This window comes from Vicia villosa, unplaced genomic scaffold (genome assembly GCF_029867415.1).
Source record: "Vicia villosa cultivar HV-30 ecotype Madison, WI unplaced genomic scaffold, Vvil1.0 ctg.000077F_1_1, whole genome shotgun sequence".
In the NCBI taxonomy this organism is placed as follows: Eukaryota; Viridiplantae; Streptophyta; class Magnoliopsida; order Fabales; family Fabaceae; genus Vicia; species Vicia villosa.
The window spans coordinates 1,255,933-1,328,021 of NW_026705001.1; the positions used below are offsets into that span (position 1 = coordinate 1,255,933).

Here is a 72,089-nt window from a genome sequence, read left to right on the forward strand (position 1 = left end):
AATTCAACGAAAAAATATGTATAGATGTGGCTCAATATAAGAATTATTTCCACCAAATGAAATATGAACGTGGATTTTGAGAGAAGCACACTCTTCAGACCCAAATCTTCACCAATAACTAATTTTTAGGATGAATGTACCTTAAAGTTTGCACATGTGAATATATATACACATACAGACATATATTACCCACATGCAATTTGATCCTCTCTTGTAACCTCGTTTCTCTTGCGAATACGGACAACCTTCAATCTAATCATCAATTTGTAAGTTTATGGCACATATCTTTAGGTCACTACGTCTCTAAAATTTTCTTCGTTATTTTTTCTCTTTCGACTTCTTCTCCTTTTTCTTCAAGTATTTTTTGTCCCTTTACCCATATATTGTACCTTTCCTTTCACAGTAATGGCCAACACGGGGAATGTTCTTGCAAATGCATTGAATGACTCTGACAATGGAGATTTTTCATCGTCCTATGAGATTGAATACCCAGACCTTTTAGAAAATTTTTATGGGAATCCTTTATAGGTTGATTCTCCTATTATGACCCCAAGTGTACTTTGTAATAACCCTATGTTTATTTTGGATTCTTCGTAGGATGGTAGTGATACTAAGGCAAGGGGAGTCACTGCTTGCATTACCTCCCCCGTCCGAGCTTATTCAAATTTAGGCATTACTTTAGCTACCCAATAAAAATGTCAGATCAGTTGTTCTATTTGATCCCCTAGGGATGATTGAAGGGGTTTATACCAATACATAAGCTAGGGTTTATGATGAATTTTACAATCCTTCTACCCATCTTGGTAGCAGTTTGTTTTTCCTAGACATTCAAGCAATCATGGTGCACCGAGAGGATTGGTGGAGGCGTCGGATGTTGATGTTGAGCTTGGCGGACTCCCAGCTTTTATTTAACCCAACCATGGTTTTGTTTTATCAAAAATCAAAATCAAATCAAACAAATGTAACGGTATTTTTTATTTTTCTTTGTTACTTGTTATAAATATAAAAATGCTTTTTTAAATATATAATATACCTTATATATTTTATTTAAAAATTTCAAAAACTAGTTTTTATGCTTATGATAAAAATATAAATGGAGTATTATTAATGATTTTTTTGACTTGTATGGTCCAAGTTAATGATTGTAAAAGAAGAAAAATTAAGGCAAATAAATTAGTAATATTTATTGTGTTCTTACAACACAAGTTATTGATTCTAAAAGAAGATAAATTTACTTGAAAATATGTTTACAATTTTAAAGAATTAAATGCTAACATTTTAAATGGATACTCTAGAATACATGTTAATATTAGTATTAGTTAAAAAAAATAAGATTTTAATTATTATGTGTATAAATAACTACCACAACAATTTATAATGAATGATTCTCTGTCGCACACAGGTCAAAACGAATAATTATGGTATGGTAAACGGAAGACGTAAAATTTAAATTAACCAAAATAAAGAACGAATTATGGGATTTTGGTTTTTTGACATTTAAAAATAAAGAAAACAATTATAATTATGACTAATGGATTAATTTATTGGTTCAGTAATTTCAGACCGATCATCGATTATTATTCTAACAATTCTCTAAGCGGATTCAATTTCTATTTGATTATAGTATTGATTAACAAGTGTGATCAACACTATGTGAATTATATTCCTATTTGCTTCATTAAACATGATGGCTGAAGAACGAGCGAAGCTAACGAATAAGCTAAATTAACACGTGAAGTTAAGGAACATACATCAATCAAATTTAATCAACATGATTATATGCAACTTGAATTAAGCAAACAAGAATATACAAAATGGCGTTAAAAGGAATTGAATAAAAACTGAAAATATAATAACCTTAAAGTCTTGATGAAATTCTAAAATAGGAAATTAATCTTGGAGTTTAACCGGCCATATAATTCTAATGCTCTCTCTAATATGTATAAACTGAATAAATGTCCTAAGGCTGCGAATTTTTTTAAAATAAAACAAAGGAAATTGGGCCCTAAGAGAAACTGACTCATAAAATAAAATATGAAAATCGGGCCAAAACTATTTATTTTCTTAAGTCTCAAACAATACCTTGATTGTAGATACGTGTCTCCAAGTGAAGCATGTTGGAGAATCTTTTCATATTCTATTCATGGGAGAAAACCAGCTGTTGAAAGGTTGTTTTTTCACTTGGAAGGTGAAAATTCAGTGTACTACAAAGACTTTGAACAAATAGGAGATGTCCTTCTTAAAGCAAGTGTAACTGAGTCAATGTTTACTTCATGGTTTGATGCAAATAAAGAATATGAAAAAGCAAAATCATTGACATATGGCCAATTTGTCTCTAAATTTGTTTATGTTAAAAAAACAAGGATTTGGAAACCAAGGAAACGAGGTTACACCATTGGTAGATTAGTTTGGGTCCCACCGACAACAGGAGAATTGTATTATATGAGAATGTTGTTGACTGTTAAAAAAGGACCAACAAGTTATGATGATCTCAAAACATTTGAAGGTGTTAAACATAAAAGTTTTCGGGAAGCATGCTTTGCAATGGGGTTTCTACAAGATGATAAGGAATTCATTGAGGCAATTAAAGAGGCTTATAATTGGGGTTCTGGTGTGTTTTTGCGAAAATTCTTTGTTACAATGTTGTTATCTGCTTCCATGAATCAACCTGATCATGTTTGGCGAAACACTTGGATATACTTATCTGATGGGATACTCTATGAACAAAGAACTTTGTCAATGAATCCAGGTACTATATTCTTTACATAAGATTTACTAATTTGTAAATGGACATTGGGATAGTTGTATCTTACCTTCATTTTTTTACTATAACTTTTATGTAGATTTGTCACTATCAGACAAAGAATTACAACAATTAACTTTGATGGAAATTGAGAAGCAATTACAAAAAAACCGAAGGAGCTTAAAAGAATTCAAGCCAATGCCATATCCAGATGATTATGTTTTGGATTTTCTTGGAAATCGCTTGGTATATGATGAACGACAATACGATGTCGCGGCTGAGAAAACAAAATTCCAAGATCTGTTTAACTCCTTGACATGTAATAACTTTATGTGTCTTTTCATGCTGTTACACAAATATAGCAATTTGATCACATGTTGCTTATTCATGATGTTGTTGTTACAATAAAGAAGATATAGTTCTTAATATACCTTTAAGCAATTATGATTCCGTTGCTGTTACAATTAAGCTATTTGATCGCATGTTCCATATATACATGTTGTTAATAACATGATATAGTTCTTTATATACATGCTGTTACATTCTTTATATACATGCTGTTAATAACATGCTATACATGCTGATATATTCTTAAGGAACCAGTCACGCATACCATATAAGAAAGTAAATATATGTCCCATATAACACTAAACAATGATACATTCAAAATCTAAACTATAACATGCATAATATTTCTGCACATGAAACTATATAGATGAACAATTCTACCAAAAACAATTGTACCAGTAGAGATCTAAATAAACAATAATGACAATGAAAATATATCAATTCTGCCCCGACACATTTAAACTATAACATAGTATAATTGCACCATTCAAAATATAAACACACTCTAAACAGGTTCAATCTACCAACAGATTTTCCTACGGATTACAATGTCATATGGATTAGAACATCACTGCAATTTAAGTGCATATCATAATCAATACAAAACAGAAACAAACAACATCCTGCATAATGTCAGGTACCTAAACTTATAACACAACCATGATAATACAAAAGCATACATATTAGACAACTCCTTCTAATTGTATCAGCATCTTCAAACACCCCTTTTCATAGAGACAGTCATCCTATCGTATGGATTAACCAAAGTGAAGCGGAGGACAGCTCCTCTCTTCAACTGACGTATCCTTGCAAACTCGTACCAACCCTTGCCAATGTATCTTTCAAATTCATCCCGTTTTGCAATCTTTATTTCACATCCATAAGGTCTACCAGTGTCCAAGTCTAACATTTCGATACGTCTCTGACTCCACAACAAGCATTCTTCTGATGCACGTGTCGGAAAATGCTGCGTACAAATACAAAAACTTTTAACTACAACCTTTTTATCAATCAATCATGCCATTAAGAATAATATATTTAACACTTACCAACACATTTCTCTTCGCCTTTAAACCGGACTTAACCTTAACAACCCAGCAAAAGTCACCATTTTCGTTGTAAACTTCGTCATCAGAATCAGTGATATAAGTGTCTTCTGATGAGAAACTGTCATCGGATAAAAAACTTTCAACACTTGAATCACTGCTGTAGCTATCCTCGCTATCACTAAAACAAAACAAAATAATGGTTCACTTTAGAAATGGTTCACTGTAGCTACGTCTGGTTCAGTAGAGAATGCTGACAAAGTATGAACAACTTAACAAAGAAATGGTTCACTTTAGAATAACAAAACAACTATCCTTGATGCTCATTTTTTTCAACGAAAAATCCCTCACCAGTTACACTATTTTACTAATTTTCAACTAAATAACAAATATATAGATATAGACATGCAAAACTATTATACCATTCTTTAGTGAACAGTGACGATAATGGGTTGTATTCCTCATAAAAGTCTAGATTCTAAACTTTAAATGAACATGAAACAAACATGCAAATATAACAACAATGTATCAGATATAAATGAACAACCAAGAATGTATCAAACAAAAGTTTTGCTTATCATAAAATGCAGCATCTAAACTTTCAATGAACATGAGAAAACCATGAAATAGAAACATGAAAAGTCATGAGTGGTTATGGTTACCTGCTTCCCGATGACAAGAAAATGGGTTGAGATGGACCTCCACTCTGTTCCAACATTGATAGGGAAGAAGACATTGTTTCAAAAAAACTGACCTTTCTCTATCCTTGCACGGTTAAGATTTTTGTGAAATGTAAGAATAGTGTTGTTGTTCTTTTCAACTCCACTTTATAACATGTCGTGGGCCATTAGTTTTCAATATATGGTGGGCCCTTTAGTTACACACTCACGTTTCTTGTAGTGGACAATAAGTCTTTATGTTGTTCAAACAAACTGAGGTACCTGCAAGAATATTTATGGTTCTTCCCCATGACAGTAGGCATTTAAATACATTTTATTCTATCACCACAATAAGTCTTTATGATATTAGTAGTCTTTATACATTATACATTTTATACGTTATACATTTTATTCTTTATATATGTTAGTAGTTTTATAATATTAAAATTCATTAGTTTCAAGTAATAAATGTTAGAATTCATTAGTTTAAATATTTATACGTTATACATGGTTATAACTCATATTCTCATTATAATATTTTTATTTATAATAGTTATAATTTATCCATGATAATAGTCATTTATAATATTGATTAATACTACAATTGAATATACATTGCTATAACAGATTATATGGTACTCTTTTAAGTTTCGACATTACTAACACTTTATTTTATTATTACAAAGATGAACAGATGCTTATTTTTAACGAAATCATGCAATCCGTTCAAGAAAATAATGGTGGTGTATTTCTCTTGTATGGTTATGGTGGTACTGGAAAAACATTTATGTGGAATACCCTTTCAGCAACTTTACGGTCTAATCGCGATATTGTATTGAATGTTGCGTCAAGTGGTATAGCAAGCCTACTTCTACCAGGTGGTAGAACTGCACATTCAAGATTCAAAATTCCTGTCCCATGCATTGAAACATCTACTTGCAACATTGAGAAGAAAGATGACCTTGCCGGTTTGTTGAAATTAACTAAGTTGATTATTTGGGATGAGGCCCCAATGGCTAACAAGTGTTGTTTTGAGGCCCTTGACAAGTCCTTGAAAGATATTATGGGTATTGCAGAAAAGCCTTGTGAACAAATATTTGGAGGCAAAATTGTTGTATTTGGTGGTGATTTTAGACAAATTCTACCTGTTGTGCCTAGAGGTACCCGTTCTGATATTGTTCATTCTACAATAAATGCCTCATATATTTGGGCACACTGCAAGGTTTTAACACTCACAAAAAACATGCGGTTGGTGTCGGGATCACATTCAAACAATGCTGCAGAGATTGAGAGTTTTTCTAAATGGATTTTAGATGTGGGAGATGGAAAATTTTCAGAACCAAATGATGGTTATGCTGAAATAACTATTCCACCAGAATTTCTATTACAGGATTTTGTGGATCCAATTGAAAAAATTGTAACAAGTACTTATCCAAACCTACTTGAAAACTTCACAAATCCAGAGTTCCTCCAAAGTCGAGCAATCCTAGCTTCAACTATAGAGATCGTCGATGAAATTAACGATTACATTACAAATCTTCTTCCAGGTTACTATACTTTATACATTACATAGTCTAATTTTTTTATTTACTACTAATATTTATTAAAGATAAAATCTTTTCATAGGTGATGAGAAGGAGTTTCTAAGTAGTGATACTATTGACAGATCATAAGCAAATGAGAATGAGGCTTTTGAGCATTTGACTCCAGAATTTTTAAGCTGTTTGAAAACGTCTGGTTTGCCTAATCATTGCTTAAAATTGAAGATTGGCACAACCATTATGTTGATTAGGAATTTGGATCAATCAGAAGGACTTTGCAATGGTACAAGATTGACGGTAACAAGGCTAGCAAATCATGTGATTGAGGCTAAGATTATTTCAGGTACACATGTAGGAAACACAATTTACATACCTAGAATGTCTTTGTCTCCTTCGCAATCCCCTTGGCCATTCAAACTTATTAGAAGACAATTCCCCATCATTGTCTCATTTGCAATGACAATAAATAAATCTCAAGGTCAATCATTAGACTATGTGGGTTTATATTTGCCAAAAGACGTCTTCAGCCATGGACAACTATATGTTGCAATGTCAAGAGTCAAAAGCAAAGGAGGCTTGAAAATTTTAATTCATGATAAAGACAAATTGCCATTGCAAGCAACAACAAATGTGGTTTTCAAAGAAGTTTTCCACAACGTTGTATAGGTATTATCATTCCCCATTATATCGTTTTTACATTTTTTTCTTTCATATATACTACTCATTTTTAATATGGACTTGCATGATTTTTATTATACAAGGAAAGAAAGGTCCTACATTTACAGGTGACTACCAAAGATGATGTTTCACATCTATATTGGTAACTATATACCTTAGGTATATTTCTAATTTTCATATGAGACTTTCTTTAAATATTATTTACACTATATGCACCTTTGTCGATATAAAATATATACTTATTATTGTTTTTCTATACTTTTCAGGATACAAGGTGAATTACGGACTATACTTTTTGTGAACTAATTTTGAAGACAATTATTTGTCATTTCAGTTCTATTTTCTTTTTGGTTGTTTCATATAACCATGTAAATCAAATTAATCGTATATTGGTCTCAACTCTATTTCTATTTTATACAATATGCTACATTAAGAATTTTTAAGACTTTTGTTTACATTTGTACAATATGATACACATTAAGATATAAATTTACCCATGCGGACGCACGGGTCTTCTACTAGTTAAGCAAACAAGAATATACAAAATGGAATTAAAAGGAATTGAATAAAAACTGAAAATATAATAACCTTAAAGTCTTGATGAAATTCTAAAATAGGAAATTAATCTTGGAGTTTAACCGGCCATATAATTCTAATGCTCTCTCTAATATGTATAAACTGAATAAATGTCCTAAGGCTGCGAATTTTTTTAAAATAAAACAAAGGAAATTGGGCCCTAAGAGAAACTGACTCATAAAATAAAATATGAAAATTGGGCCAAAACTATTTATTTTCTTAAGTCTCAAATAAAAACGAATTACTCGACTCTTCTGCACTTTGAATTGGCTTATGACTTCAACATGAAACTTGTAGCTTATCCTCCCAGCTTTCCAACTCGTATTAGAACGCGTCAAATGGCATCCCATAGCTCAAGTTATGATATGTACAACGAGAATGTATAAATAATTGGTTATTCAAAAAAATAAGTAACATAGTTAAAACGAAAGTAGAAATAAACTAAACTTAAAAAACACATTAAAATAGTAAAAATAACATAGGAAATTATAGAATTACCGTGGCACAATAATAGAAGAGTGTGCATCAAAATACACTGATCAATGAACATGAAGATATTTACAATAAAAGTTAAATATTTTAAATTTTCATAAGTTATGAATCGATGGTGTATATGAATTAAAATTTTAGAATGATGATATCATAACTCTCTTTAATACATATTTTACAATAGAATATGTTTTACTTATTACAATTCATATATTTTCTCCCAAACATACTTGTTTCGAATCGGAATCAATATTAGGTATGGATTTTAGTGTTAGACTCTTAATATATACAAGTCATTAGTGCAGCGGAATATGGCGGTGGATCGCAAGATTAATACTCCAACACATAAATTTAAATTCAAAAAAAAATGTATATCGATATGGCTCAATATAGGAATTATTTGCACCTAACGGAATATGAACTGATATTTTGAGAAAAGCACACACATGTGGAATGTTCTTGCAAATACATTGAATGAATCTGACGGTGGAGACTTTTCGTTGTCCTCTGAGATTTACTATCCAGACCTTTTAGAAAAAATTTATGGGAATCCTTTAGAGGTTGATTCTCCTGTTATGACCCAAGTATACTTTGTAATAGCCCTTGGTCTATTTTTAATTCTTCATACGATGGTAGTGATACTAAGGCAAGGGGAATCATTGCTCATATTACCTCCATCATCCAAGCTTATTCAAATTTCGAAACTACTTTGGTTACCCTATAAGAGTGTCATATTAGTTATTCTATTTGATCCCTTAGGGATGATTGGTGGGGTTTCTACCAATACAGAGGCTAGGCTTTATAATGAATTTTAAAATCCTTCTACCCATCCTAATATTAGTTTTTTTCCTTTACATTCAAGAAATCATGGTGCACCGAGAGGACCGGTGGAGGCGTCAGATGTCGCTCAATACCGATAGGTATATTCGAAACCCTAAGGGATAGCTTCGAGCTTCAACAATGATGCTCGCATGAAAGGCGCCTTTGTGGATGTAGATATGTCATCAGACTATGTTTCTTCCATTAATAATGACAAAAGAAATTGTAATTTGTTGGTGGGTCTATATTCATATATGAATGTTTGATCCAAAGATTGAAATTTAGACTCCCTTTCATTAAGTTTAAGAAAGTAGTGCTCGAGCATTTACAGATTTCTCATTCTCAAGTGCACCATGTTGTTTTGACTTTCTTCATGATGATTCAGCATTGGTATAGGTATAAGGAACAAAAGGGTTCTGCTTTAGTGAACCTATTTATCCATATTTTTATGGTTTCATGCGCGTTGAGGAAAGGGGGTCGCGGCCGAGGGCTATTTCCTTGTGCTAGTACAATATTATCATCAATGTATACATTGGCAGCTATAAATACTTCAAGAATTGTTACTATCTGGGGAATCTTCTTATTTCGGCCACTCATTGCAATTTTTACTGGGTTTTGGGCCACAATTTTGCATACTCAGCCGTTGCTGGCTTGGCGCGGGCTTTATGCACAGACTTAGTCTAGAGGTGTTGATCCCCAGATCATTTTGGTCATGATTCCAACACTTATCACATCCCTACGACTCTATCACATCCTCTGAAAGGTGAGTGGTGAAATTGCATGTCTCTAATACATTATGGGGGAGAACCTCATTATGGTTTTGTTACTTTTCTCTTTAGCTTTTGTTTTGTTGTTTTGTTAATAATTTTTATCAACTCTCATATTCAATTGTACACCTTTGGATTAAGTTTTGAATATTTTTACTTTAGCACTTATAATTCAAAGTGTTTGCATTTGAGTATGATTTTTATGTTTTTAGTTAATTGGTAAAGTTAATGGAACAAAAATTGTATATTGGCTCAAGTTATGTAGCAAGTGGAATCTCAAACTATTTCAAAAAACTTGAAAAATTGAGATTTCGTATGTGTGACTCAAATCACACACAAACCATGACTCGAATCAAATCCAATAGTGGAAAACAGGAGAATTCTTGTGTAAACAAAATTCTTAGTATTGAAATTCACAAGGAGAAGAATGCTAGAAAAATTATGTCTCTCTCAATAAAGCAATGTTGAAGAGGTTCTAGACAAGCTTGACATGAGTAATTCGAAGGTTGTGAATATTCCAGTTGAGAATCACTTTAAGCTCTCATTAGATAAGTGTCCAAAAACAAATGCACAAGCTAAGCATATGTCAAAAGTACCTTTGACAGAAGTTGTAAGTCAAGTTTATATGTTTATGTCCAAACCAAGCGTGCATTATTAGCATGCAATCAAGTGATTTTTAGGTACTTAAAAGGTACAACGGGTAAAGGTATCATATTTAGCAGTAAATATGGTGGTCTTTTGATTGTAGGATATGTTGGTTCATAAAATGCTAGTGATTTGGATGATAGGGGGTCTACAACGAGGTATGCCTTTACTTTACCAGGAGGATCTATTTGTTGGAAATGATTGGATAAATCCATAATGGCTATGTTGACAACTGAAGTAGAGTACATGAAAGCAGGTGAAACATGCAAAGAAGCCTTATAGCTTACAAGATTTTTGAGAGAATTGGGTGTTGTATTAAGAAAGTGTGATTTGGCCTAACTCAACCTTACAAGACCAGTTTGTATGTGAGGATTTCCACCACTTATAAGCACATGCTCAAGCCATATATTGTCTGATGGGGGACTCTTGACATACCCTCTCACACCCAGAGCTGAATATCTAGAGCATAGAAATAAGTGGTGGGTGTCCCGATAGCAAAAACTTGGTAGCAAGTGGCCCAACGGATCTTAAACTAAGCTCTAATACCATGTTGACAAAATGTGTTTGGTCCTCAACTCTACAAAATCAGCTTGAATGTGAGGATTTCCCCACATATAAGCACATGTTCATGCAATATATTGTCTGATGCAAGACTATTAATACGTTGAGAAAATTATAGTTTGGCTGCAATCTGATAATCAAAGTTTCATTGATTTGTCAAACATTCAGGTGTATCATGCTAAGACCAACCATATTGGTGTAAGGTTTAACAATATCATAGAGTTACTTGCATTTTGACGTATATTACTTGAAAATATTCATACTTCTTATAATGCAGTTGATATGTTGAACAAGTCAATTATCAACGACAATCTCAGGTATTATTGGACTTGTTACATGTTTCTCAGTGTTAAACAAGAGGTGTGCCTTCCCATTTTCTAGAATGGGATCGTCCTATAGGAAACCTTCGTAGAGATTTGATATTCTTCAAGGTGGATATAGATGAGTATGGCTTATATTGTAGAGATTATTATGGATATTATTAAGTATAGCTCATAGTGTGGAGATTATTATGGGTATTATTGAGTATGACTTATATTATAAAGATTATTACGGATAGGTAACTAGGAGATGAAGGGCTTCGGAATTATTATTGTAAATTTAATCATAGTATTATATATGAGAAAATCTATCTTTACATCATTTCGTAACACTACACCGTTATTTGATACACAAAACATACTATTTTTATTTTTTAATAATTATTTTTAACTTTGATTTTATATGTCTAACCATTTTGCTTTATTGCAGCATACGGTGTCACCTACGGTGTATGTATAAACCGGTGTCAAACTAGCACCGCTCTATTATATATTGATTGTACTATTGTAACCCTGATTTAGTAGACATATATAAAGAAAATTATAGAAGTTCTATAGTGGCATATCATTGGCGGAATTTGTGTTCATTATTATCATTAATCTTCTATATTAATTTATGTTCTAAAATGTATAATTGTCCATTATTTTACAAATATTCCATGGATACAATTTTAACAGGTGACGTGAACAGAGATTACAATTCTCAATTATTATTTTTTCTTAATTTCATTAACAAATAAATTGATTTATTATATATTTGATATTTTTGTTGTATATTGTATTTGTTTTCAAAATTTCAAATTCCTCTTATTATTTTTAATTTGAAAATTTAAATACTTTTTTCTCTAAATAAAGTTTAAAATGAATATTACATATAATATTGTTTACGACGTTTTTGCGAGTCTGGCGCATTTACTCAAGTTTTAAAAACAAAAAATCAAACAAGTTTTTATTCTTTACACAATTATTTGAATATAAATAGTCTTTTTCAATAAGTAGATAGAGCATTGACTACAATTGGAGTAAACATAGGTCTTGAATGAAACATATTGTTTCATTGACTACAAGAGCTTGGAATTTAGTCAAATACTTGTTAAGTTTCATTTAAATCAAGCAATTCGGGAAATACTAAGTTCGATTTCTGGTGAGAAACAATATTTGACCTGTGTACGAGCCGGATTAATAGGGTTCAGTTTGATTATTAGGGTCTCATTCCCCCTATGAGCCAAAGTTCGATTTCTGGTGAGAAACAATATTTGACCAGTGTACGAGCCGGATTAATAGGGTCCAGCTGGATTAATAGGGTCTCATTCCCCCTATGAACCAGTGTGCTAAAGAAAAAAAAATGTTTCATTTAGTAATAAAAAAACATTAATTTTAAGTTTAATATGAAAAAAAATAATGAATGTTGGACAAATTTGAAAATCGTTAAATAAAATTTTAACCTTATGTGTATCATTGATAGGGGTGCTCAAAACCAAACCAACTCAATAGAAAACCGCAAACCAAACCAAACCAAACCGAAACCGCAAAAAACCGCATTTAGTTCGGATTAGTTTGGGTCATCTTTTAATAAAACCGCACAGTTCGGTTCGGTTTTCGGTTTGTATTTTGTAAACCGAACCAAACCGAATCAAACCGCATTATGTTACAACCTAACTTTTACTTAACTCACATCCAACCCAAACTTAAATGTATTATACCTTAGCCTTATGATTAAGAATAATTTTCTCGTCCTTACACATATGATTTTAGTCCCGATCTTTTCAAATCTCTAATAGTATTATCGCGCCTTCTTTGCCACATACATCTTCCCTCTTTTTTCTATAATCTCTACTCTCTTATATTCTTTCTTTTTTACCTTCTTATTTTTATGCAAATGTTCCCTATTTCAGTTTCATTTTTATCGCACATCTTCTTCTCTAATCTCTCAACTCTTTTGTTTTTTCTTTTTCACCTTCACTAATCTCTCCTCTCTTCTATTTTTTGTTTCATTTCTAATAATTTTTATATTGTTTTATACTATTATTTTATGTTTATTATTTAACTTTTGTCTAATTTAATTTTTGCATATTAAATAGAAAGTTGTTGTCAAAAGATGACGAGTTTTGTTGTTATTTGATAGTGTATGAATGTCTAAATACAAAGTTATGTTGTCATCTATATGTATGTATTGTTCAATAAAATATTTGTAAAAAACCGAACCAACTGAACCGAACCAAACCGCATTAGTTTGGTTTGGTTCGGATTTTTTTTAAAAGTCAACCGAATCAAACCAAACCGCACGACTTTTTCTCTTGCGGTTTGGATGATTTTTTTCGTCAAAACCGCCCAAACCGCACCGCGATCACCCCTAATCATTGATATTGTTATGTTGTCCAAATAAATTAAAGATGCATTTTTAAAGTCTATGTGAATAAACGGTTGAGTTAATCTGTTTTTATATCATTTGAAAGATATTAATGTAGTTATAGTGATTGACTAATGTAAAATTATAGTATATTATATCCCAACACATTGAATAATTATGAATTTATTAAAACAAATTTAAGAATAGAATAAAAGAATTAAATTACGAGTTTCAACTTTTTTTATTAAGTTGTGGTTTAGTTTTTCTTTCAATTTTATTTCTAGTTAAAAATATTTATTTTATTAAAACAACCATAAAAACTGAGTTTTTTTTTCTGGACAAAAACTGAGATTGATACCAAAAAGTTAACTGATATATAGAGAAGGATCATGCTAATATTGTTAAGAATACTATAATTAAAAAATATTGAATGTAATTAAATGCAATCAAGTTATATTTAAAGTTTCAATATATTGAATGCACCCGTTCTAAGAGAATATTTCTTATTTCATTATCTTTATCTTGTGCCCTTGCCCCTTGGGGCACATGTTAGCTTTTCCCTATAGAGAATTACCAACAGTATGATGTTTAACCACGGGTATCTTTCATTCGTAAGCTTGTAAATACAATTAGCATTTTTGTTGGATACATATAACCTTAGTGAAAATTATTTTGCCAGGAATTAAAAGCAAAAATATTTAGTAGACCGAATAACAAGAAACAATTATTCTGAATTCATTCAGTAACACACGCAACTTGAAACCTTAATTTGTAAAATAAAAGGAACAATAAGAGCATCTTAATTACTTAACTCATTAAAGGTGCTGAATTTGAGAGGAGTGTATGTAACAACCAAAGAAACAAGCTGAGTGTTAAACATATGATTAAACCTATTACTAATATAAAACATGGTAATTGAAATAGATCTAATTCTAAATGCCATAAAACATTCTGTTTTTCCAGTCACAAATAAGACAAAAAAACATCTTGGGAAAAAGATAGACATTTTTAACATGATATGAAACAGATTTACCTTTAACCATGTCTTGAAGAACATTGCTTTGCACTGTCAATAACCAGATAGATGATTGACACTACTATTATCCTTGCATTGGCATTAAAAATGGGCTTTTAAGAAAAGGTCTAGTTTTTTTCTTTTTGGAGTGCAATTACACAGAAAATAGATCAAAGCAAATATAAAGATTAACCACTATTTCAAACCGAACAAGCGCAAAAAATTTGACCAACAAAGAAAAATTGCTCCACAGTCCAAAATCTAAAACACTGCCAATTCTGAGCATTAATTAGTAAGCTCCATAATGGCAGCAACAATGTCTCCATTGGCAGCTTTGAGAGCTTTAACAGCTCTTGATCTTGGCACACCAGCTTGAGTGACGACCAACTCGATATCCTTGGGATCAACACCAGTCTCGTCTACATCTTCCTCTTCCGTAGCAATGCCAGAGGATTCTGGCTTGGCTCCAACATTGCTCAAGTTAGGAGCCTTGAACTGCTCTGCTGCCTGAGTTTGGAGCTGCGAACTCAAGTCCTCAATCTTAGCTTCTCCAAAAATAATGTAGGTGTCAGAAGTCGGGCTCTTGAAAACATCTGGCTTTGAGATGACGAACAAGATCTGATGAACAAAGACAAAACCAACATTCAGTTTAGACAAATACTAAATAGCGATAACTGGGCAAAAAAAATCACTCAAATTAAATAAATGTGTCAAGTGCTAACATTCTTGCTCTTCTTGACTGTGACACGGCTGACACCAGTAACAGGTTTCATTCCAAGTTTAAGCATTGCCTTGCGGCTCTTCTTTTCACTTCTGGTCTGTTTGGACCTACCAGATGCATCACCTTCAAGTCCTGCAATAGAACAGAAATTTTTAGAGTTTGTATTCATCATTATAACTTCAATCCAAGTCCAAAAGCAATAGCAGAATTCAGTCATAAAGAACTGAGGAATCTACATATCATGACACAATGAAATATCACATCTCTCAACTCTGATCTAAAGACACGACAGCTGAAACAAATTGTATATTGACTTCAATTTCAACTGTCTAACAATGTGAAACATCACATGATTGACTACAATTTCTACTATCTAATAATGTGAAACATCACATGATTGACTTCAATCTCTACTATCTAACCATGTGAAACATCGCAGTTAAACTGATAGTGATCTCTGAATCAAAACAACAAAAAAGAATCAAGTGAACAATTAAAGAAGAATATTTAACCGTGAACATTGTTATAACTTTGTAAAGGAAGAATCCAAATGAAAAAATGAAATTAAAAAAGAATACAGACCATTATTTCCAAGCACACATTTTAAGCAAAACTAATCTAATTAATTGCACATTTATCATTTTTTGAACTAATTCCTACCAAATTAACGAAGGAATGCCAGTAAGGCTTAGCCAAATGCAAAATGGGGGCAAATCACAAGAGCAACAGCAAGTAATCTTATTTAAAGGCATACCTTCAACGTCATCATCTTCCTCATCATCATCTTCATCCTCATCTTCCTCATCATCGTCATCCTCAACTACAGGCTCATCGTGCTACAAAAACATATCACTCAAATGTTCAAAAAATTGCAGTAATCCAGCAAACAAAGTATCCAGTTTCTAGCTTTTAAAAATTATACGACTCTTTATTCATACAAAATTGCAGCAACATTTCAGCACCATTAAAACCTCAAAGTTCATTGCACATGAAATGAACAATCATGAAACAGTGAATCAAATCCAAAAACCCTAATACCAAACCCAACATGTAAACCTACATCAAAATTATTCAAAAATACAGTAACATCTAAAACCCTAATTCATTTCATACACAGTCCTCTAGAACACAGAAGACACAGAACTATAAAAGGGTAAGTACTTCAAATCAAACTATTATGAACCAAAGACTAAACTAAAAATCAACAAAAAATACAACATTAAAAGTGAAAAAATGGTTTAGAGTATGAAGAAGAGAAAGTGAATTACGTGGATCTTCTGCTGTTCGAGATGCTGAGCAAGGAGCTCTTCTTGAGTTTGAGCAGTCATGGTGGCTTAGAGAGAAGTAGATTTTGGGGCGGTAATAGATCCAACACAACACAAGCAGCAACCTAAAAACCCTAAAACATAACTAGGGTGATTTTATACCCTTTATTCGGGTTAGCCCGGTTATAACCCGGTTCTTTCTTGTCTCTCAGTCTTGTTTTTTCAATGCGATTCTTACTGAAAATCCTTCCTAGTTCCTTCGGTAAAAAAAAATATTTTACTCATTTTTTGAAAATTTTGAATTTTGAATTTGCTCTTTGAGTTTTTTTTTTTTCAAAATATTCATTTTGATCTTTTAAGTAGGGTGTTGGCGGTGCGGTTTTGGCATAAAAAATCATCTGAACCGCAAGTGAAAAAACGTGTGGTTCGGTTGACTTTTAGAAATAAAACCAAACTAAACCAATACGGTTTGAATTGGTTCGGTTTTTTTTACAAAAATTTATTTAGTCATACATGCACATATTGATGAAAACATAATTTTGTATTTAGTCATTTATGCGTTATCAAATAACAACAAAATTCATCCTATTTGGATAACAACTTTCCATTTAATATACAAAAATAATTCATAATCGTAATGCTAAGGCATAATTGGTTTGAGTGTAGGTTGGATATAAGTTAATTGAAGTTTGAGGGTTGTAACATAATGCAGTTTGGTTCGGTTTGAAAAATACAAACCGCAAACCGAACCAAACCGCGCAGTTTGTTAAAATATGGCCCAAACACATCCGAACCAAATGCGGTTTTTTGCGGTTTCGGTTTGGTTTGGTTTTGCGGTTTTCGATTGGGCCGGTTTGGTTTTGAACACCCCTACTTTTAACTATATATTTGAGTTCAAATTGGTCCCTTAACTTTTTTTTTGTCACATTGCTCCATTAACTTTTCAAACGTTTCATTTTAGTCCTTTTTGTTTAATTAGCGTCATTTTTCAAAGTTTTCCTATCGCTAATTAGATAAAAAAGACTAAAATTAAACATTTTAAAAATCAAGGGACCAAAGTGACAAAAAATTAAAAGACCAATATGAACCCAAGAGTATAATTAAGGGATCAAAATGAATATTTTTGTCTTTTTTATATAATTTTCATCATTTATGTTAGATTACATTTACACAATTATTCTTTTAATAAATTTTTTTAAACAAATAATGTATGATAAAATTCTATGGTATTTTAATATTAAAATAAATCCACAAATATGAGTTTAAACTCTAAACCTTATAATATTGTATGCGACTAATAGAAAGTTATCTTTAGACCTGGATGTTAGAACTCATTAGGGTCATCAACCCTCCAAGTTGGTTAGATGGTTTTGTGTAAAAAATACTAATAAATTATTCTTTACACCTCATATGATTACTCATTCACTTTTGTGAAAATTCAAAAATACCTCTTTCGCAATGTTTGAATTTTGAAATTCTGACATTCTGACACAAATCAACACTACAAACTCAGTATTAAGATCACGCCAAAGGCAAGTAAAGAATATGTTTGGATCAAAAAAGCAAGATGCACTATACGGATATTAAAATCTAGATTATATCATTTAAGTGGTGCGGACAGTTTTCCCTTTTTGTTTCCTTACATTTCAAATTAAAAAAAAAAAATTCTCTCGAGAACAATAGAGCTTTCAAAAATTTGGGTCCAACATTTTCTCTCAACATCTATTCTTGCTCATTCAAACCAAACATCTTCATCAAACTCTACTCCTCTTCATTCAAGACAAGCAGGTTTATCTCTCACATTTGGTAAAATTTTCATTCATTATTGCTTTTTCAATTTTTTATACATGGACTACAATTCTTTAAATGATTTTCATTAAAATTCATTAGGTCACATCCAATAGAAACTACTTAAGCTGTATTAAGTTACATCTTTTGTTTGATTCATTATGTGTTTGGTTTGTAAGATGACAAGAAAACTTGGGTTTCAAAATTTGTATTTGTTAAAAGTAATTCATATTCATAAATTGTTGTTAGAGTTAAAAGCTTCTGATATTGTTAGTCAGAAGCTCTGCATTAGTCAAAAGGTGTAGAGATTGTTTAGTCATAAGCTACATGCTTCAGAACCTTTCTTAGCTTAGCAGAGAAGTTCCATGTTCAAAACTTTGTTCTGAATTTTATTAGCATAGTTAGTTTTGCTTACGTGGCATTTTGATTTTTGTGTATTTAAACAAATTTGTTACAGTGAAATCAAAACTGAATTTTCACCATTGAGAGTTTGTTTTATTTTTTCTCTTCTCTTTCTCTCTCTCTCTCTCTCTCTCTCTCTCTCTCTCTCTCTCTCTCTCTCTCTCTCCCTCTCTCTCTCTCTCTCTCTCCATCTTCGTCTTCATCATCAACCACGTGCACCAACAATTGGTATCTACAGTTATAGTTTGATTCACATGGAAATACGAGTATTCGTCAGGCGTGTGTGATTCATTTTGTTTCTTGAACTCACGATCAGAATCGTAATGGAATTGCATTTCTTAATTTTTGCAAGATTGGGAAACACGAGTGTTTTGTGAGATCTTAGTGAGTTTCAGTGCACAAGAATGAAGATGACCGACGAAAATAGCTTGAATACAAACCTTCCAGTGTTTGATGGAAAGAATTGGAATCAGGGATGATTTAGATGCGTGTGTTGTTCGATGCTCAAGATGTTATTGATCTCGTCATCGACGGATACGTTTTGATTGCAACAGATGCAACAGAGGAATAGAGAAACGCGCAAAGAGATACAAGGAAGAAAGATTATAAGTTATTATTGTACATTTCTCAGTGTGTGGATGTGAGTGTGTTTAAAAAATTTAATGATTCAATGAGATGAAGGTTGCGTGGGATATACTGGCACAGTGCTACGATAGTGATGCATCAATGAAGAAGATGAAACTTCAGTCTATACGTAAGTAGTATGAGAATCTCAACATTAAGAACAATGAGAAGGTGCCTATTTACATCTCTAGAGTGATTTTGTTCACAAATGAGATGAAATCTTGTGGAGAAACTCTTTCTGAACAAATAATCATTGAAAAGGTATTGATATTTCTTACTCCTCAATTTGATTACATTTTTTGTAGTAATTGAACATTCTAGGAACCTCAGCACCATGAGAATTGAAGAGCTCCAGAGTAGTAGTATAGGCACAAGATTTGTGTCTGACTAAGAGAACCTTTGAAAGAGAGGTAGAGCAGACTCTGAATGCGTCTTCTAGTAAGAAGAGTCAAAATCAGTCTTGGTCAGAAGCCACAAAGAGACATGATAGTGGTTCACAGAAGTCAGAAGCCTCTAAATCTAATGAGAAGAAACATCGTAAGGGAAAGGAGAAGCTTGACAAGAGAAAGGTTTAGCGTTACAACTATAATAGGTTTGGTCACTTTGCCAAGGAGTGTTGGTCAACAAGGAAAGGAAATCAGAAGAATCAAACATAGCCAGAGGAGATTCTGGTGATGAACCTATTCTATTTATGGATTTTAAATGTAATGGTGGATATTTGGTAGAATGGTGGTATGTGGACACTGGCTGCTCAAAATCACTTAATTGGAAACAAACAATAGCTGATTAATTTTGACTTTAGAAATAGGACAAATATCATATGTGCTAATGATAAATACCTTAATGTTAAAGGTATATGAAATGTCAAGTCAAAGTGGAGAATGGTAAAACTGTTTTGATCAAGGATGTTTGGTATATTCCTGGTATGAAGAGAAATCTGATGAGTGTATGTCAGCTCATTGAAAAAGGTTTTTTCATTAACTATGGAGAACAATATCTTAAAGTTGTATGATTTTGATCAAAAGTTGATTATGCAATCTGAGCAAGGAAGCAGCGAAACATTCAAGGTGAATGTGGAGACAGCTGAAACTAAATGCCTAAGATTATGAAGCAACTGAACATTCAGTGCGAAAGGTGCTGAAGGTGACAGTGAGTTATGGCATAAGATATCGGGGCATCTGAACTTCATAAGCTTAGGGCGTCTGAGTTATAAGAAGATGGTACATGGCATTCTTAAGATTGTGAAGTCTGAGAAGTCATGTGAGATATGCATGAAAAAAAAAAAGCAACCTAGATTTCCATTTGCATCAGAAGTGGCCCCAAGAAAAAAAACATACTTTAGGAGTAGTGCATTCTGATGCATGTGGACCGTTTGAAGTAAATTTACTTGGAGGAAATAAGTACTTTGTGTCTTTTGTGGATGCGTTCACAAAGATAACATGGGTGGCACTCATCAAGTTTAAGCCTGAAGTGTTTACTGCATCTTAGAAGTTCAAGTTAAAGGCTGAAAAACAAAGTGGTCAGAAGTAGAAAGTTCTCAAAACTGATGGTGGAGGTGAGTATAACTCTATATAGTACAAGAAGTTATGTGAGAAGAATGGAATTTAGCGTGAGGAAACTGCCCCATACAGTCCTCAACACAATGATCTTGCTAAAAGAGGAAATAGAACTTTGCTTGGTATAACAAGGAGCATTATGAAAGAGAAGAATCTGCCTCACACTTTTTTGGGAGAAGCTGTTGCCACTTCAACATATGTGCTCAACATGTGTCCAAAGAAGAAGCTAAAGGAAATTGTTCCTTTCAAGAAGTGGGTTGGAGATAAACAGAGTGTGAGTCATTTCAGGGTATTTGGTTCAGTTTGTTACAAACATGTTCTAGGTGCTACTAGAAAGAAAATGGATGATAGAAGCATAGTAATGTTACTGATTGGGTACCACAGCACATGTGCTTATAAGTTATATTGCCCAGACACTAATAAAGTTGAAGTCAATAGAGACGTCGTTGTGAAAGGATCAGAAGCATGGGATTGAAGCAAGTCTCAATCTAACTTTGGTGTAGTGTCAATAGCTGAGCTAACTTCTGAAGATACTTCTGAATCTGAAGGGGATTCTGCCTCTGAAAATAAGTGAGATTCAGAAGGTAATTTTGAAGATGAGTCAGAAGATGACTCTGAAGCTGAATTTGTGTCAGAATAAAAAGATAATTCTGAATCTGAAGGTGAATGTGATTCTGATCTAGATTATGATGATGAACCAGACTCTAGTGATAATCCAACCTCTGAGGGTGGTCATGCTTCTGAAGGTGGAACTTCTGAAACAAAGCGTAGTATAGACTAAAACAAGCTCCTAGTGCTTGAAATATGAAACTTGATTCATTTTGCAAGCTTCAGGGATTCAGAAAGTGTGAGATGGAGTATGGAGTTTAAGTTCCACATACCTATGAAAGCAACATGATTCTGGTGTGTCTCTATTTTGATCACATGTTGCTAATTGGGAGTTGTTCATATGAGATAGTCAAGTTCAAGAAGGTGTTGATGAATGAGTTTGAGATGACTGATATGGGAAATATGGTATATTTTCTAGGGATGGAGATTATGTACTTTGAGAAGGGTATAATTTACCATTTTTTACATCTATTTAATACAAATTGTATTATACAGTGTTGATGTTATTTTGCAGTATTGTGACACACTAAAGTGTATAAATCGTGCCTAGAATATATCAGAGTTGCCCAACTTGATGAACCTTGGTTTCATTATGTATTAGGGCTATATGTTGTAAAGGACTTTTGTAGGACTGAATATGGTTATATTGACAATGGTCTTTTGTATGCATTTGTTGAAAAATGTCATGCATAAATGACGTTATTTCATCTTTCCATTTGTGAGATGAGCATCACCCTTAATGATGTATAATGTCCCGTCCATCTTCTGATTAGAGTGAGTTTGTATGATCACTCTACAATTCATAGATCTAGGGCGTTTCGACCTAACAGTAACAAAATTATGAATTGATGCGAGTGAGGCCCAAAATGAGATCGAAGACACTAGAAAGTGTCATGCCAAATTTTCATTCTTAACACAAAAAAATATATTGGTCATTTGAACGCAATTGTAAATGTTTCAGGTGATGATGCACAAGTTGTCTACCATAGAGAATGTGCATTGAAGATATACTTTCTAATTTTGGTTGGCACTTAAATTTTTGTGGACAAAAGTGTAACCTATGTTGATGTTGAAGCAATTTATGAACTTGAAGGGGGTTCACAAGTAAAATTGATGGGAAACTTGTTTGATATAATTATAATCCAAGTTAGCTTAAGGTAGTAAACGAAAGACGAGACAAATGGTTGGATGCAACAGTCTATTTCAGGTAACTGATTTACATGTCATTTATTAATTTCATACCACTTGTTCTACTTTCTTATTGATATATCATTTAAATCATTTGCAAGCATGGATACTCCAACATTTCCCACACACTGTCGATTAGAAATATGTTTTTGACTATATTAAAGGGTTGCCACATGCATGCTCGATTAACTGGATGCAATAGTCTATTTCAGGTATTTGATTTACATGTCATTTATTAATTTCATACCATTTGTTCTACTTTCTTATTGATATTTCATTTAAATCATTTGCAAGCATGGATCCTCCAACATTTCAAACACATTGTCGATTGGAAATATGTTTCTGACTATATTCAAGGGTTGCCACATGCATGCTCGATTAACCCACTCAGGGAAAATCTGACGATTGATCCAAACAAACTTGCTCTTGAACCATTCGGGTATGTGATATTTGATTTTCCCCGTACAAAAAGCAACGTCAGACACACCTATGTAAGTGATATGTTGGTACTCCAAATGACTAGGGATGTCAACTTGCCTCCGTTAGCGGGGATCTCCGTGGAGATTCCCTGTTTGGGGCCCCAAAGACAGGGAATGTTCCCCCCACTGGGACGGGGATGGAAAACAAGTCTCCCCGAAGGCACTTCGGGAACGGGGGTGGTGTAAATATCCCCCGCCCCGCCTAAAATAGCATAATGTCCTTAATTTATATATAATTTTAAATTATTATGTAAGTTTATTTGTCATTTCATATAATTAATCTTATACACAAATTTAAAATATACATGTATTGTTAGTAAAAGAGTGAGATCTAAATGATTATTTTAATTTTTTTAGTTTGGAATTTTGGTGTCATGACACTCAATATTATAGATTAAATATTGTTAAAATTATACATTTATCATAAAGGAATTATTTCTAAATTACTTGTGGTTAGTTTTTAAAGCTTTTACTATTAATTTGGTTTAAAATAAAAAATAAAAATAATGTTTATGGATCTCCGCACAAACCTTGGGGATACGTGGGGACCTGCGGGATGGGGGACAAAATCCCCCCGTAGCGGGGATCCGAAGCGGGGATGGGGAATAGATTCGAGGGCGTGGATTGTGATGGGAATGTATCCACCGCCTGCCTCATTGACATCCCTACAAATGGCAATCTCGCGGGTCTAGACTATGTTACCATATCTATGTAGGTGAGTATTATGACAGTTTGAATATCTATAAGGTATACCTAAGACTCATAGTTGTTGCTCCATCCACTGTCCTCTAGAGAGATGTTGATGGGATATTTTTCAACTACCATTAGTATTTGGTATCATAGGATGTATGTGACGTGCCACCTCCTCGTGCATGGAATACGGTATTCAGATACATCTAATTGTTTTATATAGTGTTTTATTCTTATATGACACATGTTCGAGATGGAGATCCCTCTAGTCCAACTCATCGGGAGATACTAAAAGAGGAACAGGCAAAGGCGGACCCTGTTGAGGATATATTGTCTATATGTCACAGAATTGTTGCACTTGAAAGAGATGTAATAACTAGATAAGGGTTTCAAGAAGGCACTCTTGGGATGGTCACTTTGGATCTGATATTATCAAAACACGATTTGCACTAGATAGAGAAGGAACAAGGACATCAGATATACCTGGTAGTTATATTTTAGTTTGTATTTCAATGTGAACATTTTTAATGACTAGGTTATGGATCATGCATGTTCTATGCAAATGATATTGTGTGAATGACTTATACAAATAACTGATGTGTGAATGACTTGTGAAAAAAAAAAACAATTATCTTTAGAAGTGATGGTTGGTTTATGAATGTCTTGTGATTTATGTTATCCAAAGTTATCATTACTGTAACTTATGCCAACAATATTGTCTCAATGGTACATCCGGAGATTTGAATTTGAATAGGTCAAAGATAGTTTCCAGTGTTATATTCGTAGATTGAAATTCGTATTTATTTTCTATGTTACCGAATGTACCAAAAAATTTGTCAAAAATAGTGTCCCAAGAGTGCATCCGAAGATTGAAATTCAAATTTATCTATGTTATCACATACACAGAAAATGTGTCAACAAGTCACAAAGGTGTCTCCGAAAATTGGAATTTGAATATTTAATATATATATATATATATATATATATATATATATATATATATATATATATATATATATATATATATATATATATATATATATATATATATATATATATATATATATATATATAAATTGTTGTATTTTAGTGCATCAGAACGTAAATTTCCAAACTGTGCAAAAGGATAATTGCAATTTTCATAAGATTTAAGAGAGGTAGATGGAGCGTATTGAACAAACGGGAAGGATTTCGGTGACTTTGAATAATGATAACTTTAATAATTTTGGTTAAATAAAAATTCCATCTCATCAATATAACATATATTTATTACAGGGTTAATTATATTTTTCGTCACTATAAATAAACCAACATTTAATTTTAGTTTTTTTTTTTAAAAAAAATTCAATGAATAGTCTTTCTAAGTTTTTTTCCATGCATTTTTAGTCCCTGCTATTTTTTAAAATTTTAAAAAGGGTTTAATTATCCTTTAATTTTTAAATTTTTTAATAATTTTTTTATACATGTTTAGAATACTGTAAAATATTTATTTATCAAATTTTAGAATTTTATAAAATGACAAAAATTAAATATGAATTTTTTAAATTTTAAAAAATAATGATAAAAGTAATGAAAATGTCGACTCAAAAATTAAATTTGAAATTCATTTTTTTAAAAACTTTTTAAGACGTTCTTAACATGTCTCCAAAAGATTCATTCAAAAATACACATTGGTTTAAGTAGGGACTAAAACTACCTACATAATAATTTTGTAGGAAACAAAACATATCATTTATTTTTATAGGGACCAAAACAAAATTTCACACTTTGTTATACGTAAGTTACAACATAGTAAAGTTGATGAAGCTGCTTCTTGAACAAATCCCTGGGTTTTAATATTAATGGCTTGCAACGGTTTGATCCCAATCTATAATAGATTTTTGTATACTAATAGAAAATGAAGACAAATACTAAGATTGATATTTCGCAAAGCAGAATAGTTTGTTTCCGCGATTGCAGAAGGGCGTGGAAGAATTGTATATTCAAAAGGAAAAGAAGATAACGGAGTGGATCCTTCCACTGTTGATTGTTTATCTGGATTAGAGAATAAAATAATCCAAAAATTCAAAGTTAGAAAACCCTAAAAATTTAGTTTTAAATTTATATATTTATTAAAAAAACATTTTAAAAAGAAAATTATCAGTGTTTTTATAACCCGTCTGCTTTCATTTAACAAAAAATTAGATGATATTAATAATTAATAATAATAGTAATGCGCATGTTTTAGAATGATAACATTGAAAATTTAACAGACAACTAAGCAAGTGAATGACATAAAAGACCTACAGACAGTAATTTTGCCTATTTTTGTAAGGTGGACTATTTCTCTATTTGGTAGTCAAATAGTACATGGTAATTGGTAAGCAAGCACAACTCTAATCAGAAGAAAAACTGCATCTGTATGTCGATCTATATAAATATTACTCAACTAATGATTGCATTCAATGTAGTTATGAACAAACGTGGCGCTTCACAAAAATAAACTACTAAATATTCATTTAGGGTGAATTGCACAACACAGCAAAATTTTACTCCTGGAACCTAATACCAAGTTCTGAGGATTCCCCCTCGGTTAGTTTCCAGACCATCCATTGTCGCCAGCTTTCTTGGATCCAGTTCCCCAGCCGGAATTTCCCTGTTCAGCATCGCTTGTACCAGCACCCCAGCCACTTTTGTCACCACCACTAGCTCCACCTCCCCAGCCACTTTTGTCACCACCACTAGCTCCACCTCCCCAGCCACTTTTGTCATCAGTACTAGCTCCACCTCCCCAGCCACTTTTGTCACCACCACTAGCTCCACCTCCCCAACCATTTTTGTCACCAGCACTGGCTCCACCTCCCCAGCCACTTTTGTCACCACTAGCTCCACCTCCCCAACCACTACTTCCACCCCAACCACCCGGAAATGCTTCTCTTCCAGGGGAGTTTTGAATCTTAGCCCCTGGGAAGTTGCTTAAACTGTCATCCCCGTCTTTCACGGCAGCTCCCCATCTGGTTGCACCGGCACGCCTTTCATTGTTGTTGTGTCCTCTACTACTATTGTTATAAGAACCACGGCCACGCCCTCGTCCACCACCATATGGACGCGGCAATCCACTAGGGTGTTCATCTCGATTCCCATTATTTCTGTAATCAGGTCGTCCTGTAAAAATAAAGAAACAAGATCAGGGTAAAAGTTTTGAATAAAAAGAACTGGAAAATGACAAGTGGAAGCAATTAGTTGAATGATATGTGAACTGCAGACAAAGAGAACAGGTAGACGTAGAACAAACAAAATGCACAGAAGAAACCAATCAACATGTAAATAACAAGAGAGGATTCATGGTAACTAATTATATTTAAAGTCAAAGCAGGCACAATACTAGCAGAAGAAATCCAAACAAAATAATTAAATTCACCTCAAACTAGAGCTGAATTTAAAATCTCGTATACCTGTTCTGGAACCAGGAGTAGAAGATCGATCCCTATCATACGAGTGACCTCCTCTCCAACCACCCTCGCTGTTCGAACCACCCCAGCCACTACCCACAGATGCCCCTGATGAGCCACCAGTAGCAGGGCTTCGCATTGGCACCATTGCAGCTACTGATCTAATGGAAGGTGCTGAATCATTTTGTGGATCATCGATGTGCCTTTGAAAATATGCCACAAGCCGGTCAATATCCTCAAACATCTTTTTGCGGAACCTGAATCCCTTGGGGTAAAGACCAATGTACTCATGGTGTGGATTTGTACTTCTTATGTAAGTCAATACAAATGTGCCAGGATGTTCATGACAGATGCCAAAACTATAAACTATACGCATTGGATTCTCTTCCTTTTCGGTCTTCAAAAGTTCGTCAACTTCTGTTTTCAAACCCGTCCTGAACTTGCGATAATTTAACATTGTTCTTAAATGAGTAACCAAGGGATCAACATATCGGTCCATAACCTAAGCAATAATTAATAGGAAAGAGTAAGTCATAATGTCACAAGAAAGGTGGTCCAGAAAGCCAGGTGGAGTACCTTACCTCATCTAAATCCTCAAAAGTATCCTCTCCAATTTTAAGCGTCTTTCCGATTCGAAGTAAGCTTGTGATGTCCTTCAGTTCCTTCCCGCCTTCAATTATCTCCTTGTGGGCATATACTCCATCATGAATTTTAAGAGTCAAAGTAAGATATGATGGACCCTTATCATTAGGACGAAAAATACTTTCACCAGGATCCTTGTCTGACAAGAACTGCGTAAAGACAGGCGAAGTTAAGCATGCACATAAATCATTATACACAAATTCAATTTGTCTTTTTTTCCTTGTAACTAGTACATGCCACTTAAAAGATAGTGCTTTAGAGATGAAAGAGATGAAATCTCAGTATTGTATAAATGTTTTCACTAAATTTTGTTATTTTTATCATCTTATTTGTTAATATATTAATAGTAGTTCTTACATCAAGAACATACACCAACTTTAGGAACTAGAACTACGAATGATTTATTCGAATCTATGGCATCTAATTACAAAGATTCAACATAAGAAAATTTGTTATTTCGATAAATATTGCAGCTCCCTCTTCGATAAAAACAAAAAGATAAGTTAGAATAATAGAAGCAAGAGGAAATACTCTTTTCACACTTATTGGGTAAAATTGTTCTAGGTTCTTAACCAAATATGTAATAAGTCTGACTAATTGAAAAGAGCATGTCAAAATATGTACTGCTAAAGGAAAACAATTATTAAGAAACCAATAGAGGAGGACCCTTGTTTCCATTTTATGGAAAGATATACCTAGGGAAATAATGGCAAAAACGTATGCATTTTCGCCAAAATTCAGAATAAAATAAAATTTATAGATCCAAACAATATGTTACCAAAATTACCAATATGCCGTGAGTATCCAAAGAATCATACATACAAAGAAAAAAGAATCAATCCAATTAAGCTTAGGAGTTAACTATCAGGCAAAAAAAAACTTTTTGTAGCCATAGACTCAATGCTATTTTGTCCAACAGATTGATATGTATATTCGCAGAATTAAGAAAAAATCACAACTTTGGAAAATATTAAGATTCTAGAAAATGGTCAATACAACATGAAGTTACTAAAAAGCAAACCTCGTATGCTTCATCGGTAGTTATGTTTTGAAATCTAGGATGAACAATCATCCTAGGCTTGAAATTCTTTTTTGAACGCTCCCTTTCTTTCCGAATTTTGTCTTGCTCATTCGGCAAGGAACTCCGGTCTTCGTGATAATAGGGATCAAAGTTGTGGTTGTGATGTAATCGATCACTTCTCATTTCACTTTCTTTACAAACAAGGAAGACTTGATACCTATTTTTTTGGATTGACTTGATTTTACAAGTGAGCATGTCACCTTCATGTAGCCTATCAGATAATTCAATTATATCTCTCAAGTCATCTGCATAGTCTTCTTTCATAAGGATTCCGGTCATTCCAGATTCAAGCCCACATATTGCCCTTTGGGCTTGAACTCGGCGAACTGTAACCTGGACCATTTTACCTTCAGCGAGAGTCTCCTCAGTCTCGCCTGAAATCATATAGAACTCCTCATCCTGACTTGGTTCTTCATATTGCTTACGCCAATCCTGAAAACCTTGAATCAATTCTCTTCTTATATCATATAAAGTTTCAATTTTGTCTTTACGTTCATTGTCTTCAGCATATTGCTCCACGGCCAGATTTTTCAAATAACTAGGCCGATCTCTCACATGTTCTATGGCCATCTCTAAGGCATCATCGTCATCATTTGCATCACCCGTGCCGTCTTCGTCATAGACATCTTTGGCCAACTCTTGAGCAAGAACATATGATTCAGGATGAATTCGTGTATCATCCAGCAAATCAATAAATTGGCTGCTGCTAGCAGCCAATCCACTTCGCCGGACACGCAAGAAACCAACCGCATTGACAAACACCTTTTTACCAAGTTGGTGATCTGTCACAAAATCCTTCCTGGTATAAATTGAGCCGGCTCTAACTAGCGATCTCTGCAAGGATGCAGCCTTCCGCGGACCAAGCCCCGAAATAAACTGTAACGGAGCAAATAACCATTCATGACTTATTGCTAAATTAATGTCTAAGCCCACCTGATTGGTCACATCTATCATAACCTGCTCAACTATCCCAATTTTATCATCCGGGTTTAGAAAACTCTCCCAAGGGGTCAGTTTCCATGACAATATTTCCTTTTTGGGCCCACATAATGTTGCAACCATTGCTAATGGGTTCTGGAGAAATCGACCAAGAGCAACAGCCCGCCTCACTATACCTGTCAAAGCAACAAAAGTAGGATTAGTTATAATAGGATGCATTACATGATGGGTAGCATACATCTAACACAATATTTACCTAGCTGCTGCGAAGGAAGTTGTTCAGAGGAAATTTGGGAATTTTCGTAAAGACGGGGCAGAGATTCATCACCATACACAATGCTGAGCCCGTCCATTTCATGCCCAACATCTCTAGGATTTTCCTCAACCATCTTAAAAATAACCTGATAGAAGAAAGTAGAAACCAACAGATGAGACCAACAATACAACAGTAGCAGAAGTCTTTTTCAACCGGGGGAGGGCGGGAAAAAAAATTAATCATAATTCTGACTGAGGACACAATGACCATGCCATTTTATACGGCTTAACAGTAACCATCACATGTTACCCCATAAAAAATAAACATGTACTGATTGTCCTCATCAAATAAATTTATACCGGCTCTTACTAACACAAAAAATCATTTTAAAATTCAATACAAAAGTATATATTGTCATGTGTGATGTTTCGGATAGTATTTAGGTTTGTTAAGTAAACCAAACTACTTGGTAAAAGATAGATTGGAGGGACCAGAATGGAATGGGGATGAAAGTAATGGAATAGGAATATGACGGACAACTGATCTATATCTTTTCCATGTTCAGTAAGGTGAATGAAATTAAAATGGAAATAAGCATTCATTATATTGTATGTATAGGAATTGTATCACAAAATTTACCAAAATATAAATGTATACTTAGAAACCAAGATATAACCTCATAAATATCTTCTTTCAAACGAGTGCAAGACAAGTTAGCTGCTCCTAAAACAACAACATGTGGTTGGTGATCTGTCATAAACTTCAATACGCGTTCTTGGTCATTCTTCTTCCTTTGTTGGTCATGGACATTCTGTGACCTTAAAGTAAGCGACCCAGTGTATAGCACATCTTGCACTTCTCCCGATGAATCTAACATAACAAAAGTTGTTTGTGGCTTTCCAGGGCCCCAAGAGCAGGCCATAACCCTAGGAGCAGCCTCATCATCCGAGCTAAGATCATTTTCCTTTTGTTGATAAGGCCCCACAGAAACCTTACTCCACAAAGCCTTCCCATACTCAGTAAGTACCCAGTGCTTTGCTTTGCTTGCTAAGACACCTCTTGCTTCTTTTTCCATTGATGGTAAAAGAAATCGAAAAATTGCATCCTGCAGTATCAGCTTCCTCTGTTCATTCCACAGTTGAGCAGACCTGCTGACACTATCACTGATGTAATACTCATTGAATTGGTCTATTAACTTATTAAGATGTTCTTCAGGAAGCTTAATAGTAACTTGAATGAGTTTGTCTTCTTCTGCCTTCTGTATAAGGAGCCATTGGGCATCCTCAAATTTATTCAAAGGCTTCTCTCGCAGCCATTTCACCCCAGAAAACTGATGGAACGAATCTATCGTTGTATTTCCATCGGGAGTTGGGGAGGTTGACACCACGGCGTGGTCAATAAAGTGGTTACGAACATATTTCTTTATGTTGGGCTCACAACTTATCTCAACAGCTGCCTGGAACAAAAATAACCAAATGATCAAACAAAGGACACATTTTAATGATTATGAATAAAGTTACAGATGCATACCATGTGCCTAGCACATTTAAGAACTTCTTCGGGGGTATCGTACATGGCACATGTGAAGTTAGAAGCCACCTCTTCTGGAGTTTCCTTTGGATCTACAAACTCATGCTGTAGAAGAGAGTAGACAAAACAAAACCTTTAGGTTATGTTTATGGTCTAAACAAAAAGTGGTTCTAAATTCAAGCATACTTACCAGCTGAACTACAGATAGACATAATCCAATTTGCTCAGAGCTAGACCCAAACCTGCTTGCAACTTCCCACAGACCTGCCTTACTGAAAGTGCTATACATTGATTTCCGCTTTGGCCTTTTGTACTGCCCTTCATCAACACCAGCTTCACCTGGTGGGAAATGCAAGTTGAACTTCGAGTCAACATCATCAACCTCCCTCTCTGATTCTGCCTCCTTCAGTGATCTCATAACTGATTCAAACAATTGCCTATTCAAGTTTAGTCTTGTTTCATCGTATACACGACGAGACTCTTCTTCAGACCGTTTGTTGTAGTATAATTGAAGGGCATTCTTCCGCTTCTGAAGAAGCAGCCACTTCCTGTCCAGGTCCTGTAGAGCCCAAAGTGTCTAAAATTGCACAAAATCAATTTGAAGAGTTATTATCACGTTATCAGTATCAAACAATATATTAACAAAATAGAAGACACAAAAATAAATCATAACAGACCTTGTGCCATTTTAGAGTAGGTGTTTTGTTATTCTTATCCCAATTATCATTTCCAGCTTCAGGTAGGTCTTTCAATAAGCTCAAACACTCCTCCTTCCGATACATGGCAATAAAAGGAATCTAAAAGACAAAATTCCAAATTAGGAAAACAAGGTTGATGTAAACTACATATGCAAATCTCAAGGTGCAGGTAATACTCACATCTAACTTTTGGACATGATGCAGTTTCAAAAATCTGACAATATCATTCATGTCAATTGGTAGATCCTCATACTTCCGATCCTTAAATCTGACAGTATCATCCTTGTCAGTTGGTAGATCCTCATCCATCCCATTATTAGGTCTGACAATATCATCCTTGTCAATTGGTAGATCCTCATCCTTCCCATTATTTTTGGAGTCTGAATCTAACTTTGAATTTGACTTTGAAACTAACTTTGGAATCCAAGGGACTGCCCCACTTATAACTTGAGTAGCTATCCACTGACTCTCTTCATCTATACTATTTTCATCCAGTGAAGGAGCACCGGTACTCTCCTCTAATATCTACAAGGGAAAGAAAAAAAAAACTCATCTTACAAGAATGTACCGAAATTAACTAGGGAGTTTTTTAATCTTATTCCATAGAAAACTTAGAAGACCTGCATTCTCTCTGGAATATCGGACTCCCTTATTCGGTCATCATTCTCTGTCATATATTTCTCAGAGAGAACAATAGGCTCAAATTCATCTTCAAGTCTAGTCTCTTTGTAATCATCGGATCCTCGACTACGACTGCGAGCTAAAAGCAACTCATCGACATCACCGAATAATTCTTGAGCTTCTTGTAAAGCTGAGGACGAGACTCCCGGTGCCTGCCTAGTCCTTCTTACACCCTTTGGCTTCTTAGTCCTATAAAGAATTGCAGTAACAGAACATTAAATCAAATATTAATATTCTTATTGATATAAAATAAAAGCATAAAATAAAAGCATGCATTAAAAATACCTCACAGGGGCTCCGTTCTCATCAACTTCTTCTTCATCTACAATGAAGTCGGCCATTTCATCTTCTTCCCCGATGTCAGCATCCTCCTCCTCTTCTCCTTGCTCCTCCTCTTCGGCAATGTCTTCAAGATGAGTTCCTGACAGCATGTCCAAAAATGCATTTCAAAATATAATACTAATTTAGTTCAGGTAATTTTACACTAAAAAATTATGCTACACAATTCAAATCTCATCCCTTATATTGTCGTTTTCTGGTGAACAATTCCAATACCATAACTTATTCTTCCAGAGAGATACATATAAATATATCGCATTCATCTCAGAAGTAATTCTCACCGACTATCAAATGATGTCAATAGAAACCCAAAGACAATAACCACAACTAGGACGTACCTTCATCATCGCCAAATAAACTGCGTTTAAGTTTCTCCTCAGCAGTTCGCCCAACCTTACCACTTCCATAAAACTCTTCTTCGTCAGATTGTCCAGATTGCCCCTCCTCATCCCTCTGGCCCTTTTTTAATCTTTTGAACTTTTTGCTTTCCTGATAAATTTAAGAATATTATTATTAAGCAAAGTTTAGAAACCTAATAGGCCAACATTAATTAAAAATGAAAATATGAGTTGAAAAACCTTCCGACGATGAATATTGATATTGTTGTCCTCCAACAGTTCATAATCATCTTCATCAAGGACATACTCCTCCCTAAAATAGCAAGAATAAATTCAAAAGAAAATTAAATTGATAACGGTAGCATCGTGTGTGAGTTACAATTTTAAATTAAAGATAGATATGAAAACACACCCAATTTTCTTCAATCACATGCCCATCTGTCCTCAGAGGGACAGGGAGAATAAGAACAAGGGCATACCCTAGACCATGTGAATTTCTATCAACATGCATGACATGGATTTATAAATAGTAGGACAAAGATTTAGATAAGATAAAAAACACCACAAAGTTTTAGAAGAAAAAAAGTTGTTAGCTACATGATGCAAGAGAGATTACCATATATGTATTCCAAAAACAACTGATCTAGTTTAACTAAAAAGCTATCTACATATCATCAAACATTGTTCTTTGTTGTCTGAAAATATGTTTATTAACATCAAACATAAGCAAATGCGGAAAGAACACAAAAAGGATAGAGAACCAACTTTTTCTTCCTCTTTTTCTTCTTCTGACGCTCTTCGTCACTGTCTGCTCTTTCTTCTTCATCCTGCTCCTCTTCTTCCTCAATTTCATCAACTATAAATCCATCCTTTTCATATTCATCTTGCCCTTCTGAAGTAAGGGAAAAGAAAAAAATATAAGCACAACAAGATAGCACCCCATGTAGAGATAATTCCATCACCAATTGAACTAAAACATAACTCGAAAATAAGCATCACAATTTCCATATGAAACTACCAAATAGAAACATGCAGATTATCGACCTCGACCTTAGTTCATATTTACACAGCTCAGACACAACTCAGAAATACTATTCCAAAATTGTTTTCGTTTCTAAACTTACATCATCAATCTAGCAAAAACAACTTTCCAGCACTACATAAGCCGAGTTTCATACCATTATCAAACAATGCCACTTGAGAAACCCTAATTTCCCTAATTTGAAAGTCCCAGTATACTAAAAAAAATACCCAAAAACACCGCAGCCACTGAGAACAACAAAAAGTAAGAAAAAAAATCGTAAACAGCAATAACACATAAATTCGGAACAATCAAAGTTCATACCCTCTTCTTCTTCATCCTCATCATCCTCGTCCATATCTCGACCTCCCTCTTCCATTTCTTCACCATCAACGGGCTCTCTCTCGTCCATCTCAACCTCATCTGCACCCATAGAACAACCGAAAAAGTTAGGGTTCCGATTAGAACCAAGAAGCACTTAGAAGAGGAAAACATTAAGCTACGAATGAAATAGAGGATTTCTAGGGTTCACCTTCGTCGTCAGATATCACGCCTTTGGCCATAATTGGAGAGTGAGTGCTGCAAAAGTGGGTGAAGGAATGCAGAATCGAACAAGTTTTGAAGCAGAGAATGAGAAATCGAAGTTCTGGAGTAAGGAACGGGAATCGGAAAAAGAAAAACGATACACGAAAGAGTTTCCGAATTAACAAGTGAAAATTTTGATCTATGAATACGGTGTTCTGTGTTTTTATTTGGTAGTAATTTATATAAATTTAATGTTTTTTTTTTCTTTTTTACTGTGCTATATATCCTACAAGGCCCAATAAAATTATATCACGTGGCCCAATAAGTTACATCAGGGTAAAAGTAACTTTTTTTTCAATGTAAAAATTAATTTCTAACAAATAAAATTACATAACTTAAAACAAAAACTAAACAATATAATTAGAAATTCAATAATTGTTTCTAGGCATAAAAAAATGTTGTAGAACAAGATTCGGACCGGCCGGTTAAATAAGAATCGGGAGGGTATCTAATATGAGTTGACAATGAATCTATCGTATAAATAAATTGAAAAGAATCAAAACAAATCAATAAAAATTAAAGAAAATTTAATAAAAATACTTAATATGAGATTTTTAAACAAATTAAATAAAAAATATATTTTATTTAAAAAATAAAATTTCTAAAATAGTAAAAAAAATATAAATCGCATCAATCATAATTGTATATGTGTAACTCAAGACCATACTCAAGCCAATGTAACTCAACATAATGTCCCTCAACCTGACCCTACTCAAGACAATATCCCTCAACCTGAAGATGATGATGACTTCCGTGATGATAGTGACTACTGTGAGGATAGTGAAGGCTATGAGGATGTGAATTGGACCTCAGTTCTTCCCCTAGAGACCTTAGGTGAGGAAGAAACAACTGAAATAAACTTGCCACAACAGGATGAGCATGAAGAGTATGAGGATCACTTATACACACCCCATGGTAGTGAGGATGGAGGAGAAGTAGAAAGGAATCCAATTTTCAAAATTGGTGGGGGATGTGCATTCAAGATAGGAATGATGTTTACAGACAAGGTTACAATTAGAGATGCAGTGAAAGAGTATGGAATGGAAAATCAAAATAATGTGTATATCAAGAAAAATGATTCTAAAAGGATTATAGTTAAGTGTATGGAAGGCTGCAAGTTTCACTTAAGGTTGAGCATGAGGAATGGGCAGAATTATTGGCAGATTGTTAGTTAAATGAGTGACCATACTTGTTTTAGAACTGCAGACAACAAGAATGCTAAGACTCAGTGGCTTGCAATTAGGTTTACACAATTGCTAAGGCACAATCCATACATGAAGCCAGATGGTCTAGTTGCTGAAACACTTCAAAGATGGGGGTTCAAAGATAACTACAGATCAAGCATATAGGGCTAAAAGAAAGGCTTTGGACATGATTCAAGGTGCTGGTATAGATCAATTCAGACACTTGAGAAGCTATGGAGAGGAGTTGTTGAAGTCTAATCCCAAGAGTACTGTGGTTATTAAATGTGCAGAAAACAATGGTAATCCAGCATTTGAGAGAATCTACATTTGTTTGGATGCTTGCAAGTCAGGATTTGCCACATACTATAAACCTATCATTGGACTGGATGCATGTTTTCTTAAGGGTGATTATGGTGGCCAGCTGATGTCAGCTGTAGGCAGAGATGCAAACAACCAAATATATCCAATAGCTTATGTTGTTGTTGAGGCTGAAACCAAAGACTCATGGCAGTGGTTCTTGCATCTACTACTAGAAGATTTAAGAGCATTCAATGATAGGTGTTATGGATTTATTTCTGACCAATAGAAGGTAATACTAAACTATAAATATAATTCTTTTAATATTCACTTATATATTAATATTCCACTGTTACGTGTAATTGTTGTAGGGTTTGGTTCCTGCTATCCAAGAATTAGGTGACAATGTGGAGCAAAGAATGTGTGTCAAACACCTTTATGGTAATTGGAAGAAGAAACATTCTGGTTTGATGCTTAAACAGGCCACGTGGGCAACATCTAGAGCTACTTGTGTTCCTATGTTTGATAGAGCAATGGAGAAGTTGAAGCTTCTAAAGCCAGATGCATGGAAGGGCATGGCTGACATTCCTGCTAAATATTGGTCAAGATCTCATTTCAAGACATTTTCAAAGTGTGATATTCAGGTTAATAACATGTGTGAGGCATTTAACAGGGCAATTTTAGAGCATCGAGACAAGCCAATCATAACACTTTTGGAAGGAATCAAACATTATATCACAAAGAGGATAACTAAACAGAAGACACTATTGCAGGACTATGAGGGTGTTATATGTCCTAGAATCCAATTGCTCATAGAGAAGAACAAACAGGAGGCATAAAACTGGACCCCCTCTTGGCATGGTGATGATGACTTACCCATCTTTGGAGTTACCAATGGAGTTGAGACTTATTGTGTCAATCTGAAAAATGAATCATGTAGCTGCAGAAAATGGGAGTTGTCTGGAATCCTATGCAGTCATGTTATCTCTTGCATTTGGAGCATGAGGAAAAAACCTGAAGGATATGTGTCTCCATATTATAGGTATTTCTTGAATTCTACTACATTAAGTTATGCCTCTCACTAGTTTTCTTTATGTTATATTTATGACACAAATTTTGTTTTGCAACAAGCTTACTTTTGGAAAGTGCTATGCTAACATTGTGTTTCCAAATAATGGACCACAACTTTGGACCAATGTTGACCATGTGCCAATGTCTCCTCCTGTCATGAGAAGGGCAATTAGACGCCCTAAGAAGATGAGGAACAAAACATCTGATGAGCCAAAGAATCCCTTTGTTCTTCCTAAGAAGTTTGGAACTGTCACTTGCAACAAATGTGGACATGCTGGATACAACAAGAGGAGCTGTAAGTGAAAGAGGGCAGCTGGTAGGCAAATACCTAAAGGGGGCAACAAGGCAAAGAAAGCTAAGACAACCAAAAAGACAAAGAAGAGTAAGGGAAAAGAAAAACCAGTTGAGATTGGTCAAGGATCTCAGGCACCTCAACCAACTCAGGATTAGGAGACAATGATGCCTTTCTTTTTGAATGTAACAATGTTGCATTAGTAATCAGTTTGTAGTGATTGTAAACACAATATGGTATTTTGGGTATTTTGTAGTGATTAGTAATCAGTTTGGATCTCCATATGAAAACAATATTTTGTAATATTATGTTTTGAAATTGCTGCTACTGAACCACTTATGTAATGGTCATCATTTGGATAATTTCATATATGCAATGTAATTTTATAACGTACTGCTATAATGATGACTTGTTGGTTACACTTTGATGACACTTAGGTTAGATTTGTTGACAGATTAAATGTTATTTCAATTTGAAAATAGTTGATGTCAAATTTGTTAACATTATAGTTGTTATCAGTTTGGTTAAATTTGGTAACATGTTGACCAACAGTTTGTTTACAATCTAAAATATACTCAAGAAGTTCATTTAATAATAAATAACTTCATTAATTGATAAACCATACAATTACAACAATTCACTGTTAACATAAATTGAACCTAAACATCCTTAAACTTATACATTAATTGAACCTAAACAAAGACAACAATTAGACCTAAACAACAATTGTACTAACAAATTCATTTCATAATTATTGTTGCAACTAATGATACCAACACAACAATGGCCATGACCCCAATTAAAATTCAACTGTTTCTTTATCAGTTTCATCTTCATCATCAATTCTTCTTATTTTGCGATTGAATCCTTAACCCTCTGCTTTTCTTCATTCAACTCTTGCATTAAGCTCGAAATTACTTCTTTTTCCCTAGGGTTCATTTCCTCATCAAGCCAAACAAAGTTACTGCACTTCTTGAAACCTTGAACCTTATACATCCCACAACCGAAAAAGCGACGTCCTAGGTTCGTATCGGTCCAGGCCGTCATCAATGGAGCATCGAGACCGCAGTGACATTCCTGTCTCATTTTGTGACTTCTGTAGCTATCAATTGACACAGACTTTTGAGACATTATCAAGGTTGATGAATTAGGGATGAAAGAAACAAGGTTTGGGAAAATGAGATTGGCTGGGTGAAAGGAGAAGACGAAGCCTGGAGGAAAGTGATTTTGACGGAGAACACTGAGATGAAGGAGAAAACGAGATTGGATGTGTAGCAATGGAGAAGATGAAGGAGAACACTGAGAGAAGAGGCTTAGGGATTTTGACGAACAAGAGAGACTGAGAAAGGGATTAGGGCAAAATTAGATTCTTATATGTCCAATTAAATGAATTAAAAATAAATTTTCCAAATTAAGATTATTTTATAAATAATCTAAAAATATTTTAAATACAACATATTTCCATGTCATTCATCATTAAATCATTATCCATGTGGCAAGTTTATTTCCATGCCATGTCATTAAAAATACTGCCAAATGGAGGGGGCTTCAAAAATCCCAACAGAGTAAAACTTTGAGAGCATGAATCCTGGGTTTTAAACTGGGGGAACTTTTAGTTTAAGAAGATAAAACTAGGGGGCCAAAAGTGCAATTAAGCAAAAAAAACTATTAAATTTAGAACTTTAGAAGATTAAATTAAATAAATACTAATAATTCAATTGAAAGATTCCGTACCTTATTTGACTGATCTTGTAATAATTTTCGAAACAAAATTTCATTCAGGTGATGATGATCAGATTGGGTTCTTGAAATAATTTATTAAGCATAATTGGCCAATTGAAATACATAACATCGTAATTTAATAAAACACTGTATAAAAACAATTAAATTTATAATTTTAAAAGATTGAATTAAATAAAAACTAATGAATTAATTGAAAGGTTCCATGCCTTACGTGGTTGATCTTGCAATAATTTTAGAAATTAAATTTCATTCTGCGGAGTGCGGATTGTCAGATTGGATTCTTAAAATAATTTATTAAATATAATTCCAGTATCTTAATAGATCAACTTGAATACATAACATCATATTTATAAATAAATTATATAAATATTTATTAATTAAAAAATAAAATAGGTTAACAATTATGTTATAAAAGACAAAAAAAAAATAGTAATATCTATAGTGGCAGAGACCGTGACTATTTGGCAGAATATATATATATATATATATATATATATATATATATATATATATATATATATATATATATATATATATATATATATATATATATATATATATATATATATATATATAGATAGATAAAGATAAGTAAATGATTATAAATGTAAGGAAAGTTTTTCTCCTTTGTTCTCCGTACATTCGTTTCATATCTTTTCTTTTTATTTGATATTTCTTTTCTTTTATTTTTCTTCTTATTTGTTTCTTCTTCTTGTTGACTCACAATCCCCAACTTAAAGACTGATTTCAATTAGTTTTTACACTTCAATCATGCAACAATCTTTATTAATTTATTATTTTAGCAAGCCAATTGAAGTAATTGAGCAAGTTGTACTTCTTCTGTGATCAACATCACCATCAATGTTTGCATTAACGTAGCTTTTGTATTTTAATTTCTTCTTTACTATAGTGAAAACATTTATTTGTAATGCCTCGTAGATACCTCAAAATCCACTTAAATGCTTTCTGTTAGAGCAAGATTGAGAATCTATGTTCAAAATCTGGTTTTGATGATAACAAGCATATATTTTGTTAGTAACAATTTTACAACTAATGTTTTCATTAAGTGTGCAGATATTATGCTATAAGCTTTATACGACAACATCGGAAAGAAAAGCACAGCATCAGAAAGAAACTCAGACAAGCTTCAAAGAATTAAATAGAAATATCAAGATACACGAAGTCAGATGATCAGAAGTTCTGGACATAACGCAAGAATTCAACAATCAGCGACACAAGAACTGAAGTCATTTCAGAAACAAAAGCTTGACACTACAAAGAACAATAAGCTTTATCAGGAGTACAAGCCATATCAATTGCAACTCTACTTTCAGAAGATTAGAAGAACATCGTGAAATGCTCCAACAAAATCACATGCAACACATCACGACACTCAATGTAAAGACAGAATTATGACATCTATTTTGGTCTACTGTTTGGTAAACAAGAAACGCCACCAGTAAGCAACGATCTTGAAAGAAGTAAGTTGAAGAGGACACGCTACCAATGCCAAAGATAAGATTCCCCTCGATAATTGTTATTTTCCTGATTCAGTATACACCAAGCATTAACTACTTGTCAAAATATGATTCAAACGGCTAAGTCTCCAATGGTAACATACCAAAACTATATATAAAGAACAAAATAGTTTGAAAGATGTGTGGGTGCAAGAGTGTATGAGAGCAAGTGTGCAAGCACAAAAAACATAAGAAAAATTTGCTGCACCAATAAGAGGCAACATACACGAAGTGTATGATGAGAAAATAAGTATATTGAATTATACATAATTAGCCTATGAGACACTACAAGAAAAAAGGAGATTTACGACACATGATTTGCGACAGTTCCTACAGAACTGCCCTTATTCTTGGACTGCGATGGTTGTCAGGACAGTTAAGGCAAACTGTCGTAGTTTTTCTAGACATATTGCGACGGTTACCAAAGAACTGCCCTAAAAACGCATTTGCGACAGTTATAAGAACCGTCGTTCCAATTTATACTATTGAGACAGGTTATAAGAACCTTCGTCAATATATATATATATATATATATATATATATATATATATATATATATATATATATATATATATATGAAATAATTTTAAGCATGTGTAATTTTTTTGAAATAGAACAATTAAAAATAATAATTTTATAAGCATGTGAAACTTGAACTCGAGTCACATACATGTGACTGCCAAAACCTTAGCCTTGCCACTAGGCTAATCACAAACATAATCACATAATGAATCATATTTTAAATATTTCACAAAGTTATTAACCTAGCGCTTTGCATTTTCCATATTCTCTTTATTTCAGTTCAGAATACATGCGTCGTTTCTTTTCCCCAAAAATGACAACCCTCATTTCCTAAAAATTTAGTCTCAAACATTGTTCTCTCAAACCCTAGAACATCAAAACTTATAGAAATCACGACTTTAAATTATGCAGAGCATCACAAAGCGTGCTCACTCGTGATTAATCTAAATTTGTTTCTAGTTTTGCTTCTAGTTTAAAGAATATTGGGCATGTTAGGGAAGAACGTGCGGCGATTTATGCTGAAACTAGAGTGGTTTGTTGCATAGCAGGTGTTTGTTTTTACGCTTCAAATAAAATCTATTTTTGTTTCTTGTTCATTATTTGAAATAATTTTTGTAACATAGATGGAAGAGAATGAATTTGTTTACTCTTTTTTGTTGTTGTTGTTCTGTGTATTTTTGTTTCTTCAAGCTTGCTTCAGGAGAAATTTGACAAAGGTTTTGAGATCTGCTTTCAGATTCGTGTTGTATTTTATTTCCTCTTCTCTTTCTATTATTATTCTTATATTTTTCTTAACCTCCCTTGTGATATCTATGGCAGACAGAGGTTACAATTGTGATTTGTGGGCGCAAAGAATTAAAATCACTTATGCATATTTCGGGACAACTTGACTTTGTGAAACAGGTGATGTGTATTGACAATGATCTCTCATCTGCTCAGCATGGATGGAAACTCACTTCCTTTTTTGATGTTGAGAGGCTTGGTAGAGAAAACCCTATTGCCGCTGATTTACCCCTTTCAGCTGATGTTCCAGTTATAATGTATACAAGTGGAAGTACACGTTTGCCTAAGGTATCAATGTTTTGATTGAATATTATATTCATTTAGGTGCTTTTGAATGTGCATAGAGTTATGCAAAAAGAAGTTCTCTAATTAAATTATGTTCCCTCAATCTTTCCCCTGATGCCAATTGACTCCTACACATGAAGGAATTCTCTAATAAAATTTTGTTCCTTCATACATTCCCTTAATACCTATTGGGGCAGTAGGATCTAGAACATATTGGATTTATGAAAAATGTTTGTCATAAAATGCAGGACTGAGATATGGATAGATAGTACAAACTTGGTGTTTTTCCTTACTTTGATATTCAATGTTTTTGTTTAGCACAAATTTGTTTCTCTAAGTTGTTGTTTCTTAACATTCTGTACAAAATATGTCATGGCCTGAAGGAGGTAGTGATTAGTGATCTTGTTGACCAATCTTGTTCTAACCAGAAACGGGTCACGCTTCTTGTGAGCAATATTCTGTAAGTTCTTAGTGACTAAGTTATATTCTTTGAATAATTACGAAAAACACTAATCATTACTTTGGCTTGCTTCAACTTTAGGGATAAAGTCTATTAGTGAACTAGCTTTTGTATCCCATAATATTAGTAAACTAGCTTTAGTAAGTTCTTAAATTTGAAGTTGTTATTAACAAGCATCATGTTTGGCTTTAAATGAGTCTATTAGTAAACTAGTTTATGTATCCCATAATATTTTGTTTTTCATTTTCTAAATTAGTACACCATACATCTACGTCTGAAGGTTCAATGAGGACTTATTTGGTTTAAAAATTATTAGTTTTAAAAGCATGAAGTTTAGTTTCCCTTTTACACTATGTGACAATTTATTTATTTATATATATATATATATATATATATATATATATATATTAGCTTTGTTGGAAAGTTAAGTTAAAATTTTCATTTCCTTGATATTATTAGATGTGTGATTATATGATATTCGATTATGATATTACTAGACGTGTTCTCAAGTGATAGAATTATTATATTATTTCTTACTAGATTAGATATCTTATTATATATTAAGTAGCCATGGATTTGGTATGGATATGTGTCTTGTATAGATTAAACATGTGATGTTTATATGGCCTGATGGCAATTAAGCTATGTTCCTAATTTTTTAGCTTTATTGATGTAAAATTCCTTCTATCAGGTTGTGTGGGTGCTTCATTTTGCATTGGTTGCTGCTGTGTAACAAGTTGACGTTTCTTGTTATTCAATGCCATGGTTATAGTGGTGAAGTAACCCTAATGTCAAATGGGGAAAGCTGTTTCAGGATCTGGTCTTTTTGGAAAGATCTTTCACTAGCAATTGGTTAGGATAAATTCTCCATCTTTCTCTTTATATTATTTTCACTACACAAACAACACCAACTAACTATCTTCCTCTCTAGGCCAACTCAAGTCAAGAGTCTCATTTTTGCCAAATCACGATTCTTGTTTATTCTATATAATTGATTAATTTTTATTTTTGTGTTGGTGTTATTTATTTATTACGTTGTTCATTTTATGTCAGAATCCATTGTAGAGATAAAAGGAATTGCTTCTGAACAATATTTCTTGTTTCAGAACAATGTCGGTGATACTCAACGACCGTCTTGTACAAGTTGAATAATATTCTTTTATAAAGAAAAGTCATTGGTATTGCATGTGTATAATATAATGTACTATCCATTCCTAGCATGTTTTCATCTCTTGACATTTTATTCAATCATTAATTAGTCATGCTAGTGTAGTAGTATACAAGGAATGTTACTATAAGTCCATAATTTTCTAAACCTCTAAGCCTGTCTGAAGTTGAATTATGTACTGAATTTTTTCAAGAGTATGCACTTGTATGTAGGAGCAAGGCGGGCACTTGTATGTAGGAGCAAGGCGGTTCGAGAACTTTAGAAGATGAAAGTAAGGAAACATCTTGCATTTCTTGGTTGTACAATTCAATGGACCAAACACAATTGTTCTCTACATGGATGATACTGTTACAAGTCATCAAATAAATGTGATTCAGTTTTTCAAGTTACTGAAATTTTGCAAGAGGGATCCCCAACATGAACTATGTGCTGCCCAAAATTGACTGCAATATTTCAGGTTATTAAAGTTTTGCTAGAGGATCCCAACATGAACTCTGTGCTTCTCTAGACTCACTGCAATGTTTCTAGTTACTCAAGTTTTGCAAAAGGATCCCAACATGAGGCATATAAAGTTATATCATGTTTCTATATTAAATCAATATTTTTTACCATGAAATTCTGAATTCTGAATTTTGATGTATATTAAGTAGTGTTTGTCTTTATTTTTATTGAATTTTGTATATCACATGTTTCAGTTAAATAAGTTCGTATATTAAATTTATTATCTATTTGAGAGTGCAATCAGAAAGATATTAATTTTTTTAAAAAATAATTAATTTAGCGGGGGTTTTAAACCTCCGTAGTCTGTTTAAAAACCGTCGCAATCAGCATAAAACGAAACACCAAATACAATTCACGACGGTTTTGAAATGTCGTAACAAGAATTGATAAAAGAATTCAAACTGAAACTAACGACGGTTTGTAACCGTCGCTATTAGCAATTTACAACAGTTCTATACCCGTCGTGATTGATAACGACAGTTGGAGTGACGGTTTTAGCAACCGTCGCAATACACCCTGGCGACACACGTTTTTGCGACAGTTACATAACTGTCGCGCCTTGCGATTCGTGGCGGTTGAAACTGCCGTAATCTGCCAAAATTAACCGTCGCAATCCGCCAATTTTCTTGTAGTGAGAAGAAAATCTTAAGTGAGAAAAATAGAAATATGCAGGTCATGGTGTATTCTCCATTGGAGTAATGAGAAGTTGAAACACACTTAAGAAAGATAAACAAATACTTGATCAGTCCGCATATTGCTCACATTGAATAACTAGAGAAACGAAACACACTGAGTTGTTGTTCGATAGTGTTTCATGTTTACGATCATTAAATGTGTTATCAGCTGTAACAGGCTTCATGATTAGTATTCAAGAAGAAGATGAAGATCTACGCACAAGAAGCAATCAACATATAGTTGTTGCTCCATATCTGGTTATGAAGAAGAAAAGAATATGGTCTTACAAGAAGGAATTAATTTCAAAAAGCCGAATCTCTAATCTCCTTACTCTGACAAGAAGAGACCTAACTGAAAGAAGCAATCAATACAAGAGTTGTTTTTCTTAACCTGCTTTAAAAAGAAGAAGATCTCATCCAGAAGTTGAAGAAAAGAAGACTACAAGAATATTTATTATATCTTGTAATTATTTATAAGAACACATATAGTTGTTGCTCGTATTGTGTTACATCTTAGGAAACTTCTGATAGATTATTTAGGCACCAGAAGTGACTTATAGTCAGTGTGTCATAAACATATGTACTTACAATAGGAGAAAATCTGCTTGACTAAGAAGCACATTTGTAATCTCCAAAAGAACAATTCTGATAGAATTGTTGTGCCTTGAGTATCTTCTGATATGGATACTTGAGAAGTCCTTGAGATATGGTTAGACTCTTGGAGGGATCTAGGTCAATAAACGTTATATCTTGTGGAGATCACTGAACGGTTTATTTTCCAGGGTTAGTCACAAGTAGTTGGCTTGTGCAGCAAGTTAGTCACAACAGTTTGGTTGTGCAGGGTTAGTCACAAGCAGTTGGCTTGTGCAGGTTGTTAGTCACAGCAGTTGGTTGTGCAGGTTACTAGATTGATGAACGTTATATCTCGCTGAGATCACTGAACGGTTCAGTCGTCTAAGGGTTAGTCACTCGCGGGTAGCTTGTGCAGGGTTAGTCACAGTAGTTAGCTGTGCAGGTTGTTAGTCACGACGGTTGATCATGCAATTGTAATCAAGTTTGATTATAGTGGATTAAGGCCTCTGTTGAAAGGAAAATCACCTGAGGAGGGTGAACTGGAGGTAGCCTTATTCAGAAGGTGAACCAGGATAAAAATGAATGTGTCTTTTAATTTCTGCACATTTCATTTAACTCGAAACATTCATGCAGAATGTCTTCAGAACTGTACTGAGACAAGTCAGAAGTTCTGATAATATAAAGAAGTTAAATTGAATATCTTGCTAGTTATTCAACTCCATTCCAATCATGCTTCCGCAACATCAAAAGCATATCCAAAAGATGAGATACTAAAAGAAAGAAAAGAATTTTAAGAAAGGGAAATTAATTTGATAAAGAACACAATTCAATCCCTCTTTCTTGTGTTTTTCTCCACCTTCACTTTCAAATGAGCTTTACCTAAATTTGATATAAACATGTTAACAACTCCTACTGAATGGTCAATAACTGGCCTTGTAAAGACCATTGTGTACATCAGACTTCCAATGACTAAAGCATATAGAATTTTAACCATGGATTTTTTTATTCCTTCGTTAGAGGTGATCGATCCTTAGACAAGCGAAAATAACTTTCCAAATGTGTATATATGTATTATGTTTTAGATGATTAAAAAACTTCTTTCTCTTTTACTTATCTCTTTTGAGTTGCATACCAATGATCCTTTTTGCACGACCTAAGTCCTTAGTGTCAAACTCTTTTGGAATTTGCATTTTCAAATTTTTGATCTTGTCCATATCTGACCCCATTACCAACAAATTGATAAGTGTTGAATTTACGTGAAAGACTTCGACACTTACTAACTTATTTTACAGGGAATTAATACAAATCCCTCTAATTTATCTATGAAAAGTGAGAAAATACATGTTTGAATTTTTCTATTATGTATTATCTAGAAACAAGTAAAAAGGAATGGAAAACTATGATTCAACATGCAAAGACCAAACCAGAGCAAATATATAAAGACCATGCTCGCTAGGTCTAGCCATAGGTGTAACATCTCGATTTTCTATTTTATTTATTTAAATAGTTAGTATATTATTAGTATAATTATTTTACTATTACTTGGTGTGGTAATTATTTATTTGTGAGATATTAAGCTAATTGGTTATTTGAATTATTAGTAGAATAATGAGGTAAATATCTATTGGATCTAATTAATTAAAATAGAAGTAATCAGGGGGTAAGTGTTACTAAGCCCATCTAATTAGTGAGAGATAGTGAGAGGAGTTAGGTTTAGCCTCATAACACATTCATTTGGTAAAGAGAAAGAGATAGCTCAAAAGAAGAGAAAAAAGAGAAAAAGGGAGAAAGTGAAGGAAACTATAAGAAGAAGAAGAAGAATGAGATTTAACCTAAGGTAAGGGGGAGAATCTTCATTATTATGGGTATATATATGCAATAGTTGAATGTTTAAGTTCTCGTCTCTCAAATTCCTCATAATTTTTATGTTAGGGTTTGTGCAAATCTATGAGATTTTGTGAATTAAACATGTTTAATGATGTTATAATGATAATCTATTAACAAAAACATGATTAGGAACCTTATACATATGATTAATTGTTGTTTGAATGAACTTTGGTTGTATAAAAGTGATTTTCGGAACTGTTGTCAAAAAATTGTTATTTTTAAAATAACACAGAGAGCGCGTCGCACGGGGAAGGGCTCTTAGCGCGCTCTTGGAAACTGACCGAACCATTTTACAAACCGAGTGCGTGTAGCGCGATAGTCAGGGCGTGTAGCGCAGCCTGACATGGAATTTTGTGATTTTTTATTCTTCGGCTTGAGATCTTGTATGCTTATGATTTAAGATATATTTCCTTGTATTTTGATAATTTATTCAATAATGTTTGGATAGATTTTGAATCGAAAATGAACTTATATATGAAATTTGTGTTTTGATTATGTATAATGTGAATTGGTGGATACATGAATTGGCTTGTATGCTATATGTTATATGTGATCATTACATAATATGTGAATGATTGTTTAATAATAAATGGGTGTTGTGCAATGTTTGGTGGATAATTCAAATTGTGCGAATTGTTGTGATATGCTTGGATAATTAAGGTTGTGTCATAATCTTAATTGCATATATTGTGAATTGTTGCGCATGCATTCATTGGGAGTTGGAACTCCGGTTAACTTTGATCCTTGTGTGGAAATAGAGGCGTGATTGTCCCTTATGTGGATTGGAAGCGGTGAACTGTGTGTTCATATTTTGAGGGCTTTGGTCTTATCTGGATCGGAAGCGTGACTCTGGTTCTTGAGTATGGAATCGGGAGCGGTGAGCTTGATACACACGTGGTACCATTTGCATTGAGTCACATTAGTTGCATTTGGAGTCGTATTGATTTTGCTATGTGATATTTGGATTATTGTATGCTTATGTGATAATTGAAAAGTTTTGTTAAGTGCAATAATTGTGAAACTCATTTAATTATGAAGTGTGATGAATTTGTTGAATTGTAGTGTACTATTTCCATTGTTCATAAGACATGTATCCATTATGATGTGAATTATCACCCTTTTGTTTGAATGATGTTCATTGTGACATCGTGTAGGTTTCGACGAGTAGCGTGCTTGCACGAGGATTTAGTCGAGGAGCTTATTGATTATTTCATTTTGATTTAGGTAGCGAGTCAATGCTCTGATCATGTAATACAGGGGGTATTTGAACTCATGTTTTGGATGTTTGAATTACTGTTATCTATTGTATTCGACAACGTATTTTGGATATATTATGTTGATGACTATGTTGCCTATTGTGGGATTCATATGACATTTAATGAGATGATAATGTTATTACGATTTTGGTAGATGATTATAGTATGTGATGTAATCATTGAAATGCTTGAGAATTTATTATTCTGTTGCGATATGCATATTGATGAAACATGAAGTTTTCAAATTGTGTTATAAATATGATCGGTGCATGTTTGTATGATTTGATTTTGGTTTTCATTGTTATGGAAACAACATGTGACGATCTTTTATTATATGCATGTTTAATAGTTTTTCACAATTGAGATTTCTTAACAATAGAAATTTTTAAAAGCTATGCAATTATTTAGCAGTCTATTTTTTTTCCCAATAATATTTTAATATTATCCAATTTGTTGGATTTCTCATAATAAACTGGTGACATATACGCGGTCCACACCAGAACCCGTGCGGACGCACGAGTTTCCCACTAGTTGTTCTTGAACTTTAATTGAACTTAATTGTTGTGTTTTTGAATTATGGAAATTAATGTTGATATTGAAAATTGAGTTGAATGTTTGTTGTTAATTGATTTTGATATTAAATTAATTGGTGTTGTTAATGATAATTGGTGAAGAATAATTGTTATTTAAAACTATGTACTCTAAGTGTTTATCAAAATGCTTGTTAAAGTCCGACACATGCTAGAATCTTATTTTTGCTATAACTTTTGATCCGTGTTGAGTTTTTCCGACTTTACTTAATGAAAATCGAGTTTCTCAGATAAGTTTTGCTTTGTTTTTACCACTGCTATACTGTGTGTGAAAATTACCGTTTAAAGCGAAATTTAGCCGAACTGAATAGTTTTCCGTGGAACCGTTGACATGTTTCTTGTGCGCTTTATTTCCTAATTTTTTGGATGCTTTCTAATTTGTTTCGGATTCCTTTTAACACGTGTGCAGTGCTTAATCGTGGTTGGTAATATAGTTATTTTTGTGTGCTAACTCTTGAGATTCATAGAAAATTCTTTGTTGCTTATGCTATATTGTGGATGCTTGTTGCCGATTAATTCAAGTGCTTTGATTTGTGTTGACACATGAAGTTTGTTGGCTGATTGTGCATGCTTGTGATGTATGTTTTCCCCAAATTTTCGTAAGAGGCGTAATCACACTGGGTTTGATAAAAATGTCATATCTTAACCGTTTTGAGTTTTTGCGAATGTGAATAATGTCTCTCAAGTAAAATGATATTTCCCGAGCTGTTGGTGAGGTTTTATTTCGGTTTCAGCCGACTTTTTTTTGTCGATTTTGCTTCTATCTGATTTCGAAATTCGTGCTTCCGGGCCGATTTAATAAAACCCGATCGCATATTTGAGTTCCTTCGCATGTTTGTAGGCTACCGTGTAAATTTCGTTTAATTTCGACAAGTTTAATTTTTGACCAATTGTCCCGATTTTAATGTTTCTTTGATCCGATTGACATGTAAATAACTTCTTTAATTTCCATTTATCTTGTATTCATATTTGGTTGGTATTTGTGTGTCATTTCACTCCTATTTCTTGTTTGTTGCTTCTTTTATGCTTAATAGCGTGTTTAACACCTAATTTGTGCGTTTAAAGTCATGTATTGCGTTTGTACTCGTGTTTGTTCGCTTGTGAATACTTATCGTGATGTTAGTGCATGTGTGATATGTTTTGTATGTGTTTTTGTACCCATGTAATTGTTGCCCCATCAGAGGCTTCTTTCTCTTATTTTTCGTTTCTTATTCCGTTATTCATTTTCAATTTAGCTTTATAATGCATTAACGCAATTCCGATTATGGCTTTTTGTTATCTCTAACGTGTGCGCTAGTATGCAAGGCATTTTGAAGGCAATTCCCGGTTGATGTTCATTCATTCGTGTTCCGCTTTATTTGCGGGAGACAGTGTTATTTTTCTCTGATTCGCGTTCTCGCTCTTGAGACGCGTGTATTACTTTATACCTGTTTGCTTGGATTATTTGTTTCCCTTGCAGGTGTATTGTATGTTTGTGCTCGACGCACATATCAACGCATGATTTATTTCACGACGTCGATGCTTGCTTAACTACGCGGTATATCAGATTGCTGTCTTTTTGCTTGTTGCTTAATGCTAGCTCGCTCGCGAAGTTGTCAGGTTTCTTACTTCTAGTGCTGTTGTTTACGGATCATAATCTGTTGATTTTCGCGGTAGCGACACCAAGTAACACATTTAATGCAAACATGAAGAGCATTATGAAGGATAATCGTAATGTTGCTCTCAAGGATGATGAAGTTGTTGTTAAAACCAAGGAAGAAAGACTAGGAAAAAAAGCAGAAGGACCAAATGGAAAAGGATTATACGACGAGCCTACAAAATAATCAAGGAAACTTACCCATGAAGGAAGTTAACCATGGAATAGTTGTATTACTTGTGTATATAGGTAGTATGAAAATTGTATTACCTCTGCTGGAGCAGAGGCGTCAGGTACATCTGTTGGAATGACAGATCCATCCATCACATGTGAGACTACCTGTATCCGTGCACGTCGTACGGAGGCATGCTGTGCAACACTCTCACGTATAAGTCGGTCTGACTGGTCGATCATAATGTATGCATTATATTAGAAATAAAGTCGAGTTAGATACAATTAACTTATTAAAAGAAAAGGAAAACAAATCAAATTTAACTCCATAAGTTCAAATATGGAAGTCTTTCGTAGATGTATATACAAAAGCACCCAACATTTCAAAAAACTAGGGTTGTTCCGTAGGTGCATCTATAGAACTACCTAACGTTTCAATTGTTTCGTAGATGCACCTACAAAATGCTCTGAAACTTCAAAAACTCAACAATGACCTTTGTCACCGTTCCAACCACTAAAACCCCCATTTTGGTGGCTTGATCGTCCATTTTCCTCATCAAAATATACCTACATTATCTCTAAACTATGTTTCTAAAACTAACTAATGATTTATACACCTAAAAGTGTATTCAAACTCTATTACGAGAAATACTCGAAAATAACTCGAAAACTCGAAAATTCAAAAACTTAGAGATTAAATTGAATTTTGAAGTTGTTGGAATGTGTTGATTTTTGATGTTGACGTTCACCATCGAACTCGAGAGATTTGAAGGTGGTTTGGTGGAAGTTTGATTTTTGAGGTTGAGAGATATTAAGAGAGTAGAAGATGAAAAGTGTGCGAATGAGAGAGGAGAAGCAGTCTATCGCGTGTTTAATATCAAATGCTTTCGTAGATGCATAACTGAAAGAATTTCGTAAGTGCATCTACGAAACAAATGCGCTTTAAAAAAAAATACTTTTGAAGATACATATATATAAAAGTATATAAAAGTAGAGAGTATTTTTGGCAACGCTCACAGTGCATAAGAGACCAAAAGATGAATTAAGAGTCTCTCTAAATTTTTAACCTTCTCTATTTAAAAATACTAATTTTGACTTGTGGTAAATTCCTATTGGTAAAATTTGTTCTCGCCTCTAATATAAACAATTAACATTTATTGTTTTGTTATAAATATAAGAACATGTTCTTGCTAATAAATATAAATATGTAAGAACACTTGAAATCGCTTTTATTTTTTAGTAGTAAATCACTTCTTGATACTATCCTTTACAACAAGCAAAGCATGATAAATATAAAATGAGGGTGCGGGTGCTTTTCAACTTAGCAAAAGAGTCAAACTCATCAAACCTTACCTCACCACCACCCCACAAATACTTTCCTCCACATGACACCACACAATGCGTTCTTCTTTTTATTTAATTTTTTCACCTTAGTGCCATGCTAGTGGACACTTCCACAATTAATAACAATCTCTACTTTTTTTTTTTTTTAAATTCAAAGACTTTGAAAATAAACATATTATAATAAATATATAAATATTATCTGAATTTAAATTTTACAGTACTCGATAAATGTGAATTTTATTTTTAACGGATGACCGATAAGTATTTTTATAATGGTTTATTAACTCTTAAAATCTATCCTGACTTGAATGAGTCTTCGGAGTTCGACTCACCTAAATATTCTCTGATTCTTGAAATCGGTGATAATCGAATAAACCCTTAATTATAAGAACTATTAGTAGTACTCTACACAATGACAAAAAAATTGATTCCTAAAAATAAAACATATTTTCTTACCATTCAAAAAATAAAAAACAAAAAGCAAAAATGAATAAAAGCATTGTCTCTCCAAAAGAAAATGACACTTGTTGTTAATCTTGCAGCACGAGTTACTTCACTATCTCTTCCTTTCCTCTTTCAAACCCTAAACATTTCTCTATTTTTTCCTCTTCCCAACCCAAAATCAAACAAAATTCTCCAACAAAATAATCACTTTTCTCACTAACACTTTCTCAGTGTATTCTCAAATGGGTTCACCAAACACGCCCCAAGAGAATGACCACTGAACTTCCTCTCCCACTTCCACTGCATTGTACTTCCAATGGGAAAATCCGAAGAAGAACAACACCTGCCACGTGGCGCCACCTCATCGGATCGACCGCAGAATGCGGAAACCGAGTGTCGGCGGTGTTGTTGTTCTCAGATTCAGAAACTCGTTGGCTTCAGATGCATTCTCGTTTTCCTCTTCTCTCTTGCTTTGTTCCTCTCTGCTCTGTTCTGGTTGCCACCGTTTCTTCGATTCGCAGATCACAAGAATCTACACGATGATTCCAAATATAAAGGTTCGTTTTTTTTCTCTTCAATTTTATGCTATTTTTAGCCCTCTTTTTTGGATTTGTCGCCGGCTGCATTGTTTTGTAGATTTACTAGTAGATCTGTTTCTGTTTTTGGTTTTGCAAGCATTAAAGTTTGAATTTTTTTTCGTTAATTTAAATTTTTTTAATTCCGTTTAATTAGGGATAATCTTATTAATAATTTTGCTTTTGAAGTGATTATTAATTGGATAATTTAAGTATTAATGATTTTTTTTACTATGGTAGTTTTGTTTATTAGCTAATTAAAGAGGTAACCTTGTTTGTAGGATCATGTTATTTTAAATTTTTTTTTTCTATTTTGGTAATTACTTTCAAAATACCTATTTTTAGTAAGTTTTGATGATTTTGATTTTGCTGTTTTGAAAGTTGTTTTGGGATTGCATTGCCTAGTTTTAACATTTTTATACTTATAGGATATTTAAAATAAATATTGGTATAAATGATAAACAAGAAATAGATTCTCTATCTTATATTCTTATTACAAGCTCCTATGAATAAAATAGTTTTCTTGTTTTAGAGTGTGAGACAGAGTTTTTAACTTCTGACATGAATCAGCTGACTAGTTTGTGGTCTATCTTAGAAATATTGCAATTTTGGTGTAGCATTAGGCTATCTCTAGCAAATTGAGTTGATATTACTTATTGTAACTCTGGCCCCTTTTGTAAGACTCTCTTGGCTAATGCGCAAGAATTTAGATAAGTGGTATTATGAAGAGATGATAGAGACTTGGGTATAGTGGGGTGCTCAAGTTAAACATTGAGTAGTTTGAGATGATTGGTGAAGCGTTGTAGACACTGTAGCAGCTGAGGCATTGGCTTTCTGAGCGGTGCTATGATAGAGACTTGGGTATTATGGGGTGATCATCAAGTAATATGAGATGCTTGGTGGAGTATCTAACTGACCTGGTTCTTCCCCAAGGGATTGAATACTTATCAGTCTTGAGGCAACAATTCATGTGATTAGAAGGCCACAGATTGAGTTGTGCAAAGTAAGACTATCTACAATAGATAGATAATGATATTGGATCTGGCCTTTCCTGGACCTCGTATGGAGGGAGCTGTGATTGAGCTGGGAATGAGAAATCAAACTTAAATCCTGTAATGTTAAAATTTTAAAGCTTTATGTTTGATGAGAAAGTTTTTCAATATTATGCCCATCGAATTGCCACGGCAATGCGATACCATATGCCCGGCCACTAGTTAGCTCTCATTGATATTCCATTCATTACAAACTTCTACCTCGTATAAGTCTGTTGCACTCAGCACACTTTTTAACCATTGGAGATTCTATGTCCAACTGCCACACAATTTCTCTTACAAATTTAGGGATTAGCATATTATAAATTGTAAGTGATTGCTTGAAGAATAACAAGAGCTTAAGCGACGAAATGAAATAGCAATATTAAGTCGTGTAACATTAAAAGGAGTTGTGGAGATAGGGACAATCAACAAGCGGCAACTGGAAATTTGGTTATTCAGTTTCAATATTAGATGAAGCTGTTGGTAATTGGGATAACTGTAGTTCCTTAATAATATGAATCTTGTATTGTGGCTCTGCATAACATTATACTTTAAAACTCATTATTCAATTTCTATTCCGTACTCTAGAATAAACAAATTCAGTGTCTCCTCACATGTTGTCAGCACCAAATTTAAACTAATTTACTGAATTTTCTAAATACTTGTATGCTCCTATATGTCTCATTCATGAATAAATTTTGACCCGCCGTAGTGTTAAAGTTCTATCACTTAGTTGTACATTGCCAGTTTGCCACACCACTAAAAGAGGTTGACTTTGACTATACCAACAAATACTGAAAAAATCAAGCTCTTTCAATAATAATGACAATTTATAAAATCTACTTGCTCAATGATAATTTTATTAATTTTGCAGGTCATGATATCGTTGCAAGCTTTATTGTTAATAAGCCGGTCACTGTGCTAGAAGATAACAAATTGCAGCTTGCAAGGGAAATTTTTGAGGAGATAGAAGCTCCCTCTACTACAACAGTACACCTCTCTCTTAGTAGTTTCCTTTAATGCCCTATCTTAATATTCACATATTGATGTCATTCTCTTTTTTTCTTTAAAAAAATTCAGGTGAACATCTTGTCTCTAGACCAGTTATCTCAGCTAAACAAGACAAAAGTGGTATTTGCAGTCGATCCTGATGGTGGTGAATACTCAGAAACGTCTTCTGCCTCCATAAGTTTGATAAGATCATTATTTACATCCCTGGTAATTCACCAATCAGATCTGCAGCTCACTTCATTTGGAGATCCCTCCTTTTTTGAAGTGCTGAAATTCAAAGGAGGAATTACTATAATTCCACAACAGAATGCATTTCCTTTGCAGAGAGTGCAAACAAAATTCAACTTTTCTTTGAATTTTCCCATTTATCAAATACAAAGAAATTTCAATGAGCTGACAGATCAGCTAAAGTCTGGATTACATCTGACATCCTATGAGGTTTGTCGAACTTCTTTCTTTTCTTATTGTTTCTATGGTATGTTCTTTATTATAATCATTTTTTCATTTGTACTTTGTTTTTTATACATTTGAGTTCAACTTTCAATTCTGATTCTATGTTACGGCCTCTGTCTCACAATAATTGATCACTTCACACATAATAAGAAAAATATATAAATGAAAAAGAGACAATAATATTTTTATTAAATTACCCTTGTCAAGTACCCGTGTATTTAGCATTACTCTTGCGCAAGATACCACTTATATGTTAATCATAGGCTATGCCGTTCTGATATTGATTGGGTTTACCGGTTGGTTGCAGAACTTGCAAGTCGTCTTATCAAATTCTGAAGGTTCAACAGTAGATGCTCCCACGATTATTCAATCCTCGGTTCTACTTGCGGTTGGGATTCCTCCATCCAAACAGAGGCTAAAGCAATTGGCGCAAACCATCATGGGACCTCATAATCTTGGCTTGAATAACACTGAATTTGGTAGGGTTAAGCAAGTCAGACTCTCAACCATCTTGCAGCACTCCCTTAACGGCAGCGATACTCGCTCCGCGAGATCACCTGCTCCTGCTCCTGTGCCTCATTCCTCACACCATCATCACCACCATCACCATCATCATCACCATCACCACCATCATGATACCCATCTAACTCCTGCAACTTCTCCTATACCTGCACCTGCACATAATCCCTGGGAGGGGGTAGCTCCACCTGAAGTTGCTTCCCCCCCTGCTACAAAAAGTGCACCTACACCTCAGAAAAGTTCTCAAGCTCATCCTCCTGATTGTCCATTTGAGCGTAGAAAAAGGTCTAGGCGTAATGCTGGGAGACATACTTATCTAACACCTGCCGTCGCCCCTAGCATTGAACATCATCACCATGTTCCTATTTCATCACCAACACCACAGGTTGAACCCCCTCCCCCTACACATACCTCTCATTCAGTACCTGCTTTGAGTCCTTTGCCAAATGTAGCTTTTGCTCATGCTGAGCCTCCACCTAAGAGCGGCCCTGCTGCAGAACAACCGAGCACACAGTTTCATGGGCCATCAATATCACCATGTGAGTAAGCTTAATGATATAAAAGTAGTTTTTGTTCAATGCTAATGCTTTAATTACTTGTCAGTCACAAAATAGAGGCAACTTCTTTTACAATTTTTTTGCACTTGCATTTATAACATTCATTATCTATTACTAATATTAAAACTGGTTGTGGATAGTGGTTACTCAGTTTATGAATGAATTTATAAGTAGTTAGCTTAATGAAGTTTGGTTTATTTTTTATCTCATCTTTTTGTACATATTTCTTTTTTATTATTATTTATTGTGCACTGATATCTTGTTTTTTTGCAGCTTCTGCAGGTTGTCTTGGAAGTGTTAAGTGGACATCTTTAATATTTGTTGTACTTGTGTTACATGTGTGACAAAGTGCTAAACTTGTACCATTTGGAAAGATAAAACTAGATTACTATGAATGTGAGCTACGCAAAGTGTGAGCTACACATATATGAGTGGATATAAGTTGTCATCATTCGTGTAAATAGTTGATTAAAAATATCCAGATGGTGTATGTACCCATTTTCAGGTCAAAGTCCATAAGTGGCAGGCCTTGATTACATGCATTACCTTTGTTTTGTTATGTAAGATGGAAAAAAAAGTAAAAGAAGAAAAAGAGAGAAGAAAGTAACAGTTTTCTTTTAGTCTCTAATCCTTTCAATAAACTTCTATGTATGGTTGTATTAGTCAGGTAAAAAGTTAATGTTGCATGAGGTGACAAGGAAATTGTTCCACCAATGCAATTGAAATCACGGTTATTTTGTTGCAATGTTAATGCTTCTAGTTCATCTCTTCCTCTGTTTTTCTATCTTCACGAGCTAAATAGCCAACTTGTAACCATTGCCAAAGAACATACTTTTTCTAATATCTACTTTGGAAATCACTGTGTTTTTTTATTTCCTTCTAGAGTAGTCTAATGGTCATAATTTTATTATTTAAATATAATAAAATTAGACGTCGTTAGATTTGTACTCGGGCTTTTGTAATTGGATAACAAGTTCGTTTGTCTGACATATCTGTTCTGATTGCAGTTTGGTAGACCAAAATTTTAGATTCACATTCTCTAATGTGTCCGTCCTGATTCTTTAAGGGTGTAGTTATCATCATAATTTTTAGGGATACAATTTACTCAAGTCTCTCCGCCCCACCATTTTTTTTAGGAGAATCAAGGTTTTAGTCTTGCATTTTCAATTATTTTGTCCCGTATCGTTTAATTTATTTTAAATGTTTTTGCGGAGCAAGCTTTAATGGGGGATTTGTCACTTGTATATTGAACTATTGAAAATTACTTTTTACTATTTATGCAAAATAATAATATGAATATTGCAAATTACTTTTTACTATTTATGCAAAATAATAGGGTTTAGATATTTTTTAATAAAAATTATCGATATTTTATCATGATTTATGTAATAAAAAATCGATCACTTTAGATTATTTGGACAATTTCATGATAAAATTGACTTATTCAAAATAGAGGTTATTTGGTGTTATCTAATACAATTTCATGAAAGTTACTTTAGTTTTTTTTAGGTGATTTATTTATGAAGCATGGTACTATAGTAGCTCCCACCTTTCATGTGAAGGGTGTCGTAAATTGCACATGATCTCTGCTCGTGAAGAAGAATAATGTAAAATAAAAAAATGAAAATATTTACTCATATTTTGGAAAGATATGACACCGAGGCGAAAAGATCCTGTCATGTGAATTGGCTCTGACTTTTATAGGACGATTGAATGAAGCCACCTTTCAATGCGTAATGGGATGAGGTAATGTCCACTTGTTCCGAAATCACGGATAATTCAACTCCATAGTAATTGTACTTGACAATTGAGGTGAAATAATTTAATTTTTAAGTTACTATATTGTACAAACTAGTAACTACACAGGGTTGGACGATCGGTCGGGTTCGACCGATCTTGGATCAAAAACTTAAATCTAATGTAAGTAGCAGTTTCATTTTTAAGATATAATTTTGACCAATATAATTGTGAGTTTTGATAGATTCGATTATGTCTGACAAATTAGAAATGTTAACAACACTCTCTTTTGAACACTCTCTCAAATACTTTCTCTTTTATTGGTTGAAACATGTGTGAGTTCTACTATTTTATGCGAGACCTATTTTCAAAGTGAGGGGGATCCGCACATGTTTCAACCAATAAAAAAATGATTGCTTGAGAGAGTGTTTAAAAGAGAGTGTTGCTAGCAATTCTCCTGAGAGATAAATTAGATCGATTTAATTGATTTAATATTTATTGAGTAAATCTATAAAAATTACTCATCTTTTATAAAATTCACAAACATTTAATTTTAGTTTTTAAAAAAAAAATACTAGAATACCATAAAGAAAAACTATTTTTTTTATTATTAAAAAAAAGTTATGAATACATGATAATATTTCAAATATCATTTAACATTAATTTGATCATTATCATACTTTAAACCACAAATTAAATAGTACTCAAAATTTTATGATTATAAGTTAGCGTGTTTTCGAATATATATATATATATATATATATATATATATATGTGTGTGTGTATGTGTGTGTGTGTGTGTGTGTGTGTGTGTGTGTGTGTGTGTGTGTGTGTGTGTGTGTGTGTGTGTGTGTGTGTGTGTCAGAGCCTGAAAAGGAGCTGATATAGTGGTTTAATACAATTATTAAAAAAGGAGTTTTTGAAAACATATTTAGTATTTTAAAGTTACATATTTCTTATTTGCTCCACTCTTTAACCCTGACCTTTGAATCTTGTTAGTGTACCTGCTGGTAGTGAGTGGTCCTGGTCGTTAGTCCCGTGTGTCGAGGCCGTAAAACCGTTGGTTTAGCTCATTGTAGTTACAGTCCGAGAAACAAACTATAAGGGGGTGAGAGAGAGAGAGAGTTAAGAAGAAATCTAGTGACTTTTAGATACTTGTCTGTTTTAAAAAGTCTTCTTGTAAAATAATTGGTATTGAATCATGTCACAAATCTTAAGGGCTTTAAGCGAGTTAGGAATTAGCAGTCGTAGAAGCACTAATAATCGAGTTTTATGTCCTGCGTCCTCTAGTAGTACCAATTATGAATTAAATCAAGATAATTTCCATAAGCATGAATTAGAAATTCAAGAAATGGAAAGTCGTTTAGCTAACTGGTCTATGCCAGAAATTAAATTAAAAGAGATTTATAAGATTAGTACCTTCGAGCTTAATATTAAAAAGATTATTCATACAACTGAATCTGCAACTTCTATCACTAATAAGTATGAAACTATAAACTTATTGAATAAAAACTTATTAGAAAATCATCACCGTGAAGGTTACAAGTACATAAACTTAGGATTAATACAAGTGGCTATAAAACCTCTACATAAATTAGGTTTGAATACTCCAATCCTTCTAATATTACGAGATACTAGAATAAAAGATTTTCATAATTCAACTATAGCTGTAGTTGAGTCAAACTTAAATGATGGTCCAGTTTATTTTAATTGCCATCCCAACTTTAGTATGAGCTTATCCAATGAGTTTACTCCAAGCTCTTTAGTTATCTATGTTCAAACTCTTGGAGACACTTTTAATCCTGAAGTTGCTAACATAGATGTCATTAGTAGGATAACCTACAAAAATATCAAAGGTTAATTATGATTTTAAATCTCTAAGATCAACCCCTAGAAACGAGACTTGTATTATAGAAGCAAATTTGAGTAAAGCAAATGTTATGACCCCAAAAATATTAACTGCTTCTGATATAATAGATAAACTTCCAGAGGAATGGATATTAAGAGATGTTGTTAAAACTGACAAGATAGAAGCTAGAACCATTAGAGATGTTATTCAAGATATTGATGGATCGGTTAGAATTAGAATGAATAGGAGTCAATCCCACCGATACTATGCTTCGAGTAGTGTTAGTGCCTCTTCTAGCGCCAGGCTTTCAGCTGCTAGACGATCAACCGATTCCACCATTAGAATTAATTTAGCTGGTGTGGATTTCAATCTTGATGTTCCTATCCCAATTTATCAAGAAGAAACCTCTAGATCACCTTCACCTACTGCTTCACAAGTTTTAGGTACCTTAACTAGAGAAGATCCATTTATTATAGATAAAACATGGATTAGAAATGAGTTTAACTCAGCTTTTAATAAAGAAAAAAGAGATTGGTATTTCTCTTCTTTTGATAAAACATTAACAAAAGTATATTTAGAAAAATTTTATGAATTTTTAAGTTATCATGAAATTAATACATATTTCTTTACTTGGTTTGAATTATACTGTTTAGAAGAAAAAATTAAAAATCCATACGCTAATAAGATGTTTTTAGATGTTAACACTAGAATTACTACTCAGTGGAAAAAAATTAAAAAAGAAACTATTAGCTCTATACACCCACCTTTAGAAGCTATTAAAATAACACCACCGAAAGAAAATGTTGAGATAGAAGCATCTCCTTTTAAAACCATTATACGTCCTGATGAAACTAGAAAAGATATTAATAACGTTCATAGTCAACTTAACTTTACCAACCAAATTTTAAGTACTATGTCAAAACAATTAGAAAGAATTGAGGAGTCTATTCCTCATACTATTGATATACCTTCCAACACACTTGATCCTACTAGACCCATATATCATTATGATATTCCCTCAAAAGAAAAACTACAAGGTATGCTGTTAGGACAAGAGTCTGATGAGAAAATTAATGAATTAATCAAAAGATTAAATGGTTTAAATTTAGGATCCGCATCTACATTACACACCCTTTCTCACGAAGGAGAAAGTAGTAGTACATTAAATAAATTGGGAAACAAAGGCCCTAGGCCAAAAACTAGAAATTATTATCCTAGACCTTCATTTGCTGATTTGCAATTTGAAGAAAGAAGTAGTTTTGTAGGAGATAGCTATTCTGGAGAATCTATAGTTGAATGGAATATAGATGGTGCTTCAGAGCAACAAATTCTAGATACCATTCAACAAATGACAATGGCTGCTACAGCTTTTAAAATTAGAAGAAATAGCGATAAGAAGACCAAAGACATGATAGTCATGGGCTTTACTGGTCAATTAAAAGGTTGGTGGGATAACATCATTGCCCCAAATGATAAGTTAAAAATTGATATGGCAGTCAAAGGAGAGAATAATGAAGAAAATTGTGTAACAACCCTCCTTTATGCAATTACTAAATTCTTTGTAGGAGAACCTTTAAAACTTCACCAAAGAGCCTCTGATCAATTAATGAACCTTTATTTCCCAACCATGTCTGATTATCGTTGGTATAAAGACACGTTTCTTTCTAAACTCTGCCTTAGATCAGACGGAGCGACGGATTATTGGAAAGAGAGATTTATTAGTGACTTACCTAGATTATTCGCTGAAAAAGTTAAAACCAATATTAAACAAAATTGTAATGGGACTGTTCCCTCCAATTCTTTGTCTATGGGAGAAATTTCCAATTATATAATAGAAACAGGTATACAAATATGTACTGATTATAAAATACAAAATAAAATTAAAAATGAAAAAATGAATAGAAAGCGCGAAATGGGAACATTTTGTGAACAATATGGAGTTGCCCCTATAAGGGCTCCCAGTAACCCCAAAGGTAAAAAGCAAATTAGTTATAAAAGGAAAAACTCTCATTACCATAAAAAACATTATAGAAAAGATAATCAAGAATTTTATAACAAGCCGTACAAGAGAAATCATGGTAAGAAACCATAGAATAAAAGAATTTTTAAGAAATCTTATAACAAAGACAAAGATGTAAAATGTTTTAAATGTGGTCGGTTTGGTCATTACTCTAATAAATGTAATGTTAAAGAAAAAATCAATCAAATCGGCAATTTAGATATTTCTGATGAATTAAAAGAAAGTCTTATTAACACTTTAAAATATTATGCTAAACAATGGGGATTCTTCGTCTTCCGAAGAATCCTCTTATGAATCAGCTTATGATGATGTGAATCAATTAAACAATTCAGAAGAAGCTGCCTCTGATTCTGATGAATGTTTTGGGTTAGATTTTTGTAGTTGTAACAATTGTTCAAAAAGAATTAATGTCCTTACAAATAGTCAAGCAAATACATTAATCACCATATTAGATAAAATGCAAGACTCTGAAAGTAAAGAAGCTTTCATGCGTCAGATAAAAGATATTATTAATGATAATGATGTTCATAAAAATGACATTCATAAAATAGAATTTAAAGATATTATGAAAATGTTTGAACCACCTAAAACAATTACTATTAACGATTTAAATAACGAAATAAAAATATTAAAGACTGAAATTAGATATCTAAAAGAACGTGCAGATAATCTAGAATTAAAATTATTAGAGCTACAAGGAAATTTTATTATTAGTCAAGAACAAAAGAGTAGACCAACTGAGAGTCCTTCAATATCAGATACTAATAATTCTGAGAATTACATAGATAATATTGCTAGGATTATATCCCATAAATGGTATACAAGAGTACAACTAAATGTTCAAAATCAAACTTATGAACTAATTGCGTTAATTGATTCTGGAGCAGATTTAAATTGTATTCAAGAAGGATTAATCCCAACTCAGTTTTATGAAAAAACAAAAGAATCATTGCGAGGAGCAAATGGTAGTAAATTACAGGTTTCTTATAAATTACCTAGTGCTAAGATCTGCAAAGATCAAATATGTTATAAAACTTCATTTTTATTAGTAAAGAATATTCATGAAACTATTATACTGGGAACACCATTTCTAACCTTATTATATCCTTTTACTGTTAGCGATACCGCAATAACTACAAATGCTCTAGGAAGAACCATTAAATTTGAATTTTTAAATCAGCAAAAAATTAGGGATCTTAATTCCATTAAAGAAAAAAGTATATTCCATGTAAATCAAATAGATATAAAAAGAAAACAAATTAATTTTATTAATAAAGAAATTCATTATAAAAGAATAGATGAACAATTACAATCTAAAAAAATTCAAGAAAAAATCAAGGAAATACAAGATAAATTTGTTAAAGACCTTTGTTCAGAATAACCTAACGCTTTTTGGAAAAGAAAAGTTCATGTTGTATCTTTACCTTATGAACCTAATTTTATGGAAATGAATATACCAACTAAAGCTAGGCCGATTCAGATGAATAAACAACATCTGGATTATTGCAAAATTAAAATACAAGATTATTTAAAAAAGGGCCTAATTAGGCCAAGCAAGTCTCCTTGGAGTTGTTCTGCCTTTTATGTTGTCAATGCCTCTGAATTAGAGCGAGGAAGTCCTCGTTTGGTAATTAATTATAAACCTTTAAATACCGCATTACAATGGATTAGGTATCCTATTCCTAATAAGAAAGATTTAATTAATAGATTACATAATAAAAGTGTATTTTCTAAATTTGACCTTAAATCTGGATATTACCAAATTCAATTAAAAGAGGAAGATAAGTACAAAACCGCTTTTGTAGTACCTTTTGGACATTATGAATGGAATATTATGCCTTTAGGATTAAAGAATGCACCTTCAGAATTCCAAAATATTATGAACAATATATTTAATGATTATTCTCACTTCACCATAGTTTATTTAGATGATATTTTAGTTTTCTCAGATTCTATTAATCAACATATAAGTCATATGAATAAATTTTATGAAATAATTAAGACTAATGGTCTAGTTTTATCTGAAAAAGAAATAAAAAATATTCCAATCAAAAATTAGATTTTTGGGTTTTGATATCAGCCAGGGAATGTACACTCCTATTAGCCGGTCTCTAGAATTTGTTAGTAAATTCCCAAATGAAATAAAAGATAAAAACCAGCTACAAAGGTTTCTAGGTTGTCTTAATTTTGTTAGGACTATTTGTGCACCATTATTTAAACGTCTCAAGAAAAATCCTCCTCCTTGGGATGACTCTATGTCTCAAAGTATTATTCATTTAAAGAGAATAGTCAAAAAATTACCATGTCTAGGAATCCCATGTCCTAGTGCCAAATTAATAGTTGAAACAGATGCCTCTGACCTTGGGTTTGGAGGAATTTTAAAACAAATACTTCCGGGTTCAGATAAGGAACAAGTTGTTAGATATTATTCTGGGACGTGGTCTTCTGCCCAATTAAATTACAGTACTATTAAAAAAGAAATTTTAGCAATTGTTTTATGTATTATGAAATTTCAAGATGATTTATTTTCAAAATCGTTTTTATTAAAAACTGATTGTAAATCTGCAAAAAATGTCTTACAAAAGGATGTAAAAAATTTAGTTTCTAAACATATATTTACCAGATGGCAATCTTTACTTGCATGTTTTGATTTTGAAATCATGCATATTGAAGGAATTAAAAATGCTTTACCTGATTTTTTGACAAGAGAATTTCTGCAGGGTAACCATGAACAACAAAAAGACGAATACTAAAGCGTCTTATGGCCCCCCATTACCCTCAAATGATAAGCAGATTATTTTGGGTTCACCCACCTACTTATCAAAGATTAGCCCTCCTAGTTCCTCCTCAAAGGGGTCTGGAGTAAAAACTGAACTGGTTTCTCCTTTACAGTTCACCCAGAAAATTACGGCTTCCTCTTCTTCTCAGAAGGCTTCGCCATCAAAGTTAGCATATTACACTCCTCCTCCTACGGAGAGGACAACTTTTATTACAATTTTTTTTTCATTGCCTATTATTCCTCTGGAACAACATTACTGCCCTCAGGGCTCTTCTTTGACACAGGTTATTACAAAAATATTTCCTCAAGGATTCTTCTTTTTGCCAAAAGATACATTAAAAACAAGAGAATTTTATGAGTTTATTCTAGTAGACTCAGACTCCATTACTCTCACTCATGAATATGATAACTCAGTTATTAAATTTTCAAAGTTTAAAATTAATAAGGTCTTATCACCCGCTGATTGGATTCTTCCTCCAACAGCTGTTAAATCATTTTCAAGACAATACACTCCTCAACATTACAGCTATCTTGATTACATGGATGCTTGGTCCAATTTTCTCTGTGTTAAACCTTTTGAAAATACCTGGTTCATCTGGTTTAATAAGAATATTTCATTATCTTTTCCTAACTGGTTCATACAATGGTTCAATGTGTATGGACTCAATGAAGATATATTTCCAGATTATGCCGCTAAAGCTTATAGGGAATTTACTTCCACTGTTACGTGCCCTAAACACAAATCTTTATTGGCTTTTTATGCCGTTTTTGGAATTAACTGGATTACTTCTTGGACATTCTCCTCTGAACAAATATGGGAAGAGTGTCCCGCCCAGCAATTAGTCAAGAAGATATCTATTAAATGGTGGGTTAGGTTTAACCCTGAATTACTATCACCTAAAACCTTACAAAACTGGTTTAAAGATCATCCAAGATTATGTAAAACTTCATCTACTTCTGAAGATACTTCTTTTTTAGTAGACAAATCCAAGGTATTAGCCACATTATCCTCTACGGCAGATCCAAGGGAATTCGTAGAGAAATTAAAAGATGCTATGTCTGCCTTTTCCAAAAGTGATAGTGCTTCCAGCACATCTGATATGGTCCCGGAAAATGAAGACGACTGTTATGGAATTCCAGATCTCTAAGGAGAATCTATTATGTTACAAGACACTTTTACCAAGATAAAATTACTATTATTCAAATTAAGAGTTGTCTTTGTCCAACTTTAAAGTCATTTTGGCTCTTATGCCTAAAAAGGGATGAAGATAAGGACGGAATAAAGTTGTTATGCCAAAAAGAGATAAAGATAAGAAGAGATAAAACTTCGTTGAAATTATCTGAAAAGAGATGACATTATTTTTACTTTACAGCTCAAAGGAATCCACTACATTATTTATTTTGGTGTTATTTGATGTATTATGTAGCCATGTTGGCATCTTATTTTACTTTTTGCTTTTGGCCATTTAAGTTTGTCGGCCACTTTGTATGTTTATTTTCTTTTGAAATCCGGTTGTAATAAGTTTGAAGTTCGGACTTCTTAGTTTACTCCTATATATAGGAGGTTTGTGAGTCTATTTAGGGCATTCGAAATTTGGAGAACATACTTGTTCTACAATTGTAGTTTCCCTGAGCAAGAACTCTTGTAAGTTCTTAAATAAGTTTTTAAATAAAAATGTCTTTGAGCATATTTGTCTATATTAATTATAATTCTGCATTTCATTATTTCAACTCTGATATTTTAAACAACATGACAATTAACATATGTATATTTATTAACTCTTTTATTGATTCAACCATCAGCCTTTACATTATTCGTCCGGTCCTTGATATAGGGAACGACTCAAGTGAGAACACTTGGTTATTATGAGAAATGAGAACAATGAATCACGACCATTAAATTTTGATTTTGTTGATTTTAATGGATTGGATTGGTTTCTCTTTCTATGTTGATTTAAAATAAATATTAAGGATCATAGAAAGAGAAATCAATCCAGTTCATTAAAATCAACAAAATCAAAATTTAATGGTCGTGATTCATTATTCTCATTTCTCATAATAACCAAGTGTTCTCACTTGAGTCGTCCCCTATATATATATATTTTCCGAGTTCCCATATCTCACTTTCTTGATTGTGTTAGTCCATGACATTAGAAGTCTGTTAAAAAAATGTTCAGATGTATAACGTCGCTGACGTGGAAATGAACTTATATGTTCTTTTGTATAATAAATTACACATGTGGAATACCTAGTGGAAGGGGGTTAAAAAGAAGGACTAAATCCAAAAAAGTATACTATTTGCATCATTTTCTTCCTCTCTTCGACCTTCTGCAAATTCTTCCTCTCCAGACAACATTAGTGTTAAGGTCGTTGCGCATTCATCCATGGCAACATCATCAATAGGTAATTGCTCTCAGTCTCAAATTCCAATTTGTGGTTGCAATAGATGTTCATCTCAAATTCAATTGAAAACCCTAAACGACAATTATGGAAATGTTCAAATTCGGATGTGTTGTCAAGTTGCAAGTTATTCACTTGGGATGATGAGCTAGAACACAAAACATCAAATGAATCTAAAAATTCAACCGGTTACAATTGCACAGAGGTAGTGCAGGAATTAGGTTGCATCATTAAAGACCTTGAAGCAAAAAAAAAAGGGAAGATGAGATTGAAGTTGAAAAACGAAAGGAAGAAGGCCAATTTGTTTAAAGTTTTGTTGATTGTATCATGGTGTCTGTTCGCTGCTTACTAGAAATGGTAGTGAGATTGATGTTCATGGAGTTTGTATTTTTGTTTTTGTAGTTGTAGTCCCTAGAAGAAGGATAATTGTGGAATGTCATCCCTGTAATGTTTGGTTATTGAATGGATAAGAACATTTTAAATTAATGAAGTATAGCCCTCTATGTTTGTGGCATTTTGGTTTTCATTACTCTTTCACAATGATTTGTTTGTATTTCATCCCTGTTTCATAATGATTTGTTTGTATGTCATCCATTTATGTTTGTGGTTTGTTTGCATAACACTATAGTACATTTAGGCATATAGATAATATAATGATGGTTCATGTCTTAAAATAACTTAGATCCAATAGGCATACAAATTTGTCTCAAAATACAACAAATACACATCATAATAAAGTATCAAACTATAAAAAAATACACCATGACATAACCATAACAAAATACACCATGACAGAACCATAAAAAATGTTTAATTTCTACACATCCATAGGTTATGATGGACCACTTCCCTCTCCTTTAAGTTTTTTACATTTAAGGACCCTCGTCCTATCACTTCTCCTTAACTCTAATTTACTTGAAACTTTTGGTTTGATTGGCTTCTTCTTTGTTCTTGGGTTGTAATATCAGATGGCTGTCCTTAAGTAGGTTGAGTATGTGCTTGAATTTGTTCTTGGGTTGTATTACCAGATGGTTGGGTTGCCTATTGCAGTTTTCTTTGGTTTTCTCTTGACATAAAATTCACAACATTGGTAAGATATCAATTTCATTAATAACATATTCAAAGTATGGACATGTTCAATACTTTCATTTTTTGAGCATTAAGATCAACCAATTGACTTGTACAACTTCTTGCATTATGGCTAGGTATACCACATCTTGTGTAACAATAACTTGTTTGTGTCCTTCCCTTATTAGGGTCTTCATCAAATTCTCTCCTCCTCAATTTCTTTGGTCTTCCAGGTCCTTTTTTTATAGGTAACATCTCTTTTGTATCAACCTATGGACACATGTCTTGTCCATTAATAGGATTTACATTATAACCCAAGAGCTCTCTCATCCTCACTATCATCAAATGATAGACCATAAACTTCAAAGTCACTATCTTCACCACTACCAATATCCTTATTTTCATCTTCTTGAATATCATCCACATCCTCTATATTAACATCACCTACATCATCTATATTAACATCACCTACTTCATCTTTTTGAACTTCACACACTTTATCTCATTGAACATCACCTACATCATCTTCTTGAACATCACATACATCAACTTCTTGAACATCACCTACTTCATCTTCTTGAACATCACGTACTTCATCTTCTTGAACATTACCTTTATGCTCAACATATATGTGCACTGTACTTTTAATTTCCATGGCGTATTGATATACCTTTTTAGCATCATTATCACTAAGCATTCTACTGTACTTGTCAGCATCATTGTTATACCACCATAACCAATATTCTAAATGTTCAAGCTCAATCATCTCTTTCACAATACCAGTTGCTTCAAATAAGCTCCACCTGTCTGGATCAATTTCTACTTCATGCTCATGCCCCCCGTGTAAAACACTACCTAAAAAAACTACCCACGTAATGAAAAATCAAATTGAATTTCATCGCTTACTGAATCGTGCTTGAATCTGATGAAGATGCATTAGTTGCTCATGCATAAGAGATTATCGTCGTCTTCGTTCGTCACCTCCCTCCCAAAATGTCACCGTTTGTTTTTTCTCCCAATAAACAAAACCCTAATTTACAAGGACTAAAAGTAAAAGACTATTTCTGAACATAGTGAAATTTTTGGCGGGAACATTTTAATGGCCACATGTGTAATTTACTACACAAAAGAACATATAAACTCATTTCCACGTCAGCGACATTAGACATCTCAATATTTTCTTAACAGACTTCTAATGTTAGGGACTAACACAATTAAGAAAGTGAGATATAAGGACTCTGACAAAAAAAAAGATTTAGGGACCAAATTCTAAAACAAGCTAAATTACAGGGACTAAAGGTCTATTTAAGCCATATTTCAAATATCATTTGACATTAATTTGACCATTATCATACTTTAAACCATAAATTAAATAATACTCAAAATTTCATATTGCATATGTATTCTTGTGAATACAGAATCCTGAGTCAGTCATATGATAATAAAAAAAAATAAATATTAATTAGATTTGGTCGATTTCAATTTTTGACGGGTCTAAAATATTTATCTGAGTCCGACAGAAACAACCCTATACTACCTGAATTAACCAGACACTTAACTCGACCAGACTCGTATGTACAAAAAAACAATGGGTCGGTCGGTTTCAATAAGGTGATTCGAATATGTCAACCTCTAGTGTACACCCAAAGGATAAAAGAGAATACTTTTTTATCATTTAAACTTTTAATTTATTTTATGCTATTAAATACGCCTCTTCATCAGTTCCTAAGAATATTTGGCTTAACATGATACAAGTTTCTCCCATATAAAGTAAAGTAGGGTCAATTGAAAGTCTACATGTACATACCAACTCCATGTGATTTTCATGCTACACATTTTATGATGAATCTATGTCATTTAGTTATGTCACTATTGGTAATCACAGATGAGTTTTTAGTTATAATCAATATAACGGAGATCACTTTGGTTCTGTATACTGGTATGACTAATGGACAAGATAATTTGGATATGCTTAATGAATATAATGACAAATGTTGAGCTCATAAAGTCTAACACCTGTGTAAAGTTACATATGTGACTGGTGGAAGATTGTTAGAATTTTGGATCATAAATGTAATATTACATGTCTTAGGGCCATTATTTAATTAGTTAAAACTAAAGTGGTTTAATTGATATTAAGTCTATGGCTAGGGGCATATATGTCATGAAAGGTTATTGTGTAGATACATAAGTCAATATCTAATTTGAGGAGGGACCAATTAGAATATTGAAAACTAAGAAATCACCCTAGGGTTAATTATTTGGGTTA

General features: G+C 33.2%; 3 protein-coding genes across 4 annotated transcripts; 1 reads left to right on the forward strand and 2 right to left on the reverse strand.

Annotated features, from left to right (window-relative positions):
- Window positions 1-14,627: 14,627 nt before the first annotated feature.
- Window positions 14,628-16,706, reverse strand: LOC131623666 (nascent polypeptide-associated complex subunit alpha-like protein 1). Its single transcript, XM_058894676.1, has 4 exons — window positions 16,547-16,706; window positions 16,033-16,114; window positions 15,280-15,410; window positions 14,628-15,175 (listed from the first exon to the last, which is right to left on the reverse strand). Exons 1-4 carry the CDS (start codon window positions 16,604-16,606, stop codon window positions 14,843-14,845), a joined length of 606 nt encoding a protein of 201 aa, XP_058750659.1. The 5' UTR covers window positions 16,607-16,706; the 3' UTR covers window positions 14,628-14,842.
- A 9,549-nt stretch (window positions 16,707-26,255) lies between these two features.
- Window positions 26,256-35,573, reverse strand: LOC131623718 (transcription elongation factor SPT6 homolog). Of its 2 annotated transcripts, XM_058894740.1 has the most exons (18): window positions 35,368-35,572; window positions 35,160-35,258; window positions 34,580-34,706; window positions 34,055-34,127; window positions 33,815-33,965; window positions 33,423-33,558; window positions 33,077-33,326; window positions 32,637-32,981; window positions 32,436-32,555; window positions 31,949-32,335; window positions 31,759-31,863; window positions 30,905-31,684; window positions 30,229-30,373; window positions 28,974-30,148; window positions 27,892-28,101; window positions 27,314-27,812; window positions 26,751-27,023; window positions 26,256-26,681 (listed from the first exon to the last, which is right to left on the reverse strand). In XM_058894740.1, the coding sequence occupies exons 1-18, from the start codon at window positions 35,396-35,398 to the stop codon at window positions 26,452-26,454; spliced, it is 5,136 nt and encodes a 1,711-aa protein (XP_058750723.1). In that variant the 5' UTR covers window positions 35,399-35,572; the 3' UTR covers window positions 26,256-26,451. The 2 variants fall into 2 exon arrangements, with proteins under 2 accessions (XP_058750723.1, XP_058750722.1); XM_058894739.1 differs by having other exon boundaries at window positions 26,256-27,023; window positions 35,368-35,573.
- An 18,321-nt stretch (window positions 35,574-53,894) lies between these two features.
- LOC131623719 (uncharacterized) lies at window positions 53,895-58,695 on the forward strand. The gene is made up of 5 exons (XM_058894741.1): window positions 53,895-54,375; window positions 56,302-56,417; window positions 56,508-56,876; window positions 57,199-57,949; window positions 58,241-58,695. Exons 1-5 carry the CDS (start codon window positions 54,135-54,137, stop codon window positions 58,309-58,311), a joined length of 1,548 nt encoding a protein of 515 aa, XP_058750724.1. The 5' UTR covers window positions 53,895-54,134; the 3' UTR covers window positions 58,312-58,695.
- The last annotated feature ends 13,394 nt before the right edge of the window (window positions 58,696-72,089 follow it).

Coding starts and splice junctions, on each gene's coding strand:
- LOC131623666 (XM_058894676.1), bottom strand. CDS start 16,606: ATGACTGCTCAAACTCAAGAAGAGCTCCTTGCTCAGCATCTCGAACAG. Junction 15,411..16,032: donor GGAAGATGATGACGTTGAAG/GTATGCCTTTAA, acceptor GTTCTATTGCAG/GACTTGAAGGTGATGCATCT. Junction 15,176..15,279: donor CAGTCAAGAAGAGCAAGAAT/GTTAGCACTTGA, acceptor TTTGTTCATCAG/ATCTTGTTCGTCATCTCAAA.
- LOC131623718 (XM_058894739.1), bottom strand. CDS start 35,398: ATGGCCAAAGGCGTGATATCTGACGACGAAG. Junction 31,685..31,758: donor TTAAATGTGCTAGGCACATG/GTATGCATCTGT, acceptor TTTTTGTTCCAG/GCAGCTGTTGAGATAAGTTG. Junction 28,102..28,973: donor CTACCGATGAAGCATACGAG/GTTTGCTTTTTA, acceptor GTCTTTACGCAG/TTCTTGTCAGACAAGGATCC.
- LOC131623719 (XM_058894741.1), top strand. CDS start 54,135: ATGGGAAAATCCGAAGAAGAACAACACCTGCCACGTGGCGCCACCTCA. Junction 54,376..56,301: donor CGATGATTCCAAATATAAAG/GTTCGTTTTTTT, acceptor TTAATTTTGCAG/GTCATGATATCGTTGCAAGC. Junction 56,418..56,507: donor AAGCTCCCTCTACTACAACA/GTACACCTCTCT, acceptor AAAAAAATTCAG/GTGAACATCTTGTCTCTAGA.